This window comes from Sorex fumeus, unplaced genomic scaffold (assembly GCF_029834395.1).
Source record: "Sorex fumeus unplaced genomic scaffold, SorFum_2.1 ptg000039l, whole genome shotgun sequence".
NCBI lineage: Eukaryota > Metazoa > Chordata > Mammalia > Eulipotyphla > Soricidae > Sorex > Sorex fumeus.
The window spans coordinates 12,189,285-12,261,373 of NW_026606096.1; the positions used below are offsets into that span (position 1 = coordinate 12,189,285).

At 42.8% G+C, this 72,089-nt stretch overlaps 4 protein-coding genes and 1 non-coding gene across 5 annotated transcripts; 3 read left to right on the forward strand and 2 right to left on the reverse strand.

The window, feature by feature from the left end:
* The first annotated feature begins 4,266 nt into the window (after positions 1–4,266).
* On the forward strand, positions 4,267–5,649 carry LOC130028103 (tripartite motif-containing protein 75-like). The gene has a single exon (XM_056118831.1). The coding sequence runs from the start codon at positions 4,267–4,269 to the stop codon at positions 5,647–5,649; it is 1,383 nt and encodes a 460-aa protein (XP_055974806.1).
* A 16,661-nt stretch (positions 5,650–22,310) lies between these two features.
* LOC130028451 (small nucleolar RNA SNORA2/SNORA34 family) lies at positions 22,311–22,446 on the forward strand. Its single transcript, XR_008793185.1, has one exon. It is a non-coding gene; the product is annotated as a small nucleolar RNA SNORA2/SNORA34 family (small nucleolar RNA).
* A 10,627-nt stretch (positions 22,447–33,073) lies between these two features.
* On the reverse strand, positions 33,074–33,529 carry LOC130028104 (putative tripartite motif-containing protein 61). The gene has a single exon (XM_056118832.1). It carries the CDS (start codon positions 33,527–33,529, stop codon positions 33,074–33,076), a length of 456 nt encoding a protein of 151 aa, XP_055974807.1.
* A 12,523-nt stretch (positions 33,530–46,052) lies between these two features.
* Positions 46,053–51,996, reverse strand: LOC130028105 (tripartite motif-containing protein 75-like). Its single transcript, XM_056118833.1, has 3 exons — positions 51,176–51,996; positions 50,606–51,073; positions 46,053–46,116 (listed from the first exon to the last, which is right to left on the reverse strand). The coding sequence occupies exons 1-3, from the start codon at positions 51,994–51,996 to the stop codon at positions 46,053–46,055; spliced, it is 1,353 nt and encodes a 450-aa protein (XP_055974808.1).
* Positions 51,997–63,739: 11,743 nt separating this feature from the next.
* LOC130028106 (tripartite motif-containing protein 60-like) lies at positions 63,740–64,933 on the forward strand. The gene has a single exon (XM_056118834.1). The coding sequence runs from the start codon at positions 63,740–63,742 to the stop codon at positions 64,931–64,933; it is 1,194 nt and encodes a 397-aa protein (XP_055974809.1).
* Positions 64,934–72,089: the final 7,156 nt, after the last annotated feature.

Below are 72,089 nucleotides of genomic sequence, written 5' to 3' on the forward strand. Positions count from 1 at the left end.
ACCAGGTTGGCCCCGTGCAAGGCAAACGCCCCCAACCAGGGTGGCCCGGGCCCTGGGGCTGATGGCGGAGGAAGCAAGGGCCAAGCCAGTTGATTGATAAGATGCTGTTTGTTCCATTCTCCCTTGCACCTGCCCCAGTCTCTCTAAGCCTCCCATTCTAGTCTCTACTGCCCCTCATTCCCGTCTCCTCCTGTCTCTCCCACTTATCTCTCCATGCTCCTCACAGCCTGGGTTCTCTCTCTCCACATGCCTACTCCTGTATTCCTCTACATCCTTCTCTCTCTGATCACCTTGCTAGCCTCTCCGCCATCCATCTTGCCTCCCTGCTCTCTCCTGTCCCCTGCTCTCTTTTCTCCAACTCCCCTCACTCTGGGCTGACACTGCACCCAGTTGGGGAGGGTAGCCAAATCAACATAAGAAAGTCCTTCCTGAGGGCCCACCAAGTTCAAAGGGAACACCACCTAGGATATTCCAAAGCCCTTCCTGACTGCCCAAGGGCAAAATACCCCTTAAGGTGTTTTTCTCTTTTGCCTAGTCCAATAACTCTATCAACATATCAACACTAGTTATTTTTGTATGGATACAGTAAGAGATAACATTGAGGCTTGTAGGGCAGCTCTCCTGGGAACATCTTGCCACAGACTCAGACTTGCACTCAGGCCAGATTAATCATTCCTAACACTAGCAGGGTCCGAATCTAGTTATTACTTTTTGGATCATGACAGCGTTTGTCCATGACCAAGCTCTTAACTTACCATTAAGCATTAGGGCGCTTTGGCCAGGCCCATCTTTATGCCAGGGTAGCACATAGCTTACCTCTTGCCCTGGTTCCATCCAGTCCCTCGTCAGGACCCTGCTTTGGGGGGCACTAGGAAGTAAGGACAGCTGAGGCTTAGGTGAGAGAAGAGATGCCCAGGAGGGAAATATCACTGAGAGTCACATTACAAAAGCAAGTCTTTTGGCCAAAGGCACAGCAACGATTTTGGGGTATCTGGAAGTCTGAAGGCGTCCCAGGCTGCTGATGCACTTGCCTCACAGGTACAGATTGACCTTCTGGCAGCACCATACCCACTACTGCAGTCACGCGACATCATATGTTATTCTTAACCAGCAATAGAAAACAAATTGTCTACTGTTGCCTTTTCAACAGATTTGAGTGTTGGGGTAAAATCCCAAATAATAATGATGGGTCTGGTGTCAAAATATTGAATGTGATCAAAGTAGAGAGAGTAATGTGGAAATCATCTGCCCCACAGGTAGGGGGAGGGTGTGGGATGGGCATATGCTGGGGGTTTTGGTGGTGGAGAATGGGCACTGGTAAAGGTACGGGTGTTTTATTGTGTGACCGAGACTTAAACCCGAAAGCTTTGTAACTGCTCTCATGGTGATTCAATAAATAAGATTATAAAAAAAAATAAAAGCAAGTCTTCTATGTCCATACAAAAAAGGACATTGCTCTGAATAAACTATGCAAAGGACTTAGGGAGAAGAGAAAAACAATATTTACAAGTCAACAGAGCACAAAGAAAGAAGTTACAAATAAACACAGAGAATGGGAGCACCAGGATGGGAGCAACCCAATCAACCCAATCAACCTGAGGCTATGCAGGAAGGACAAAACTGTTATCCTACAATGTAGTACTTAGTTTGTAAGAGGGGTTGGATGTCTCTGGTTTTTGCAGTCAATCCATAGTATTAATCCAAAGAATTCTTTTGTTTGGTTGCTTGTTTGTCTGTTTGTTGGGCCACACCTGGCAATACTCAAAGTTTGCTCCTGGCTCTGCACTCAGGAATTACTTCTGTTGGTGTTTGGGAGACTGTGTAATCTTAGGGCGGGTAGGGAAAGCCCCCCCCCCCCCCCCCCCGCGGATCTCCCTCTTGCTGCCCAGGTTTGGTAGACTTGAGCCACTTCGCCGACCAGGGGTGGTTCTTGCCATGAGTGGACGAAGGAGGAAGCGAGACCCACCAGACTGATTGGTGATCAGTTGCTTTTTATTCCATTCTCCCCATGCTCCCGTTCAAGTCTCACTGAGCCCCCCATTCTAGTCTTACACTGCCCCTCATTCCTGTCTCCTCCTGTCTTTCCCGCTCATCTCTCCACGCTCCCTGCTCTCCACATGCCTGCTCCTGCATTCTTCAACATTCTTCTCCTTCTGTCCCCCTTGCTAGTCTCTCCAAGCTCCATCTTGCTGCCCTGGTCTCTCTCTTACTCCCCAGCATTGGGGGTAGTCTCATACCCTGTCCCATAGCAAAATCAACCTATGAAAGCCCTTCCTTAGATCAAGGGCTTTGATCTACTTGATCAAAGTGTTTCCACTTACAAACACTGTCCTCCCCGTTGTTCATCATCGATTTGCTCGAGCGGGCCCAGTAACATCTCCATTTTTGAGACTTGTTGTTACTCTGTTTGGCATATTGAATACGTCACAGGTAGCTTGCCAGGCTTTGCCGCGCCAGTGAGATACTCTCAGTAGTTTGCTGGGCTCTCCGAGAGGAACGGAGGAATCGAACCTGGCTCGGCTGGGCTGGTTGCGTGCAAGGCAAACGCCCTTACCGCTGTGCTATCGCTCCCTTTCCTTAGTCCAATAACTTATATAACATCTTAATTAACATCTCAATTCTACTTCTTAATATTAGTTATTTTGTATGGACATAGTAATAGATACATTGAGGCTTGTAGGGTGACTCTCTTGGGGACATCTTGCCACAGATTCAGACTACAGTGCTCAGGCTGGATTAATCATTCCTAACCCTAGCAGGGTCTGAATATAGTTATTACTTTTTGGATCATGACAGAATTTGTCCATGACCATGACTTGTAGTTAAGTATTACGACAGAATTTGTCCATGGCCATGACTTGTAGTTAAGTATTATGGTGCTTTGGCCAGGCCCATCTTGATGCCAGGGAAGCTCACTGCTTGCCCTGGGTCCATTCAGTTCCTCTTTGGGACTTTTCTTTTGGGGTGCTAGAACCAAGAGTCTTAGAGTTTGGGGACCGGAACAATAGTATAGCAGTTAAGTGCTTGTCTTGAATCTTAGTGAATGTGAGGTATTGTGAGAGGTTGATGGAGGTTTGATCCTCAGGACCCTTTTTGGCCTCCCAAGAGAGTCAGGAGTAAACCAAGAGGAATCCCTGAGTGAGCCAGGACTAAGCCTTGAGCACCACTGGGTGTGGCCCCAAAACAAACCAGGAAGAGTCTTAGAGTTTTGAATTGGAGACAAAAAAGAAAAAAGGTAAACAAGAGGAAACAAGTTGGCTTGGCTGAAATGAGGGGAACATATATTAATTAGCAGCTTTATTTTTCATTAGACATTATATTACCAAAACAGATAAAACAGTACAATGAAACAATTGAAGCCATCTATACGGTTATGTCCTCACTCTCTGCCCTTCAGTATAATGAAACAAGGCCACCAATTAGCTAATATCTTGCAAGTATATCTTTTATTATATGTCTCATGTATAGAACCAGTTAAGTCACTATAGTATTATTAGAATATTTTTTCTTTTATTTATTTATTTTAGTTTGGCGACCACATCCTATAGTGATCTGGGCATGCTCCTGGCTCTGCGGTCAGGGTCTCATGCCTGGCGGTGCTCAGGAGACCATGTGGGTGCTAGGGATTAAACCCATGCCAGTCATGTGCAAGGAAATTGCCCTACACACTGTACTATCTTTCCAGTCCCTATTAGAATATTTTTAATCATGAGATTTGGTGGTCAGGATTATAACTCAGTAGTAGAACTATTTACCTTGCTGATAACCTATGGGATTCAGTCCCCTGTACACCAAAAATTAACTAACAAAAGACTGAAAAAAAAAACAAACAAAATCACACAACCCATAATCATAATATATTTATTTTCACCATAACACTTGCTTATATTTATTGTGTTAATAAGTATATGCACTTGTATAAAGGAAAACAGTTTAGGCAAGTCTGTCATATTTTAAATGCCTTCATTAACATATATTATTTCTTTCCTTTCCATTTTGTGTTCAAAAAAAAAGTGGAAAATGTTAACTTGGGACTCTTTTGCATTACTTTTCATTTCTTCTTGAAATCATGACAATTTCTTGACCAGGAAGACATACTGATAAAAATCATCTGTATCCTATCTCCTCTCACAGATCTTATCAATGCTGAAGAGAGGGAGCAAACAAGTGAATTCTAAGGAGATGCCTACTTCTTGCTTCTCATAAAGGCAGAAAACCCAGAATTTTTCTGAAAGGCCTTTCATCAGACAGACTCATCCTATCACAATGGCTTTTGCAAATTCCCTGGAAGAGATCCAAGAAGAGGTCAGTTGTCCCCTCTGCCTGGATTTTCTGAGAGAGCCGGTGACTATTCACTGTGGGCACAACTTCTGTGGCTCCTGCATCCGCCAGCGATGGGAACATCTGGAGGACATCTTCCCCTGTCCAGTCTGCCTCTACCACTGCGCTGATGGGAACGTCAAGGTTAATGTACAACTGTGTCACATTAGTGACGCTGTCAGGCAACATTTTACCAGAAGGCAGACGAAGAAAGAGCAGGAAGAGAAGCTTCTGTGTGAGAGGCACAATGAGGCGGTGGACCGGTTCTGTGAGGAGGATCTTGAGCTGCTCTGCCCTCAGTGCAGGGACTCCCCTGACCACCAGTATCACCGCCTGGTCTCCTTGGAGAGAGCTGAAGTGAGTCAAAGAAAGAAGCTCAAAAGGCGCATGGACTTTTTGAAGAGGCAGATTGAAATCGCTGAAATGAATGAAAGTGAGCAGGTCTCGATTTATCTTCAAGAGTTTCGGAATTTGGAAAAGTGGGGAAAAGAATTACAACTTGAACTGGAAGAATTTCATTTTTTCTTGAGAAAGGAACAAGTTGAAGCTAATGCCAGATTGTTTAAGAGCGAAAAAAATGTGCAGGATAAACTCACCAGAAACAAAAATCATCTTTTAAGCCATATAGACACACTTAAAAGTCTCTTAGCTGAAATGGTAGAGAAGCAGTTCCTGACTGACCAGAATTTACTAGCTAGCATTAAAAGCATCTATAGTAGGTATGCAGAGATCCCATCCCCAACAGTCATTTCATATGAACTCAAGAAAGAGAGTTGCACTCTTCCCCCACATTATTTTAGCCTTCACAGAATGATCAGCACATTCGAGGAAGATTTGATACTGGATCTTGAAACCGCCCATCCAGATCTGTTAATCTCTGAAGATAGAAAAAGTGTGATTTATAAAGCAAATCTACAGGACTTTCTTGATAATCCCCAGACATTTACTCCTTACCCAGCTGTGCTCAGCTGCCAGGGCTTTGATGGAGGCAGGCATTTTTGGAGGGTTGAAGTCCGAGGCACAGGTGAATGGTTCTTAGGAGTGTGTAAGGAATCCTTCTGCAGAAACACTCTGATGGCACCAACCCCTCACAATGGCTGTTGGCCATTTGAACAGTCCAGGAGGACCTCTTGTATCAGTGACAAAGAACTAGTTGTGAGAGTTGGTGTTTTTCTGGACTATGAGTTGGGAGAGCTTTCTTTTTATAATATGAATAGCAGGCTGTTCTTGTATAAATTCACCGATACATTCACAGAAAGACTGATGCCCTATTTTTCTATTGGACCTTCTTCAAGCACACTTTCAATCAGCATTGTCATGGAGGAATGATGACTTAGAGTATGGTTTTGAATTCATTGTATGTATTCATTAAATAGGAAAGGTTTTGATTGCATAATTTTTAGTTAATTATTCAAATCATAAAGACTTAACTATTCAAATCATTAAGACTGAACCTCTTCTCCTCCCCTTTGGTACACACCTGCAACTTGAAGAAGAAAGCTTAGGTGCTTCCTCATTTGGAATAGGCGGGAGGGTCACAAAAGCAATGCCCTAGTTCTGCTAGATCAGTCAAATCTACTATCATCATCTTTTACTATTATCTTACTATTATATTATTATTATCATTTTTCTAGTCTACTCACAAAGCCTTATTCTGTGATATTAAAATTCTTCTTAACCTTACATGTTTGTGGTCTCATCATTGGGAGCATTTGAAATGCTATATGGAAAGTGGTGTGCAAACTGACTTCGATACCTGGCAGTGTTGGTGGGCCTATCATGATATCAGGAACCATCTCCAGCCATCACTCCTCTAGCTTTCTCTGTTACTGGCTCTGACTTTGAAACAGGTGGGCACTTTCAGCTTTCCTTACTCTGCTTCATTTGCTGATTTCCACCAGCTCTGAGCGAAATTGAACTGCCATATGTCACCCGTTTTTACAGAACAAAGCCAGTATTTTTTAGTTCTTTATGAACAGTATCCCTCATGGAAATGTTCTCTGGGATTCAAGGATGTAAAGTAGAAATGCAGGTTGCAAATTGGCTGCCTAAGTGATGCAAGCCAGGAAGACAGAGGAAGAACCTATTCTCACTATTTCTGCTGCTAGAGAAATAGAACTTTCTATCCACTTCAACCAATCCTGGTAAGACTCTTTCTTTTCCCTGGCCCTCTCTACTGCCTGGCATGAACCTCAAGAGGAATATCTGGTGTATCCCATCACTGTTAAGCAACTTCCCACCAGAAAGAAGAAGAAAAATTGTCTAACGGCTAGGGGAGATAGATCAAAGGGCTGAGTGTATGCTTGGCATGCTATAACACCGATTCAAGTCACTCTACCACATGGTCCCCAAGCATTGCAGGGAATGTTCCCCAGGAACAGAATCAAGTAGGTCTTCAGCACTTCCAGTTGTGAAACATCCCCTCGGCTCCCATCCCGCCCTTCTACCTCCCCCACTCCCCTGCTCCACAACAAGAAAGCAAATATAAATTGGCTGGACAAGAAACCTTTGCATGAAATAACAGTATAGCTTCTCCCTGTTCTGTGAGATCTAGAGCTGTGTCCAGTGCAAAATATCCTCTGAGTCTGGAGTTAACCTGACTCCCGTTGATAATCAGGACAAAGCTCAGAAGCTACTATCATCCTTTGCAGAAGCAGATTGAAGATGCTTAAAGGGGGCATGATGGGTGCCAGAGTGATAGTACAATGGATAGGGCATTTGCCCTACATGTGACTGGCCCAGGTTCCATTCCTCCACATCTCATATTGTCCCCCAAGTACCACCAACAGTGATCCCTGAGTGCAGGGCCAGGAGTAATCCCTGACCATCACGAGGTGCGACTTCCAAAGCAAAAAAGGGAGGTGCATGAAATTCACGTTAATATTAAGTGTAATCAAATACTGTGAACTACTTTATAAAATAAAGAAATTTATGTTAAAAAAATAAAATAAAAGCACTTAAATTCTTTGAAGGTACATAATCAAAGCATAAACTGCAACATCATTTTTAATAGTTTAAGAATTTCCACAGAAATTAAAATCAATCTTTCTTTAGAAAGTGCATTGAGGGGAATACACCCAGTTGCTTTGCATCTACTCCTGGCTTTGTGCTCAGAGATTCCTCCAGGGATGTCCCAGAGATCTTTGAGAGCTGGGAATAAAACATGCTTGCTAGGGATCTAACCTGAGTTGGTCACATGCAACGTCATACCAGCTGTGCCATCTCTCCAATGCACAAAAATATTAAAAAAAAAGAGAGAGAGAGAGAGAGATTCTTACTTTATTCTGATTTCATTTTGGCTGGTATTAGGGCAGGTAAGAGGCAATAGTGAATGAATGCACAGAATGTGTAAGGGATCTCTCCCACAACCACCATGACCTCTGACCTCTAGAGTTAGAGGGCCAGTACAGCAGGTAGGGGCTCACCTTCCACAAGGCCAATGTGGGTTTGATGACTGGCCTCCCATAAGGTCCTGGGAGCCCACCAGGCATGATTCGTGCATACAGAACCAGAAGGATTCTGTGAGCCTCACCAGGTCCGCCCACTGTCACTGTCCTTCCGTTGTTCATCAATTTGCTCGAGCAGGTCCAGTAACGTCTCCATTTTGAGACTTGTTACTGTGTTTGGCATATCAAATACATCACGGGTAGCTTGCCAGGCTGCCGTGTGGGCAAGATACTCTCGGTAGCTTGCTGGGCTCTCCAAGAGGGGCGGAGGAATCGAACTCGGGTCGGCCATGTTGGCTGCGTACAAGGCAAACGCCCTACTGCTGTGCTATCACTCCAGCCCACCAGGTCCGCCCACAAACCAAAAATCAAATTAAAAAATTAAAAAGTAACACCATAACCTCTGTATCCCCCAAGAGACAGATGGTGATGAAACCAACTCTGCTTTGACACCTTAGTTATTATGGCATCTTTCAGGCCTCTGAGGATGAGAGGTTTCATTGTACTTTGGGCAATAGATTTTTGTAGTTCTACTTAAGCAAATACATTTAGAAGAAAACTTCAGGATTATTTTTGTATTTGCTGGTATCGCAAGCTTTGCAATAATCCCTAAACCACTCTGGAATAATTTCCCAGAAGACTCTTGCATGCTGAATTATTTTTCTTATTGTTGTTTATGAATTAAACTTGAAGTATTAATAATAAACTTGCAGTATTAATATAAAATGCCTAATGAGTCTTAAAAAGCACTTTTATTTATTTATTCATTTGGTTTTGGGTCCATACCTGGAGGTGCTCAGGACTTAAGCCTGGGGTTTACTCTTGATTCTGCTCTCAGACATCACTCCTTTGGGATTGCACTCAGGGGAGTGACAAGTGACAGCTGTTGAACCAAGGTTGGCCACAGGCAAAGCAAACACCGTACCTGTACCAAGCATCTTTCAGATATACTAAGCATCTGGACAAAGGCTTAGCATTTTTATTGCTTATTAACATTTTTATTAATTGGTGTCTGCCCCCATTCCACTTACATCAGCTCTGTTACTCTTTGCTTTGACTTGTACCTTTCTTTTTTATGTTACTTCAAGCTCTGATGTACCTTCTGAAAGTACTCTTCCTTTCAGAGTCAACACAAAACTTTCAGGAAACCACTACCAGTTCATTTCTAGCTCTCTTTTGGTCTCATTACTCAGCAGACACATTCATCTACTTCTCCTCCATTAGAAGGTTCATCAAAATGAATGTATCATCCTTCTCAGTGATACCAGACAAATATCTTTTTCCTCTTCCTTTTCCTCGCTCATGAACTGCTCACACCCACCATCTGGCCCCCTGAGCCGCCGTGTAATCTCATCAACGGCCAAGACCCAGAGACTATAAATCCCAGGTCCTGGAAGAGAACAGCACAGAGTCTCCTGCCCCCGCGCCTGGCCTTCCTCGCCGGAGCCTCTTGGAGGGGGGTGGGTTGAATTGCCCCAGCAGAGCTCCAGCAGCCGAAGACCTCCAGAAACATGCTGAGACTACTCTCCACAGGCATGAAGGTACCGGTAGAGGAACAAAGGCATGTGGGTCCCGGAGTTGAGATCTCCAAGCCTGCTTGGATCGGGGCTGAGCATCCTCCACCCAGATCCTCCACCTTCCAGTAGGCCGGGGTCACACCCACCAACTGGCCCCCTGCGTCGTGTAATCCCATCAATGGCCAAGACTCAGAGACTATAAAAATACAGCTCCCAGAAGCGTGCGGCCTCGAATCTTACTATCTCGTTCTTACCTTGGACAACTTGGCAGGTTACAGAATGTAACCTGCCTACACGGCAGAGTCTGGCAAACTCCCTGTGGTGTACCCAATATGCCAAATACCACTAACAATGATGGGTCTCATTCTCCTAACCCTGAAAGAGTCTTGAATATGGCACTTTTTAAATCTCAGGGCTAGCACAAAGGAGACGTTACTGGTGCCTGCTCAAGGCAATCGACGAACAGGATGATCGTGATCTTGATGAACTGCTCTATTGGCGCCATCCAACTCACCACCTCTTCCCCTGAGATTGCCCTTTTACCACAACCCCAGGGACCTGCCCGAGGTGCCTGCCCTTCCCTGAATGCAGGTTGAACTACATCTGCACCTGAGTTGGTGCCTGTAGCCATAGACCCTCCATATAACAAGACCTAGATCAACCCAAGAAGGGAATGTTTTCCCTTAACACTAAGAGCAGGGCTGGAGCTATAGTACAGCAGGTAGGGCATTTGCCTTGCATGCAGACGACCTGTGTTTGATTCCCAGAATCCCATATGGTCCCCAGAGCACTGCCAGGAGTATTTCCTGAGTACAAAGCCAGGAGTAACACCTGTGCATCGCTGGATGTGACTCAAAAAGCATATATATCAGTGGAGTCTTTCTTGCTCCAGGGAAGAGTAAGTAAATTATAAATCTTGGAATTTCTGTATTACAATCATTGTGTGTGTGTAGAGGATGAGACGGGAAACTTCAAGCAGTACTAATACAGCCCCACTTCACCCTCCCCACACATGAGACATATATAATTACTGAGCGGGGGCTGGGGCTAAGGGTGTGGGTAATGCTACTTGACAAACAGGCAAGTTATCTCAGTGCCCCACCCCTCCATGTATTGCTGTTCTGATCCAGAGATGCTGAAGGCCCCTGGGATTATATGCTGGCAGATCTCTGCAGTCACAAGGCATAATCCCTGATGCTGGGTGGGGAGTGCATCAGGGTTACAGAAGGTGCTCTTAATGGAGGAGAGTATGAGGAACTAGAAAGCCCTTGCCTCTGGGTAATTGATCCTTTGAACTACTCCCCCACCCCAGGCCCTGCACTTTAATTTTTATGTTGTTTTTCTCCTTTTTTGTTATTGTTGTTTTTTGTATTTCAAATTATTTTCTAATGATAAAGTTTTACATAAGTTGGCTGAAGCGATAGCACAGCAGGTAGGGCGTTTGCCTTGCACGAAGCTGACCGGGCCAACCCAAGTTTGATTCCTCCGCCCCTCTTGGAGATCCCGGAAACTCCTGAGAGTATCTCTCCCCCCACAGCAAAGCCTGGCAAGCTACCTGTGATGTATTCGATATGCAAACACAGTAACATGTCTCACAATATTCCTGGGCCTGCTCGAGCAATTCGATGATCAACATGAGGACAGTGACAGTGACAGTGTTTTTTATTTCTGCATTGAGCTAACTCTCAGGGCATCGGCATGAAGAGATCCCTGATGTCATTTGCCAATCTCTGCACTGTTAATGTGAAGAGGAGTTAGGAGAAATCACCCATGTTGCCAGCTCTACCTTTGTCTCTACTAAAATTCTTCTATTCTTGGCATCTTGTATTGTATTGAATGATTTAGATTTTCTTTTTTTTTACATTGGTTAAATTTGATTTATTTTCTGATAATTTTCTTTACCACCTCTTTAAGTTTCGTTGGAGTAAGGAATATGAAGTAAATTTGTTACATGCCTACTAAGAGGTCAGGTTGGGTGGGGGAAAGAAAACTGGAGATATTGGTGAAGGAAAAGTCTCATGGTAATGGGACTGGTGTAATGAACATTGTAGCTCTAAAACAACTATTATGAACAACTTTGTCAATCACAGTGTCTTAACAAAATAAAATAAATTGATTAATCTATAAAATTCTTTCATTCTATTTTGTTTATGTTCAGTCTAATTTCTTGGTGAAGTACATGATCTAGTCTTTCTCAGCAGGTGAGATACAGGCTTGGTGACTGTCTCTTGCTTCTCAGGTAGCTTTAGTTCCTTCTTATACTTTATTCTTGGTCTATTTTGTTTTGGAGCCACACCCAGCAGTGCACAGGACTTACTCCTGGCTCTGTACTCGGGAATCACTCCTAACAGTGTTCAGGGGACTGCATGGGATGCCAGGGGAATGATGCCAGGTTGGATGTGGGCAAGGCAAGCTTCTCAGCCATTCTACTATATATCGCTTAGGTCCCTCCTTCCGTCTTCCACAATAAGGGCAGTATTCAGCGAAAAAGTCAATCATTGCTTAGGTTTTCTTGATCCCCAAATTTACCCTGCAGTCCTTAAACCTCTAAATAATTCCAAGCAACAGACTAGTTCCCACTAGAGCCATCTCTCCTGTCCTTGCTCACTGCAGTGGTGGGAGATTTGGGAGGTGCTGGAGAGAGTGGGAAGGGCCATGTTCAGCAGTAGGAGTAGCTTCCCATAGGGAACTAGTTGCATTGCGGTTGTGCTTTGGAGGATTTGTGCAGGTAGTTTAAATAAGTATCTCCTTCCGGTTGATTTCTGGCCTTTTCTGATCCGTGTCAGTAAACCCCATACTATATCTGTCAATGAATTGTTTCATTTTTTTTAAAGTCACATCCTGTAGTACTGAGGGATGACTCTTAGTTTGGTGCTCAGTGTTCTTGCCCTGTGATATGTAGGGGGGACTACGCAATATTTGGAATCAAACTGAAGACTCCAGCATACTAGGCAAGCAAAGTATGCTCTCAGCCTTTTGAGCTGAGAGCATACTTTGCGTGCTCTGCCCATGCTATCCCCTTGGCGTCTCTCATTATGTTTTAATTAATGCACTCATTTACCTGATATCACTTTCATTGATAGCCCATAAACACATCTATTCACTCAGCAAACTTGATCAGTGTTTCCGCTACACTGAAAAAGGGACCTTGACAAGAAACCTGACAGGAAAACAAGGGGCCGCCCCCACCTGCTGGGAGCTTCCTGTAGGGGTGTCAAGACTGAATAGGAAGGCTCCAGCTCTCAGAGAGACAGCTGATACCATGGGTTCTGGCATTGCTTGCTGACTTTTGCTAAATTTTGTGATGAGATTAAATCCCAGGAGAACAGCATCGTGCTGCTAGAGTTTTTAACTATTTCTGATGAGAAAACTGAGGCTCAAAGAATTAAAGCATTTTGGCGGGTGGTATTTGGTTTTTGTGCCACACCCGGAACTTCTCAGGGATCACTCCCTTTTCAGTGCTGAAGGTCGTTCCTGTCAGTGAGAAGGGACCCAATGGTACTGAATTTTGAATCTGAGCCTCCTGTGTGCAAACCCTGTCTTCAGACCACTGAGATCCCGACCCCCAAGAACATTTTTTGTGGAGTATTATTTTATAAATGTTTATTATGTAAGATAATATCGCTGGAGCGATAGCACAGCGGTAGGGCGTTTGCCTTGCACGCAGCCAACATGGCCAACCCGAGTTCGATTTCTCCGCCCCTCTCGGAGAGCCCGGCATGCTACTGAGAGTATCTCGCCCGCAGGGCAGAGCCTGGCAAGCTCCCCATGTCATAATCGATATGCCAAACACAGTAACAACAAAGTCTCCAATGGCGACTTTACTGGGCCCGCTCGAGCAAATCGATGATCAACGGGAGGGCCTTTACTTTACTTTACTATTATGTAAGAAACACAGTTGTCGCTTTCACCTTCTCTGTGTGTACTTTAATACTGATAAGTATGTGCCCAATCTATAGCAAAAGATCTGCAGTATTTTTTAAAAAATTATAAAAGATTTTAATATTGCAGCACTGAAGCATTCATTATTGAGTCTCCTTGCCCTTTTCTCATGGTAATAAAATTTCAATTTTATGTTTGTATGATTTTCCTTAGTTTCTATACTTCATATGAATAGAATTGTACAATATTTGTCCTTCTATAACTGACTTATTTTCTTTTTTCTATTTATTTACCAATTTATTTTTATCATTTTCTGGAGTCATTGGGATTTGCAATACTGCTGTTTGCAGACATCATTCCAATGTTATACCAAACACCAGATAGCCCGTTATCCTCCTCCGGTGTCTTGGGGATGCCTTTAGCCACATCCTCTCTCGTATAACCTCAGTTCTATATAAAAATCTTGTTCTCATGATTTTGACTATTTGTTGGTCCCTATGTTTCTTTATATCTCATATATTAGAGAGGTTTTCTCCACCCCATTATAGTGGAAGTGGTGCTTCCTTTACAAATATACATGATTAAAGAAATTTCTGAAATTTTACATAATTGTAAATTTAGTGCTGAAATATTTTCTCAAACTGTGTATCTTTCTTTTTATAATTTAAAACTAATAGAATGAATTATTCTATGCTAATACATTTTAAAATTAAATATTATATGAAATTAAAATTAAATGAAGTAGATAAATCATTTTATAAATATAGAAGTTAGTAAGAGTGAGGAGAGAAGAATCAAGAACGATTTAAGGGAGCAATCTGAATAGGCCTCTAAAGTGTAATAGTGTGTTTTATCCTAAGTGGTATACTTTATGCTAAAGTATCAGTTACCTTTAGGAATAGTAGACAGGGCAATCTTCAGAATGCAGCCATAATGAAAGCTTTGGAGTATGACCACTAGAGAGCATTGGTGTGTCTTATAGAGATGGCAGGGCTGACCATCCACAGCCTTTTGATGGCTATCGGTGTTATTTCTCACATTTATTTGTTTTTACCCCAAATGTTAAACAAGCTATATTTATTACAACTGCAACATTTACTAGATTGCAATGACAAGACTCAACATTTACATGTATCAGTCTCTCTCCCTTCCTTCCTTCCTTCCTTCCTTCCTTCCTTCCTTCCTTCCTTCCTTCCTCCCTCCCTCCCTCCCTCCCTTCCTTCCTTCCTTCCTTCCTTCCATCATCTTTCCTTTTTTTTCTTTCTTTTGTTTCTTGTTTGTTTATAAGCCACACCTGAGGGTGCTTAGGACTTACTCCTAACTCTACTCAGGGATCACACCTGGCAGACTTAGGGACCTCATGGGGGATCGAGGGGGCCATATGGAGTATATATGAATGCCATATGGGATGCCAGAAATTGAACCCAGGTTGGCTGCTTGCAAAGGAAATGCCCTACCCCCTGTACTACTTCTCCGGACCTAAGCAAAACGTTTCCAAGAAAGAACACAAGCTTGAAAGAGAAAGCAAGGAAGCAAACAAGCAGAGACATGAATCGATGAAATGTGTTCAAGGGAGAACCTGGTCTTGATATAGCAAGCAGAAAGCAAAATAACAGAGACAAGCAATTGAGATGTGTTCAAGGGAGAACAAGGGATTGAAGAGCAAGCCTATGCCTATTCATTTATTTTTCTAATTAGGAGTCATACCTCAGTGAAGTTCTGGCCCTGACAGCACTATTTTCATGCTCACTATTGCTTAAGTCTGGTGTGGCCAGGGACCATCTGAGTAACACCCCACAGTGCTTCAGAAGCCATAAAATACTGAGAGTGAGATTAGTGCCTCACACTTGGAGGGCATATGCTACACCGCTTGAACTAACTTCTCAAGATCAATCTCATGGCAGGAGATCTCTGCCTGGCACTAAAATACAGAATGGCAACATTCCCTGTAGGGTTGATTATTTCCTTTATCCTTATATTGCTGGCTGGAATTGAAGGCGTTAACCTATAGGTAAAGAAAGCAGAACTAAGATGAAATTGCCTACCATCAGAGATGCAAATTAATTTCCAAGCCATTATGAGCTTTATTTTCATTCTTTATTCTAATACTACTTAGAAAATACAGGTAATATTTCTCTTAGATTTCTCACCAGGGCTATCCTAACTTTCATCCCAAGTACTCCACTGAAGTCTCTCCTTTAAATCAGTAACCTGCTATCTGAATCTACTAAATATTTATTCCCTTTCAAGTTGTCTTGTCTTGTTCTCTCTCTCTCTCTCTCTCTCTCTCTCTCTCTCTCTCTCTCTCTCTCTCTCTCTCTCTCTCTCCATTATATAATGTTGCATATTAACAAGCACTGGGGCTTGGAGCAATAGTATAGCAGGTGGGGTGTTTGTCTTTTATGTGGCCAACCTGGGTTATATCCTTTCCACCTCAGATGACCTCCTGAGCCCTGACTGCCTGGGGTGATCCATTAACATAAAGTCAGAAGTGAGCCCTTGGCACTGTTGGGTGTGGCTCCAAAACAAGACAAACAAACAAAAAGACCTGTAAACATTAACACACACACACACACACACACACACACAACTTGGAAAAAACTTCAAACAAATACCACCTCTTTGGATGATAATCTGTAAATTACATTGCTAGTGAATAAAGGTCTATTTTAATCACTTGATCTAAATCTACTCTTGCAAAATTGTTTGTAGCAGGCTGGTTGTGAGACACAACATTAATGCTAAGAACTTGTAGCGTTATTTATAGATAGTTAAAAAAATCACTTGGATTTTAAGTCCAAATAATATAGATAATAGCTCTTGTTCTGTTTGGTGATGATCATGTTTTTTACATCTAAATCCCATTTTACATCCAATTGTGTTTTTATGATCTCATCATACAACATGAGTTATGCAGCATCTTTCTAAAATATGTTAATTTTTTTCAACATTGATGACACCAAAAATACAGTTTGAAGAGGTGTGGAGGGGTTTTTAAATTATAGGATGGAGCTTTCGCAGGAGAGGAAAAACTACAATAATGCATATGAACTGAAAATGGTTTGAGAGAGGAGATGTGGTTCCAATATGGAGTTGGGATGAGGATTGCCTTATCAGGATCACATTGGAATGGTTCATATCTCTCTGCTTCAGGCAGAGAGGGATCTCCTGGACTTCTTCATCAGTAGACCATATATAGAGCAGAGGGGAAAGAAAAAAAGGAGTGAAGTGGAAGTTTGTCAACAGCCATAAACTTAAAAAACAATTCATTATTTCTTATCCACTCATACTGCTCAGCTGTAGAGAAAAGGCCCTCCCGTCGATTGTAGATTTGCTCGAGCGGGCCCAGTAACGTCTCCATTGGAGACTTTGTTGTTACTGTGTCTGGCATATCGAATACTCTCGGTAGCTTGCCAGGCTCTCCGAGAGGGGCGGAGGAATCGAACTCGGGTCGGCCATGTTGGCCGCTTGTAAGGCGAACGCCCTACCCGCTGTGCTATCACTCCAGCCAGTCAGCTGTAGAGAAGATATATCAAATTACATTTAGTTGAATTGTAACTTTTGTTTATTTGTTTTTGGGTCACAGCTGGGGTGCTCAGGACTTAATTCTGTCTCTGTGCTCAGGAATCACTTCTGGCCAGCACCCAGGGACTATATAGGGTGCTTCAGATGGAAGCTGGGTGGGATGCCTGCGAAGAAAACACCCTACTGTCTCTATTATTGGTACAGTTCTAATTGGATAGATTTTGAAAGCAAGCTATTATGTTATGATATTTCTGAATCTTTAATTTACTAGGGGGAAAGAACATCGTTTGAGTTCCTAGAATTGTGTATTTGAGAGGTCAAGTAAATCACAGCTTCTGGGCCTCCAAAGGAAATAAGGCATGGCCTGGTAAGATCTTATGTGCAGATCTTGAAGCAGATAGAGGTATATATATATACAACTGCTGAATATTTCGGGTATTGGTGAGGTCAAAGTTCTTACCAGGAGAGGATAACTTTAGGAAACAGCCCCAGAGTTCATAAAAACAATAATTGTGGTTTCACAATGTTCAGAAATCCCAGTGGCAAGTACCTGATGTTTGGTCTGTTATATCAATATTTTATCAAGAATACCTTATTAAGAGGGCTGGAACGATAGCACAGTGGTAGGGCGTTTGCCTTACAAGTGGCCAACATGGCTGACCCGAGTTCGATTCCTCCGCTCCTCTCAGAGAGCCCGGCAAGCTACCAAGAGGGGGTTTTAAATTATAGGATGGAGCTTTCGCAGGAGAGGAAAAAATTCTGCCTTGCATACTGCTAGCCCTAGTTCAGTTCATGGCATCTCACAAGCCCCTGAGCACTTTTTGTGTGTGCTCCTGAGTACACTTTGGAGTAGCAATCACCTAGCAATAACTCCAAACCCACCCTGCCCCTACCCCAAAAAGACTATCTAAGCTCAAAGTGCTAGCATGAATGCTTTGCATCTGGAAGGTCCCACTTGATACCCTGAACTGCCACCTGATACCCTGAGAATCACTAGGAGCAATTCCAGAGCACTGTGATGAAATAGCCACCTGAGTGTGGCTCAAAAAACAAAACAAAATTGAAAAAGACCATGCATTTTAGGAATATAGTATCACAAATATATGTCATGATCTAAGAACTTGAGGCAAGCAAATAAATCGTATGTGTAAGAAGAGTTATACTTCCTTGACCGTTATTTTAGGTCATTAATATAACAAAATTATGAGAACTTGATTATATTTGCTATTTTGGAGTCCAACATTCATTAATTTATATAACTGTAAAGATGCCTTTCAGCAAACATTGACAGAAAACTACATTTCAATGTTAGTACACAAAGTCCAAAAGGCACTCTATGTGGTGCAAATTATTTCAATAAATTTCTTATTTTCTAGTGGGGAAATTAAGAACTTATGTATAGTTTGTAGTTGATAATCCATCAACCCAGCTTGATCACTTGACCTCTTATCTTTTTCTTTCGAACCCTCCATCTAAGACACTGGATGTATTCAGTGATGATCTTCTATTTCTTTATATTTTATAAAAAATATAAAATTATTTTTATTGATTTTCATTCTGCAAACAGAGAATAGGATCATGACAATGAGATGTTCTTTTATGCCTTGGTTCTTTTATAACGTTTGACATCCTGGTTTTATCTCTGATATTTAATCCCTAGTGCACTACATTGAGTCCCTTAGGACTTTATTAATATTGAAACCTGTGGGATCAGGATCTCTGTTGTCAAAAAGTCTGAAGTAGTTGTGCAATGTCAGCAAAGACATTTGGGGGTTGGGGTCCTAAAGAACTTTTAGCCTTAGGCATATGAAATCAATAACTCTAATCTTTGTGTAATAAGCATTTTATAGTGCTGCTGCATCTTACAATGAGCAGGAATTCCCACAGATAGAGACTTTCCCATGATTTCTCTGGAATAGGAAGCAAAATCAAGCTGAGACAAGCAAGTGGCCACTAGTTAGCCTTACCATCACCATATGAATCACTCTTGTCAGAATCTAGATAGTCAATTACGTGGAAGAAGGAAATGGTCTATACTGAAACTATACTGAAATGCAAGTTATCTAAGAAGTGCAATTTATGCTTACTTTCTTCATTTTTTTGTCTCTGTTTTTTAACAATTTTGTTTTGGGGACTGTGGTTTACAAGGCCATTAATGATAGGGTTTCATGCATAAAATGTTCCAGCATCTCACCTTCCACCAGCATGAACACTCGCCTCCATCACTGTCCCAGTCTCTCCACCTCCACCTGTCCTTTATCTCCCTTGCCTTCCCTGTGGTAAATGCCCTACTGAAGAACTGTTTCTGTTTCAATGCCTTTGGGCATGTGTTTTATACCTACTTTGTTGCTTTAAATTTCACTCACGTGAGAAATAATTCTGTGTGGTAGCATGCATGTCAATATCTGTGGCATTCAACCTGTATCAGAGATGATGGAGATCAGCAAAGGCAGCACAAAGCCGCTGCAAATGCTGCCGTTCTCTGTGGGAAACTGGATAGACAGACAGGAATGGCAGTTCATGGGACCTGTCTTTCTTTCTTTCTTTCTTTCTTTCTTTCTTTCTTTCTTTCTTTCTTTCTTTCTTTCTCTCTCTCTCTCTTTCTCTCTCTCTTTCTTTCTTTCTTTCTTTCTTTCTCTCTCTCTCTCTCTCTTTCTCTCTCTCTCCCTTCCTTCCTTCCTTCCTTCCTTCCTTCCTTTCTTTCTTTCTTTCTTTCTTTCTTTCTTTCTTTCTTTCTTTCTTTCTTTCTTTCATCACACCCAGTGATGCACAGGGGTTACTCCTGGCTCTGCACTCAGGAATTACTCCTGGCAGTGCTCGGCAGACCATATGGAATGCTGGGAATCAAACGTCGGTTGGCTGCATGCAAGGTAAACGCCCTACCCACTGTGCTATTGCCCCAGCCCCTCATGGGACCTTTCAATTCAGAATGCGAGAGTCTAGCATTGCTGGAAGTGGAATGCTGCCCGTCCAGAGGTGGAATGCTGCTCCTGGTGGGGGTACTTGTATCTGTTCTCTGCTTCCTTCCTTAGAAGAACTTCTATTGTGAAAGATGATGATGACCATAATTTAAGGCCCTCTGAGATGTAGAAGATTGCTAGGCATCCAACCAAAGAATGCTGCTATTCTTCTTTTTGTGGTTACTGGTTCTAAGTAATGAATACTATACCTGGAGGACAGTCCGGGCTCTTAGTCTATGAGGCTATTAACCCCTTAGCCCCATGTTTTGTCTCTTATTTCTGTCTCTTTTCTTCCTTATGGAGTCCCTGCGTCAGACCTGTTCATTGGGGCCCGGTCAGGCACATCTCATCTCTGCAGTGGCAGAGCCATTTCCAGTCAAAGCCAGAGGAGAAATGTCCTGGAGATGGTCCACCATATCAACAAGTTCCTGTGAAAAATTCCAATCATGAGGACAAACTTATATAACCAGAGTACCTGCCCCCCCCCATAAAATTTGTTTCAATTGTCAATAATGATGATGGCACAAACATGAGATTATGAAAATTTTCCTACTCATACAATTGAGTCCTTATTACAGCAGGAAGGTGAACAGAGCAGGTCCCAAACTAAGTAAAGTTTTAAGCCAAGATGTTTATGGCAGGTATTGGCTGTGTGCATGAGGATTCTAGAACAACTAAGGAACTGCTTGCTATGAGCCTTCCACCTACCCCAAATGAGGGAGTGTCTGGGTTTTATTATCAAATTCTAAAATTCGGTGTAAAAGGGAAGGGAAAAGGATGATTTTTATCTAATAATTTCACAAGTCCAGCATCAGACATGAAACAAAACCTATATTTAAAATATTCCTTTGAAGAAACAGAAGAAAATTTATTCAAATTCAATTATTTTTCTATAAATTATTCCTCTATAAAATTCACTGTTTCTCTCTGGCCATACTCATTGAGAATGCTGCTGAATAAGGTCCAATAGCAAAATATGGGACCAATTTGCCTGTGACTATGTCAATCACCAGATGCATGGATGACCTACTATTCAAACTGTAAAATGAAAGTTCTTCCAACACATGATAAAGAGACACGCCAATTTTCATTGCTTTCTTTCCATGTTCAGCATGGACTGAATAAATTGCCATTGTGATGGGGTTGAACATCAGAGTATTTATGCATATGGATTCTTTATACACACGTAGGAATCATTCACCGGTGCCTTCTACCTGCCCCAAACATCTGCCTTCATCAAAGCCCTTAAAGCTGACCACAGCTGGATGAGGACTCAGTGTTTGGGTATACCTGTTCTTAAAACCACACTTTTTCTCTCTGTGGTGAAAAATTATTAATGGGAAGGTTGTGAATGCAGTGTCAACTCTTCCTGGAATATACTGATCATTTTGTGAAGACGAACATAATATGGAGGGAAAAGCAGTTCTCTTTCTTGATATTCATGTGAAAAGATTGCTGGGAATGTCAGGGTTTCATAACTGTGGTGCATATTCTCTCAATTTACTAGTAAACCCATGTTGAGCAATAAATACTTCTCTTGTTTTAGCACAGCGGTAGGGCGTTTGCCTTGCACGCAGCCAACTTGGCCGACCCAAGTTCGATTCCTCCGCCCCTCTCGGAGAGCCCGGCAAGCTACCAAGAGTATCTCGCCCACACGGCAGAGCCTGGCAAGCTCCCCGTGACGTATTTGATATGCCAAACACAGTAACAACAAAGTCTCCAATGGAGACGTTACTGGGCCCGCTCGAGCAAATCGATGATCAACGGGAGGGCCTTTACTTTTACTTTACTTACTGTTTTAACTTAATAGATTCTTTTCTCTATGATTCTCTATGTGGCTTGAACTTTGGATTTTGTTTTTGTTTAGTTGTCTTTCTACAATCATCATTCCCACTAGAATTTTTGTATGAATTATATTTTCTTCACTTATCAAGAAAATATATACCTAGTTCGAGAAATCAACATGATGAATGACCTGGCACCTGAGTTACTCAGGAGGAAGAGAACGGCTTGGAATGCCTTCAAGAGCGTTGAAGAAATAAGTAAGAGGACAAAGAACTTCCAGCTACAAGCACATCTCTTCGATTCCACTGTTCTTCCTGCATTAACCTATGCTTCAGAGACCTGGGCCCTACGAAAACAGGATGAGAACGCTATTCGGGTCTCTCAAAGAAGAATCGAAAGAGCTGTGCTTGGAATATCACACTTCACTCAAATGAGAGATAGAATCCAGAGTTCTGATCTCTGTCAAAGCTCAAGAATCAGGGATGCTGTCTCATTTGCCAAGGCATCAAAAATCAGATGGGCTGGACAGGTAATGAGATTTAGAGACAACCGCTGGACTAGAGCCATTACTGACTGGATTCCACGGGACATCAAAAGATTGCATGGACGCACACCTACCAGATGATAAGACTTCTTCGTCAATACCATGAATGATCAGTTTGAGGCTCTGCATGTTCCTAGAATGAACAGATGCCATTGGGCTATGCTAGCACGCAACAGGGTTGAATGGAGACGTTACTGGAACCCGCTCAAGTAAATTGATGAATAACGGGGATCAAGTGATCAAGTGATCAAGAAAAGCTTTAAATCTTGAAACTCATCCTGTGATCTTCTCTTCACAGTGGACGTTATCCATCTGAATCAAAGTGTTTAAGCAGGCCCTGACTGAAGATCAATAGTTACACTCTAGCTGTTGATTTCAAACAAGGGCCCAAAGAACTGTCTTCCTGTCATCTGTTAGCTGTTCTGGAACTTCACCAAGAATGGCTATTTCATTTGGAAGAAACAACCCAGACCTTCTCTCATTGGGAAAACCTCATGAAGGACTCTGGCTAAAGGAACCAAATTAAAATTTTTTTAAGCACATAAAAAAAAAGTGTTTAAGCAAATAAGCAAAGAGGTGGAAAAACTGTTTTCGTGAGTCTACCTCCCTCGCTCCCCACTTTTCAGAGTCACTGGCAGCATCAGGAAGCAGGACCACTTTGTCAGTCTCCCCTCGACAGTTCTCACAGTACCCATACTGTCACATCTCCCTGCTTATGTGGGCTGGCACCTCTACTTTTCTCAGGCTGACCTCTGAGATGAGTCTTCTACACAGATGTCAGCAGCCAATGCGGCACCAATTTGTTGTGTTTAGTCAAACCATGGTATTCATATTACAGGTTGAACCCACACCTGGTGAAGTTAGTGTTTCTTCACCAGGAGAGAGGGCTGGGTTGGCCTGGAGTTTAGAGGATGCTTAGGTGATGAGAGAGAGGACCTCCCAGAGCCCTGACCCCTGTGCTAATACAAAGAATCCCAACTGCTCCTCTCTCATCCTCCATTGCTCCTCTCAATTTATTTATCCCATTTCTTAGGAGGGCAGTGTAATCTGAAAGACTATGCGAGGCATGTTCATTTTCTCACCAATGAATATTAATATGACTTTTTAAACTATCTTCAATGTTTGCAGTCTCCAGTGCCACCTAGTGGCCTTTGAAATTACCTTCTCTATAACAAATTTAAAAAATATTTACAGAGAGGCTTGAGAGTTAGCTTAGCAGGCTGTGTGCATCCCAGGCATGTAGGAGGCCCGGGTTCAATATCTGGTATCACTAACAATAAGATAAATTGAGTTTTCAGAAACGAGTATCCCCTAAGCGTTGTCAGAGGTTACCCCAAACGTGTGTGTATACAGTTCTCGCGTAATCTTACAAATTATCTTGAACTCCTATTTTTTTGCTTTTACATCTATGTGATGGAAATAATAACATAATGGTAGAAAAATAGTGTTTGAACTGGGTTCAAACTCAGTACATCAGGATCCTCTGCAAGCTGTATTACAGATTCTCCACCAGGATCCCACCATTCTACAAGGATCACTGAAATCAAGACAGGGGTTTGGCAGGGTGATACCATTTCATCAAAACTTTTCAGTGCCACCCTCAAGAACGTCATGCGCTGACTGCAATGGGAAGAAATGAGAGTGAAGATAGACGGTCAGCAACTACACCACCTCTGAGTCGCTGATGACATCATTCTAATAACACCAAACATTAGCCAAGCGGCACAAATGCTGGCTGACTTTGACCGTGAGTGTGGAAAGGTCGGACTGCAGCTGAATCTCACCAAGACCATGTTCATGAAAAACAAACTAGTCCCTGATGTTCCATTTGCTCTCAATGGAATGAACATCTCCAAATGCAGTAGCTATGTGTACCTGGGTCGAGAACTCAAAATGAGGAACAACTTGGCACCAGAACTGCACAGGAGGAAGAGAGCAGTGTGGAACGCCTTCAAGAGTGTTGAAGACATTGTAATGAGGACAAAGAAGCCCCGGCTTCAGGCATATCTTTTTGACTCCACCATTCTTCCTGCACTAACATCAATCTGAGAGACCTGGGCCCTAAGAAAACAGGATGAGAATGCTATTTGGATTACCCAAAGAGGAATCAAAGAGCTATGCTTGGAGTATCAGGCTTCACTCAAGTGAGAGTAGAAATCCGGAGCTCTGACCTCCGTCGGAATGAGATATTCAATACAGAAATGCTAAAACCCAGATTTTTTTTCATTTTTTTTCTTTTTATTAGTGAAACACCATGAAGTACAGTTTTAGATTTACAATTTTTTGTGCTTGGGTTTCAATTATACAATGATCAAATACCCATCCCTCCATCAGTGCCCACTTTCCACCACAATGGATAATATCCCTACGACCCCCCCCCCCATCCCACCCTCTGTGGCAGGGCATTCCCTTTTGTTCTCTCTCTCCTTTTGGGTGTTGTGGTCTGCAAAAGAGGCATTGAATGGCAAACATGTTCAGTCCATAGTCTACTTTCAACATGCATCTCCCCTCCTGGGAGGATCCTCCAAACACTCTTTATTTGGTGCTCCCTTCTCTATTTGAGCTGCCCTTTCCCCTAGAATGCCCAGCTGGCCTCTAAGCTATGGAGTAATCCTCCTGGTGCTGATCTCAGATATTCTTGGGTATTAATCTCATATTTTGTTACTTTATATCCCCCAGATGAATGCAATTCTATGTCTATTCCTCTCTTTCTGACTTATTTCGCTTAGCATGATACTTTCCATGTTGTACCACTTGCATGTAAATTTTATGACTTCATCTTTTCTAACAGCTACATAGTACTCCATTGTGTAGATGTACCAGAGTTTCTTTAACCAGTCATCTGTTCTTGGGCATTCAGGTTTCTTCCAGCTTCTGGCTATTGTAAAGAGTGCTGCAATGAACAAACAAGTGCAGATGTCACTTCAACTATACATTTTTGCCTCTCTGGGATATATTCCCAGGAGTGGTATCGCTGGGTCAAATGGGAGCTCAATTTCTAATTTTTTGAGAATCGTCCATACTGTTTTCCAGAAGGGCTGAACCAGTCGGCATTCCCACCAACAATGAAGGAGTGTCCCTTTCTCGCCACATCCTGGCCAGCATCGGTTGCTTTTGTTCTTTTGAATGTAGGCCAGTCTCTGAGGTGTGAGATGGTATCTCATTGTGGTTTTGATCTGCATCTCCTTGATGATTAATGATGTAGAGCATTTTCTCATGTGCTTTTTTGCCATTCGGATTTCTTCTTTGAGAAAGTTTCTGTTCATTTCTTTGCCCCATTTTTGGATGGGGTTGGATGTTTTCTTCTTGTGGAGTTTAACCAGTACTTTGTATATCCTTGATATCAACCCCTTGTCAGATGTGTATTCGGCGAATATCCTTTCCCATTCTGTTGACTGTCTTTGTATTTTGGTCACTGTTTCTTTGGAGGTGCAGAAGCTTCTTAGTTTAAGATAATCCCATTTATCTATCTCTGTTTTTACTTGCTCGGCCAGTGGGGTAGCATCTTTGAAAACACCATTAGCCTCAATGTCATGGAGGGTTTTGCCAACTTTGTCTTCAATGTACCTTATGGTGTCTGGTCTGATGTTGAGGTCTTTAATCCATTTTGATCTTACTTTTGTATATGGTGTTAGGCAGAGTTCTGAGCCCATTTTTTTTTGCATGTAGCCGTCCAGTGATGCCAGCACAATTTGGTAAAGAGACTTTCCTTACTCTACTTCACAGTTTTTGCACCTTTATCAAAGATTAGATGATCATATGATTGAGGGGAGATGTCAGTGTATTCAACCCTGTTCCATTGGTCTGCTGTTCTGCCTTTGTTCCAGTACCATGCTGTTTTAATTATTACTGCTTTGTAGTAGAGCTTGAAGTTAGGGAGGTTGATTCCTCCCATTTTCTTTTTCCCAAGAATTGCTTTAGCTATTTGTGGGGGCTTATTGTTCCATATAAATTTCAGGAGTAAAACCCAGATTTTGGGATTAAAAAATTTTTTTGAATGGTTTGGAAATTTTAATTAGAAATATCAGCAGATTATTTGGGGAAATGGGGGCGCACCACCAGCAGTGCTCAGAGGTTACACCAGACAAGACTTGGTGCTTACTCCAGACAAGACTTGGTGCTTACTCCAGGCAGTACTTGAAAGCTTACACGTTTTGTTCATTTTGGATTTTGAGGGCCCTACACGAGGAAGTGCTCAGGGGAAACTCCTGGCTCTGTGTTCAGAGCTGGGGGCAGTTTGCAGTATGACCCGAAAGCCTATAAGCTTTATCTTATGAAGCTTTATCTTATATTTATCTTACAAGCTATATCCTCTACCTGGTTATTCAAATTTAACAATAAATTTATGGGTTGAGCTTTTTTTTTTATATAATGTAAGAGTACTGCTATTTATTCAGCCATTGATTAAACTGATTGAATTGGGCATGAATTCCACGTTGCCTTTCCTTTTTTTTATTCAGAATGTTAATTTTATTATTTTATTATTATTTCCCCCACACCCCTTTTATTTATTCACCGTGAGATACAGTTACAAAGCTTTCATGTTTGAGCTTCAGTCAAACAATCATCAAAGACCCATTCCTTCACCAGTACAAATCCATCCTTTCACCAGTACACATTTTCCACCACCAAAATCCTCAGTATTTTCCCAGCCCCGCCCCCATTCCATACCTTCTTCTGCCTGTGTGGCAGACAATTTCCCCCATACCTTCTGTCTACTTGGATAACATTCAATATGTTGACACCAGTCTCACCACCACTCAAACCTGCCTAAAAGGCAATGCTAGATGATTTCTTTTGTATTTCTTGTTATGGATAGAGTATAATGTTCAGGAAATTATGTGTCGTTCTCTTCTAGGAGCTTTAGTTTATAGTGTCTGGGTCTTGGCCGTTGATGAGATTATATGGTTTGGAGATTACAGGGTTTGGAGATCTCAGTCACGGGTTCCTGTGTACCTGAGTTTCCCTGCCGGTCTGCTCTCCAGTGAGATTCATCCCGTCTTGAGTGAGGGTCGTCTTCTCCTGGAAGAGGTCATCTGAGTGTGTGGAGAGTTGCATCCAACATGGGGTCGGTTGGGTTCTGAAGGTTTTCAGTTGCCAGGGCACTGCTTGGGGTGCGGAGGGCGACTCAACTAGCTCCCCTCCAAATGCCCCAATTAGGACAGCCTGGCGTGGGGTCAGGAGACTCTTTGAGCCCTCTTCTGGGACCTTTAGTATATAGTCTCTGGTCATTGGTGAGATTACATGGCACCACGGGCGGTTTGTGGGTGACCGGAAAACTGGAGAGCTACAGGGAGGAGGCCCAGTCCCTATCCAAGTGGGCCTGGAGATCTTAGTCATGGGTTCCCGCCTACCTCCACACTCTAGGCCCTAACTGCGTCTTTTGATCTCAATCGAGATTTGTGGGTCTTTGAAGTAAGGCCAATAAGTGAACGTATATAGATGAGCCAGAGGTGGTTTGTGGGTGTGGCTCCCACATACCTAGCTTTTGGCCAATTAATTTCTTGGTAAACTTGGCCCCAAGTTGTCGGGGTCTGGCCAAAGGGACAGCAGCTATATTGAGATCTGGAAGTCTGAAGGCACCATCAGGTTGCCAATGCACTCCTCATGCAGGCACAGGTTGACTGGTTGGTGGCACCATACACCCTTGGGTTGAGCTTCTTAATGTGTCTCTTGGGGATTAAGGGTTGCAGTCAGTGGTGAAGTACTTGTCCTGCATGAGTGAGGTCCTGTTTGTGGATTCCTCACAAAAAATAAATAAACATTTCTTTTAAAATATAATAAAATAATACTTAAAAACATAAAATAAAATATAAAATAAATTCTACAATTTTATTCTACAAATTCTACAAATTTATCTTACAAAACATTTATCTTATAAAACATAAAATAAATACTTCTACAAATTAATCTTACAAATGGAGCATTTGCCTTCTATTTATTAGGTCCTAGGGCTGATTACAACACTGCATGTTCTCTCAACATCAGGATGGGAGTAGCCCCAGAACACCAGCCTGTGAACCAAAAACCAAAAATTGTCTTAACACACACCTTTCAATGCCTTGCAGTGGACTGACTGTTTAGTTTTTGACATTATGTATGAGGCATGCAGTGAGAGAAGGATTCTCTCCTGTGTCAAATTAATTGTGTCTCTCAGACCTTGACCCCTGTTCTACACAGAGCTCATGGGATAAAACAAGTCTAGTTAAAATATTTTACTCTGTGGTGCTTCCTGTGAAACAGGTACAGTCTCTATAAATAACCCATCAGTATATGAAGATTTAGCTGTTTTGTTGCCTATATACCTATAAAATATCTTTGCTAAAGCTGCACAGCTGCTTACGTTTATCATAGCAAAGATTTTGTTATCAGGGATATAGAAAATAAAATACCCACACCCTGTGCCACACAGTGTCATACTGATGAGATTAATTTCCATCATATTTAACCCCAGAATATTAAGATCTAAAAGGAGTCATGAAAATTTGGGGCCAACCAAGCATACAGTGGGAGGAGTATTTTCCTTGGACGTGATCAGAGTAGTTTGGCATCCTATATGGTTTTCTGAGCACTGCCACATATGATCTCTAAGCTAGGAGTCAGCCCTGATACCTCTAGGTATGGTCCAACCCACTCCAACCTCAACAACCCCTGCCCCCCAAAACATAAACCTTTCATTTATGTTTATGAATATAAAGGGGGATCTATATTGGGGGTGGAAACTGGGGACATTAGTGTTGAGAATTGTACATTGTTGAACGGATGGGTATTGGAACACTGAATACCAAAAACAACTATTTTATTATAACTTTGTAAACCACAGTGTTTAAATAGTTTTTTTTAAATAAAAAAGTAATAAAATTAGCGATTTTGTTCTTTGTGCCTCTGTAATAGAAGAAAGGTTCAAATTTCAGCTAACATCCATTTTTTTGTATCATATTAACAACCCAAGTTCCTTTGTAGAACTTTATATTACTAAACACATTATAATAAACTCTAATCAAAGATGTAGGTACTTTACTTGGTTTCTTTATGCCATACATTTCTATGCGAATTTCCCAAAATAAGTACAATCACTTGTTGCATATATTTTTTTTTATTTAATATCACCATTTTTAGCTTCACCTGTTGAAAATGACTTATGTGAAGATTGAGAAGAGAGCCACTAGCCATGATATGGGATTCTGCCACTTTCCTTTCTATCTTCTTTGGTCAATGGGGTTGGTGCCGAAGTGAGTCGGGACTGACTAAGACCTCTGAGTACCAGGTTGAGAACTGTTGGTGCTGCCAACACCTCACTGGGGTTTTAATAAACCCAAAATTGTTTATTGATAATCTGACCCACCTGAACAATTCTTTTTTTTTTTTTTTTTTTTTTTTTTTTTTTGCTTTTTGGGTCATAACCGGTGATGCACAGGAGTTACTCCTGGCTCTGTACTCAGGAATTACTCCTGTTGGTGCTTAGGGGACCATATGGGATGCTGGGAATCGAACCCGGGTCAGCAGCGTGCAAGCAAAACGCCCTACCCGCTGTGCTATCTCTCCAGCCCCTGAACAATTATTTCTAAAAAATGATGTGGCTCCCTGCCATTTTTTTACAAAAACCCTTTCTCATGACTGTAAGACAAGATGTTAACTTGGAGGACCTGGATTTCCCATTTTCCAACTAGCCAGTTTGTTGACAATTAAGTTCATTTTCTACTTATCTCACCATCTCTTGAATTGGTTTTCACTGCAGAGACAGTGTAACTGGACCTTCAGTAAAATTAGCTATTGCATCCTGCTCGAAACATTGCAGGCAGATATGAAAGACGAAAATAAATATATGTTGTTATACCCGGGTACTGGGTGTCCCGTTCACAGAGAGACCAGTTCCACAAGTGAGAATGCAAAGGCAAAGGAATCTTTATTGTTAGCTCCAGCTAGGGCCCAAGCCTCATCCAATGCAGCAGAGTCTTGACAAGGACAGGCCCTAGTTCCAGGGGACATTTTATCGCATATGGTGATAGAAGCAGTGCAGTCTTCTGCCCCCGCGCCTGGCTGTCCATCGCCAGGGCCCCTTGGAGTGGAGCGGGTTGAGCTTTCCTCCCTGCCCCGACCAGGACTCCGGCAGCCGAAGACCTCCAGGACCAGCCACCACCATGCTGAGACCACTCTCCGCACACATGAAGGTACTGGCAGAGGGACAAAGCCACGTGGGTTCCACGGGTCACACCCACCACCTGGCCCCCTGGCACCGTGTAATCCCATCAACGGCCAAGACTCAGAGACTATAAAATCCAGCTCCCGGAACCGCGCGGCCGCATTTGCGGCTGCTCGACATCTTATCAGGACATCTTTTTATGACATCTTATTATCTCATTCCTACTTTGGACAAACTTGCAGGCTATCGAATATAACCTGCCCACAGGGCAGAGTCTGGCAAACTCCCTGTGGTGTACCAAATATGCCAAATACCAGTAACAATGATGGGTCTCATTCTCCTAAAGAGCCTTGAATATAATCTCAGGGCTAGGATGAAAGAGACGTTACTGGGGCCTGCTCGAGGTAATCGACAAATAACAGGATGATGAAATGAAAAAATGATGAAATGGTGATAGAAGCAAAGGTGGCGGTTTTCCCAAATTTCGAGGAAACAGTCACAAGTCTGTGAGCTAATTGGTCATTCCCACCCACTGTGCCCAGAGATATCCTACTTATCATAGGACTGTCAAAAGGTGTCTAGGGATTTCTATCTTAGGCCAAGGACAGTCTCAGGAAATTCTTTGGGGTGATGGTGGGGGGGGGGGGGCGGAGAGAAAATTAGGCCTACTGCTCATTTGTTGAAATGCAGCCTGTCATGGTGCATATGAGGTTCTTTCTCAACCTCACAATATGAGGAATAGGTAAATGGAGACAATCACGACTGGATTTATAAATTGTTAATTCCATAGACTCCAGGGTAGCATCAAGAAACTCTTTAAAAGCTGGACAGAAAGAATAGTGGGTAAAGCACTAGCTTTACACAGAACCTGGGTTTGACCCCTGTCACTTGAAATGATGACAAGGATTGTCAGGAAGGATCCCAAAGAACAGAATCCCGGACTAAGCCAGGAACAACAAGCTTTAATTGATATACTTTCTTAAACCACTTTCAATTTTTGTTTATATCATTTTCCCCAAATCACCATTTGTTTTGCTTGTATAATAGTTGTATTTAGAGATTACTAGAAATGAAAGAAAGAAAATAACATGCTCAGAGAGAACATAGTCTCTCCACGATGAGAGCTGAGAGCAATACCTGAGTTGGAGATGCAGGGGAGGAAAGCACTTGCCTTCAAAATAACTTTATAGTAATTTTATAGGTTTTCTCCTAAGCTGCCTGCAGACAACTTTTCTATCTGGCTAAAAGTCTGTTCACTGCTATGGTATTGTCAAAAAGAGCCTGAGGCTTTTTTGTTTGTTTGTTTGTTTTTGTTTTTGATTCACATCCAGGGATGCACAGTGGGTACTTTACCCCTGGCTCCTGCACTCAGGAATTACTCCTGGCGGTGCACAGGGGACCAGATGAGATGCTGGGAATTGAACCTGGGTTGGTTGCATGCAAGGCAAACGCCTTACCGGCTGTACTATCACTCCAGCCCCGAGCGTGAGACTTTTGATGATCCACCTTCATGAGCTTATCACAACCATTGATCATGCTGGAGCTTCTCTCCAATGGGTCCAGGCCTTTGCAGGGGCCAGTTAAAGTCTCATCAGACCTTAACTCCTCGGTCTAAAAATTGGCTCCGACCACATTGAGTATTAAGAGTTTCTTTTTTTCCTTTTTTGGTCACACCTGGCGATGCACAGGCATTACTCCTGGCAGTGCCTGAGAGACCATATGGAATGCTGGGAATCAAATCCGGGTCGCATGCAAGGTAAACACCCTACCCATTGTACTATTGCTCTAAACCTGACGGTATTGAGCCTTCCTATTTTAGAGCTAGTGATAGTAAATTCTTCAGTCCCATCTTAGTTGTATTCCTTCCAAGGAACTCATACCCAGTGAGCCCACAAAATACCATTCTTACTAAAAAAAAAAAAAAAAAAAAAAAAATAGTGCTGAAAAGTAAAATGAAAGAAATATTCTCCATGTGTGGAAGTAAGCTTAGCATTTTTGGGTTTTTTTGAAGTAAATTTGAAAAAAATTAATACATAGAATATTGAAGAATTATTAGAAAGATTCTAATGAGAGCTTTAAGCCTGCTTATGACAGACATGTCAACAGAAGGAGAAATGTTTACATAGAAAGGTCTTTGACCAATCATTAATGAGTTGTGTAAGACCAGTCATTAGTGAGTGGTGTAATTATGATGGCATGTGATATATTAGTCCAAATTCTCTTTGTAAATACAGAAAATATATCAAAACTAAATCCAGAACTGTTTTTCGCTTTTTTATATACTTATTTTAGTATTTGAACCTGACTGAGTAGGGCTTAGGAGATATTCCTTGTTCCATGCATGGAGATCACTACTCCTAGGTTTTATATAATTGAGGGAAATTTGTTGAATGTGGATACCGCCAATAAAATACACTGCAGATATAAACTTATTAGCGGGAACGGATATGAGACCTGTGTAATACCTTTTAAAACATTTTTCTGCTGAAAGGAAGTAAAACGTTTCTTGGCTGTAAAAATATATTTTATTAGACACAGGCATATAGATGCAAAATAATCAGAGATATATTACAAAGAGTTACAAGAAGAGATCATCTCCCTCATCTACCCCAAAATTGAAGACTTATGCAACCAGTCCTATATGTATAAGATAACCCGCGGTGCACGAGGCAGGGGGGAAGCCCAGGCTGTGCTCATCCCTCCTCAGCCCTCCTTCCTGCTCCCGGAGCTGGCCAAGCTCCAGTGTCTGTTTATGTTTAGTTTTTCTTCCACCTCTTTCTCTTCCGAAAGCAAACTGACTTGGGTTGAATCTTGCTGTTTTCTCAAGAAAATTTGAATTTTTTCGAATTCAGGTTGCAATTCTTCCTTCCAGTTTTCTATTTGCTTTCTCACTTCAAAAGATTTTAAAACCAGACTATCCAAACTCATTTCAGCCACTTCCATCTGTTTCTTCACAATCTTTGTGCATCTTCGGAGCTTCTTTCTTGACTCACTGCAGCTCTCTCAGTGGGGATCAGGTGGTGATCAAGGTCCTCCACCGGCTCCAGGTCCTCCTCTGGCTCCAGGTCCTCCTCACAGAACAAATCCGGGATCTCATTGTGTTTCTCACACAGCTGTTCTTCCTGCCAATTCTGCCTAGTGTTTCTGATGGGGACCTGCTTAATGCTGTCAATGATGTTACACAATTGGTAGTTCTTCCTGAGTTTCCTGCCACGACAGTGGTGGAGGCAGATAGGACAGGGGAAGACATCCTCTAAATCTTCCCAGCGCTGGCGGATGCAGGAGTCACAGAAGTTGTGCCCACAGTCAAGAGTCACCGGATCTCTGAAGTAATCCATGCAGAGGGGGCAGCAGGCCTCTGCATGGAGTTCAGCCAGGGCGGCTTCAAATGCTATTGTTCTAGACATCGGTGTGATGAAATATTTTTTCAGAAATTCTGATTCTCCAACCACTGTGAGAAGAGAGAAGAAAATTGTTTCATAGTCCTTATTCTCCTGAGGAGACTGTGATACTTTTTAGGATATCAGCAAGCTCCAACCCCAAAAACCCATTTCTCATTACATCCAATCAGGTCAAGAAGCAACTGCCCAGATAATCACTGATCCTTTTACTCTGAATCACTGTTGCCTAAATTGATCTTGATCAGTTGGTTCTCTTAGACAAAAACATCTATTATTTTAAGAAAGGATGAAATTCTGCACATGAAGAATCTCCATGGAATAATTGTTCTGATCACTTCCATTCAAACTGACAAGGAATTGAATCTCTCTCTCTCTCTCCACACACACATATATGAATATAAAATTAACAAACAAACTGATATACATACTGGGTATGCATATTAAGGAATTAAATCTCTCTCCACACACATATATGAATATAAAATTAAAAAACTGATATACATACAAGGTATGTATATCAAGGACTTAAATCTCTCTTTCTCTCCACACACATATATGAATATAAAATTATCAAAGAAACTGATATACATACAGAGTATATATATCAGTAAGAAAGACAACTTTATTGATATAAATATATGCATATTTTTTTGCTTTTTGGGTCGCACCCAGTGGTATTTAGGGGTTGCTCCTAGCTCTGCAGTCAGGAGTTACTCCTGGCAATACTTGGGGGACCATAGGGGATGCTGGGGATTGAACCTGAGTTGGTCGCATGCCGGGCAAATGCCCTGCCTGCTGTACTATCACTCCAGCCCTAATACATGCCTTTTTTTTTTTTTTGCTTTTTGGGTCACACCCGGAGATGCACAGGGGTTACTCCTGGCTCTGTGCTCAGGAATTACCCCTGGTGGTGTTCAGGGGACCATATGGGATGCTGGGAATAGAACCTGGGTCAGCGGCTTGCAAGGCAAAAGCCCCACCGGCTGTGATATTGCTCCAGCCCTCAATACAGGCATTTCTTACTCAAAAATTATAAACATTTGGAATGCTAAATAACTCAGTAAAAATACTCTTATTTATGATGAGCATTATGATATTATGGCTTGGTGTTGGGTATATCTAGTATAGAATTTACACATGAAAATAGTATACAAACAATGCTGGAGAGACAGCACAGTGGGTAGAGCAGTTGCCAGACCCAAGTTTGAGCCCAGATACTCCATAAAGTCACCTGAACCCCATCAGAAGTGATTTTGAGTGCAGAGCCAGAAGCAATCCTTGAGTACACTGGGTGTCACCCAAAAACAAAAAAAATAAATTAAATATGCAGCATATATAACTAAACTGCATGTGTCTTGGATTGCTTCATTATACTGAGGAAGAGAGAAGAGGGCAAAGGTTTGTAAATTAATTCATTTCCCTTATTATTTTGTTGATTACTGGGGCAATAGCACAGCGGTAGGGTGTTCGCCTTACAAGCGGACAACATGGCCGACCCGAGTTCGATTCTTCCGCCCCTCTCGGAGAGCCTGGCAAGCTACCTTCGATATGCCAAACACAGTAACAACAAAGTCTCCAATGGAGACGTTACTGGACCCGCTCGAGCAAATCGAGATCAACGGAAGGGCCTTTACCTTTACCTTTTAATCATTAGTGTTGTGTGCCCCTATTCTAACCACTCCAACTTCTGTCATACTCTTCTTTGTCTCAGCTTTCTTTTTCCCCTCTTTTTTTCCTTTCTCAGGTAATTTATTAGTATATTGCTAATACCCAACAAAGACCTGCAAAACACATTTTTATTAAATTGTTCCATCTGTTAAATTCTAAGTCTTAATCTGAATTTTCCAAAGGAGCTTAGAAGGGTCACTAATTTTTTTTATTACTATAAAAGTATCTCTTATTTACCTTGATTAGTATTTTCTTGAATTCATAAGTGAAACAAATGAAGCATAGTCCTTTCTAGTTCTTATACAGCCAATTTTAAAGGCTAAAATAAAGACCCTAAGGTACATAAGAATAGTTTCCCCATCTTTTCTTTTTTTTTCTTTTTTTTTACCCCCCCCCCGCCCCCCTTGCCCCCCATCTTTTCAAGGTACTATTTCTCTTTATAGTTTCCCCCATATGGCTTGACCTATCTCTCCAACTCTTTCTCATTCCTAGTCGTCATTTCTTAAATGTAAATGGCTTATTCTAGTTCAGTTGTGTAGAAAATCAAGCAAGACCAACTAGTAGGATTCTACTGACTCATATTGTGGACTAACAGTTGACAATCACCTCTTAAACATCGTTTATTCCATTCTCCCCCAAACCTGCAAACATTCACCATCTCTCAATTTTATATGTGCCTTCCAAATTAATTCCATCAATACTCCTCTGAAGTATCTTTCAGCCCCCACAGCCCTGACTGAAACAGTTTGTCTTTTGTTTTTGTTTTGCTTTAGTTTGTTTTCATTCTCCCTCTGTCTTTCACTGGGGCCTGGTCCCTGGCAGAGTTGTATAGACTCCTCTGGTTAGCATCTCACACACCTAGCTGTCCTGCTGAAATCTTGCGTCTCATTCTTGATTCTACTCAAGATCAGAGTTCACAGAAAAACTAGTCCCACAGTTATATTGCTTTCGTCAACCCACTCTCCAAATATACACAATCAACCCTCAGTGAGATATTGTAGAAGACACAGATGTCTTCAGATCCTTACTTCAGATATTACTCTAAACCCTTGTCCACACATCAAGCACACACACACACACACACACTCACACACTCACACACATAGTTTCAGGTCAAAGAGTAGAAAATTGGTATCTGTAACTAACAAGAATTTACTTAAGTTAGGACAAATCTCTTTGAATGAATGGAATTCACAGTGAGTGTATATAATCCTGAAATTACATAGAAATTGACTATCCTATGAAAATGCAGATCTCTACCCCTGCATGACACAGGAATCCCAAGACGTGGAGACTCCTCAATGCTCCTGTATCCCTGTTGCCTACACTGGCATTTCCTGCTTACCTTGGATGACAATTCTGGGATGGCTCTTGTTTCCTAAGACTGGTCCATGAGGCAAATGTTTGAATTATGTAAAACCAGTAAGGAAGCGGTTTATGTGATCTCTTAAAGTGACCATGGAGTTTATATAATACTAGCTGGTTGGGGCAATTGAGATCACACCCATGAAAAAAGGGTGGTTCTTCCCTAGGAAAGGAGACTGGGCTTGTCTGGAATGGGGATGGGAGAATTTTTTTTAATGAATCACCTTGAGATGATTCACAGTTACAGATGTACAAACTTTCATGATAATTTTTCAGTCATACAGTGATCAAGTACCCATCCCCCCTACCAGTACTCATTCTCCACCACCAATGTTCCCAGTATCCTTCCGATCCCCCCTCCCCCTCCACACCACCCTCTTCTCTGTGGCAGGCACATTCCCTTTTACTCTCTCTCTTCTTTGGGGTGTTATAGTTCACAATACAGATACTAAGTGGCTATCATATTCAGTCCATAGTCTACTTTCAGCACACATAAGGATGGGAGAGTTTAAGGTTAACTGCCAGGCCTCTTAGGAAATTACTGGAAATGATTTCAGTGGAACATTTTTTGTGGAGTATTATTTTATAAATGTTTATTATGTAAGATAATATCGCTGGAGCGATAGCACAGCGGTAGGGCGTTTGCCTTGCACGCAGCCAACATGGCCGACCCGAGTTCGATTCCTCCACCTCTCTCGGAGAGCCCGGCAAGCTACCGAGAGTATCTCGCCCGCATGGCAGAGCCTGGCAAGCTCCCCGTGACATATTCGATATGCCAAACACAGTAACAACAAAGTCTCCAATGGAGACGTTATTGGGCCCGCTCGAGCAAATCAATGATCAACGGGAGGGCCTTTACCTTTACCTTTAAGGTTATACTAGCTCACAGGAAAATTAAGATTTTTGAATAACCCAGATAAAGGAGGATTTCTTTCCTTAGTAACCAAAATAAATGGAAGCAAAAGACTTGCTCATAGCAACCACCAAGTGTTAATTGATGTTCAAGGACCATTCTGAATATATATTTGGGGAAAAATAATCCTGTAAATTCCTGAAGATGAATTGGATCTACAGTCTTCATAATTTTCATATATATAATGATCAATGTTACTGGGCCCTGAAACTGAAATTTATACTACTCACCAGTCATGCATAGGAGAACTATATGTAGTATAGCTCTATACACATGTATAGCTGTGTGTATTTTTTTGTGACACCAAATCTCAATTGTACCACTGACCTTCACCTTGTTCCCCTAGTGATTTATGGAGCTCCTGACACTTAATCAACATAAGCCTTTACCAGCTGAGAGTGTCTTGTTTACTTTCTTAACAACTCTGTTCTTAATCATTCCTCAATGATTCTTTTAGTAAATCACTGAAATATAATAAGAAAAACAATATAATTATTTTGTATCAATTATGATTAAGCCTTATTTTACTGAGAAGATATATTTTTCCATGTGAAGAAAGTGTTTGAGTAACACCTATAAGAGTGAGGAACAAAAGTATCAGTTTTTATTTTGTACTTGTTATAATTGGCAAGTTTTAAGTTTTGCTAGTCACAGTACAAATAGATTTCATAGTTGCCCGTTGGATAACATTGAGTTGTCCTTGATCCTCCCACAGGGGACTTTACGTTTATTGAGCGATAGCACACCAGGAAGGGCATTTGCCTTGCATGCGGCCAACCCGAGTTCGATTCCCCCGTCCCTCTCAGAGAGCCTGGCAAGCTACTGAGAGTATCCCACCCGCATGGCAGAGCCTGGCAGCTCCCTGTGGCATATTCAGTATGCCAAAAACAGTAACAACGAGTCTCTCAATGGAGACTTTACTGGTGCCCACTCAAGCAAATAGATGAACAATGGGACGACAGTGCTACAGTGCTACTCCCACAACAGTGACCCTAAGACACACCCAATTTCATCAAGCACTAACAATTCTATATTGCTTTTCTCATTCCTTTATGCCATTTGCATGGTTGATTTAGCAATGTCCTTTTTGTATAGACACAGGAAGACAGTTCACACTATGCTTTGTAACATGGGAGTTAATTGAGTCCAAATAATATTTCCTCCCGACCATCCATATTTACTTGACTCAAGCCTCAATTGCCCTTAGTTCCAAGCTTTCCAAAAGCAGGATCCTGACGAAGGGACTGGATGGACCCACAGCAAGCTAGAAGCTACTCTGGCATCGAAAAGAGACAAGCTAAGTTCCACAAGTAAAATAAGTTAAGAAGCATGGTCATGAACAGATTCTGTTATGACCCCAAAAGTAGTAACTCAGTAAGAACCCTGCTGGGTTTAGGAAAGACTAACTTGTCCTGAGGACTATGATCTGGAATATATATCAAGATGTCCCCAGGAAGAGCCAACCTTTAAGCTTAATATATTTCTTACAGTGTTCATACAAAATGACTAGAAACATTATAAGTAGTAAATTTACTATAATTAGTTAAATGGACTACTAACTGAGAAAAGGTAAAAGCAATACACCTTAGATGGAATCTTGCCCATGAGCAATCTCCTAATAATCTAGAGTTCTGAACCCTCATCTTAGATTTTGTCATTGAGTAAATCTCCGGAAGGAGTGCCTTTACCTCTATTTCTTCTTATGACAATGAGTAACTCCACCTATGTGCACCCCTCTCTTCATGATTGCGATATAACTATGCTGTAAGGGGAGGATGAGAACTGAGACTTTGGGGTCTTTGAGGACTAGAGTGTCTGTGAGGACTAGAAGGACTAGATGATGACGATGACTGGAAGTAGAGGACTTTAAGACTATGATGAGATGAGGAAGAAAATGTTAACTAGGTAGATGACTTCAAGGTCTAAGAGGAGACTAGGATGACGGAACTATGATGACTGGGACTACGACCAAAACTAAAACTGTGCTGTAAGGGGAGAGATTGGACTACACTGGGGAGGAGAGAGAAATAAACTGACTACCGACAAGCTTGGGGCCCTGGGCCAAGTTTCTCTGTTCCCGAGTCCTTCTTTCATCTATTCGTCACTGTGGGCAGGTTGGGGAACATTTCTTGTCCACCGAAAGCTTGTGTGCCCTGTGTGCTAGGCACCTACCCACCTTTTCTTGGAAACTCACAGTTGCCTAATTTGGTATCGTGGCAATAAGGAACCACACAAGACAACAAGATAAATCAATGGACTCAGACCACACAATTCTAATTACCAGAGAGGAGAGGAAAAGGGGAAAATATTAGGAGGGGAATGGGGTCAAATGAACTAGGATGCAAAGATATGGATTCTTTGTTGTTGGAGTTGGTGTGCTAACACATACTTTGAAGAGGAATGAAACTATACTATTAAAACACACACAAACACACACACCACACTATAGATACTAATAGCATTCAATTTTAAAATGTAGATAAAGGAAACTAAGGTGAATGTACTTCATCATTTATAGAAAAGTGTTATCACAGATCTGTAGGTTAGTTTTATAAATAGTCTTATTGAAAATTAAAACAAATAGAGCACATGCAATATAATGTAAAGGTAAAGGCCCTCCCGTTGATCGTCGATTTGCTCGAGCGGGCCCAGTAACGTCTCCATTGGAGACTTTGTTGTTACTGTGCTTGGCATATCGAATACTCTCGGTAGCTTGCCGGGCTCTCCGAGAGGGGCGGAGGAATCGAACTCGGGTCGGCCATGTTGGCCGCTTGTAAGGCGAACACCCTACCGCTGTGCTATCGCTCCAGCCAATATAATGAGCTATTTCAATTATGGTTATACTATAATTGTGGACAATATCTCAATAAATATTGAAAGAAGGGCCAGGGAGATAGCACCCCACATGGGACTATTGCCTTGTATGCAACTGACCTAGGTGTGCCCTGCCCCACCGCTCCCCCCCAAAAAAAAATAAAAAAAGGAAAGGAATAGCATTTTTTTTTTCTTTTTGGGTCACACCCAGCGTTGCACAGCGGTTACACCTGGCTCTGCACTCAGGAATTACTCCTGGGACCATATGGGATGCTGAGAATCGAACCCGTGTCCGCCGCGTGCAAGGCAAACACCCTACCTGCTGTGCTATCACTCCAGCCCCAGAAGTAGAATTTGTAATAACGGAAAATCTTTTCCAATAAACTAAACAGAGGCTGCATTTCCTTTGTAGGTGCAGAAATCTTCGAATGTGTGTCCCTTCAATGTTCTGCCTCCTTGCATTCCACATTATCTAATTTCTCTGTTTACCTGGATGGTCAGTTGTAAAGGTCTTGAGTTCCTCTGGGGTCAGTTGGCTGCGGATCTCCTAGATGCTATGTGAGGGCAAGCTGGCAGCTGTGCGTGGTCCTTTACTCCCCAAGCTCATTTATAGGCCACTGGGTGGGTCTTCCAGCTCCAGCGACCAATCCCAGGAAATAGAGATGACTCCGCCTCCAAGTAACCGGGGCTATACTGGCCTGGAGCTAAAGGGATATTTAGAGAAACACTTACACCTTTAATCCTCACTTAATCCTTTCAGTGCCCCCAGGTTTTCTTGGTTTACAAAGATACTGGAAGGACAATTCTTTTGTTCACCACTGAAGCATTCACTGGATTCATAATTTCCACCCTAGTACACTGTTGGCAGTTTCCTGCTGCCTGGACCCACTTTAAATGATTGTTCATCATATAAATATCTCTTGACTAGAAAACGTCCTCATCTAGGAGAAATGTTAAGTCTCCAAATGGGATCTCTGCACTCTCTGTGGTTCCCCAAGAGCAGGAGGAGTGATCCCTGAAGGGTAAGCACTGAGCACTGATGGGTGAGGCTTACAACAAACAGAACTAAAGTCTCTCAAGGTAACGTCTAACACATTGAACTTAAAGATAAAGCAAAATAAGAATTCTCAGGTCAGCAATATAATAGAGTTTAAGGTCCTGTCTTGACACAAGGATGTTTTCTCTGCAGGAACAGAAATGGTAGGTGCTTCAAACTCTTTGAGGAGCATGGAGATTCCTCAGAGCCAGGAGTCAGCATTAATCTCAGCTGGGTCTGGCCCCAAAGTAAGCAAACAATAAACTTATAAACCAATAAAACCTGTTAACTGGCAAAGCTTCTGTGAATAAGCTTCCAGGAACTTCATAATGACTAGAGTGACAGGATCAAAGTCAGAGCTGGGGTAGAGGTTTTGTTAGAATACAAGCACACACAACAAAAGCACAGAAAATGTTTCCCTTAAAATGGTCTGAAAAACACAAAATTCCCTGTATGTCTAGTTAAAAAATAAAAATTCTCTACTGACAACCTTATACTGTCAGTGGTTGTTTAACAAGCACTCTCTAGCACAGAGGATTAATTTGAGGTTTTAAAACATAATAGAAATTGCTATGCTCTCAGGTTAACAATTTACCGTGGATCAATGTTCTTCATACAGTTATTTATTTGTTTGGGAAGTGGATGGGTGGAAAGGGGGAGAGAGAGAGAGAGAGAGAGAGAGAGAGAGAGAGAGAGAGAGAGAGAGAGAGAGAGAGAGAGAGAGAGAGAAACTAAAGAGAGAACAACGAACAACTCAGGCTTCTCCAAAGGCAGAAAGAGCCCCACTACGTAACCCTGCATTCAAGTATGAAGGTATGAAAAGAACATCTCAAGAAGAGACATGCAGGCAACATGTGTGCTCAAGTGGCACATACATTTGGCCATGACACATAGACAGAAGCAGCACCTGGGCTCATGCAGTGTACGTGCACACTAATATACTTTTCTTAATTTTGATTTCTTTCAAGAAAATTACCATGGATCCAACCCACGGCTGAAGCTAGTCCTGATCATTTTAGAATTAACAAGACGTGCAGCTACAACCTTCATCTTCCCAATGTGGATTCTCTAGGAGTTGAGTCTTTTAGTTTGGGGTAATAAAAAAAATTATCTGGGAATGAGGATCTTTGGACTCATGATTATTATATCTTTTCTCTTCTCTTTTATTTTAATTTCCTAACTTTCTCTCCAACTTGTCTCGTTACTGTCACATTCTCCTATGAGCAGCAAAAATAAATCACATAGCACATTACATTCGCTTGAAAATTTCAGCTAAGCACTGAAATTTTCACAGTCAGCATAACTATTGGACACTGTTCAGCTAAAGTTTCTACCACTTTAAAGCAAAAATCTCAATTAGACTACCGTAAAATAATACATCTCATATTCTTTTTGTCCCAATAAAAGCACTTAGAATATCCATATTTCACCCTGGATGTTCCTGAGGATAGCACTGAAGTTTAGTAAGAAAATTGAAATTTACATACAAGTGGTACTACATGGAAAGTATGCTAAGTGACATGAGTCAGAAAGAGAGGACAGACATAGAAAGAGTGCATTCACCTGGGGAATATAAAGTAACAAAATAGGAGACAAACACCCAAGAATAGTTGAGATACGTACCAGGAGGTTCTCTCCATGGCTTGGAGATAAGAGCTTTCCAGTGTTCTTTAGGACAAAGCTCTTTCCCTGGCACTGATGTGTCCCTAAAGGAGCTCTGAGGAGAAGGTGAGAGAGCAGAGGCAAAGGCCCGAATGTGGCTATTGCAGGAACAGGTTCATGGTACTGAAAACAGGGTTTGCTCTTGGTGGACTGGCTGAGGTATTCGAATAAGATAATTTAAGGATGATTCCAACAACTTTCACAAGTGCTGATAGAACGTTAGTTAAATAAATGGTGTCTCAATCAGAGAGCTGTGGACACTTATAATACCATTTTAAAAATTATTTTATTTTTTTATTTATTGTTTAAATTTTGGTGCTGAAGCAATAGCACAGCAGATAGGGCATTTGCCTTGCGCACAGCCAACATGGTCGACCCAAGTCGAATCCTCTGCCCCTCTCGGGGAGCCCGGCAAGCTGCCGAGAGTATCTTGCCCGCACGGCAAAGTCTGGCAAGCTATCCCTGATGCATTTGATATGCCAAACACAGTAACAGCAAGTCTCACAATTTTTTGTGAGATGTTACTGGTGCATGCTGGAGGAAATAGCTGAACAACGGGAGGACAGTGCTATACAGTACTATAATTAGTTTTGTTTTGCCACACCCTACAATAAACAGGGCATTCTGCTGACTCAGTACCACACCTGGCAAACACCTTACAGCCTCCATTATCTCTCTTAACCCAATAGCACTTTCCTTCTAATTCGTATAACATTTTCTAGACATTATCACCGAGAATGGGATAGGGAACACAAAGACGGTTAAGGAAGGACTTGCTTCCTGTGAACTCTAGTTCCCTAAACATGGAGCTCCTAGTGACAGGTTAGAGCTCTGGGGAATCCCATCACTGCTCTGAATATCCCTTCTATCCAGCCCCACCCGACCTCCCGTCAGTCATTCCTGGGTGGGTCTCTCCAGACTCACCCTGTGATGTATATAAACACAGTGCTGAGCATGGGCACACAACGCCTAGTGCAGCTTGAATCTGCATCCTTCAAGGGAAGTAGCTCACCAGCTGGACCAAGCACTGCACCAGCCAGAGTCAGGATCAAGGTGAGTTAGCAATCAATCTGGGGTTTGTGGTAACTGGAGGCAGAAACCAGGGACAAGAAACCAATCAGGGAATTTGTGGTTCTTATGGGGCAAGAGCATTACTTCTATAGCTTCCTTAGTGCCTACTGTGTGCAGGCTCTAGAGGGCCTCCGTTTGACCATCTGATCTCTATTTTCTTTATACTATACCCCAGAGTTGAGTGACCATTCCTCTGATGTAAAAGGGGTCATTTCCTCATCACAGAAAGTGGTGATCACTTGAAACAGGGGATTCTAATAGACGAAGCCCCGGAGGTTGGTGGGCTTATTGGTGAAAACAGTTTGGAGGGCCTTGAGTCCAGTTGGGAGCTGTGTTTTCACAGAGATAAATCACAGAGAAAACCATATTAAATTTCGAACAGAGGCTGAGTTTGTGATTTTTTTAATTTTTTATTTTCTGGCAGGAGAAAACCTGAGGAGTTCGAACTTGTGAGCAAAAACGTCCTTGTCCTGCCCTTTCCACACCTAAGGATGGAGGAGGTATCAGCAGCCCTGGCCAAAATGCATCCAGAACTCATCTGTCTCGTCTGCCTGGACTACCTCAATGACCCTGTCACCATCGACTGCGGCCACAACTTCTGTGACTCCTGCATCCGCATGTCATGGAAGGACCTGCAGAACACATTCCCCTGTCCTGTGTGCCGGCAGGCCCGCCAGGAGATGCTTGTCAGTGCCAACGCCCAGCTGGGCAGGCTGCTGGACCTGGCCAAGCTCCTGCACAGATCTGAGAGCAACGAGATGGCGCGGGCAGAGGAGCGCTGGTGTGAGGAGCACAGACAGGGAGTGAGTCTCTTCTGCGAGGATGACCAGGAGCTGGTATGTCCTCTGTGTGCCCAGGGCTCTGCCCACCAGGGCCACCACGTCAGGTCAGTGCCCGAGGCAGCGGCTCATCACAGACAGAGGCTTGGTGACTATATCGAGTCCCTGAAGAAGCAGCTGGTAGAGGTGCACAAGCGAGAAGTCGCCCAAGATAGTAACCTCCTGCAGCTGAGAGCAGACGTGGAAAAGCACAGGAGTCAGCTGGCCTCGGAATTTGAGCAGCTCACCCAGTTTGTGGAGCGTGAGCAGGAGGCGGCGCTCTGCAGGCTGGCAGAAGAGGACAAACGCCTGCAGCAGCAGCTCAGGGCCAACCTGGAGGCCTATTTGGACCACATCTCGCAGCTGAAGGACCTCAGACTGGAGGTGGCGGAGCGAAGCGTGATGTCGGAAGAGATGGTGCTGAGGGGGGTGAGGGGACTGCAGCAGCGCTGGGCGGACCTGCAGCCCCCGGCCGTGCAGCCCCTGCGCTTCAGGCCGGTGACCTAAAGCCTCCCTCCTCTGTGCTCGGGGCTCAGTAGCATCATCCAGAGATTCTGAGAGAGCATCAGCCTGGACCCCGACACGGCCCACCCCAGCCTGCGCGTGTCCCAGGACCTCTAGTCGGTGACCTGCATGAGGAAGAGGTCCAAAGGGGATGGGGACCCCAAATCCTGTGATGACACCGCCCAGCTGGTGGTCCTGGGCCAGGAGGGCTTTGCCTCTGGTCACCACTACTGGGAGGTGCAGGTGGGCGTCAATCCCGAGTGGGCCGTGGGCGTGTGCAGCATCGCCCCTTCGGCCCAGGCCTCGTGTCCCCTGGCGGCTCCCAAGAGATGCTGGACGCTGCAGCTGCAGGACAGCGACTACCTGGCCGTGAGCGCGGGGGCTGTGCCTCTGGCTCTCAGGGACCAGACTGAGGCTATAGGCGTTTACTTGGACTGGGAGCTGGACCAGCTTTCCTTCTACAATGCCGCCGACGGGTCTCACCTGCACTCGTTTACGGAGTCCTTTGCTCAAGAGCTCAAGCCCTACTTTCACGTGGGGCCCGACTGCGCCCCTCTCTCTGTGGGCGCCGGGAGGGCTGTGGAGGGGTGAAAACAGCCTGGGCTTCCCCCCTGCATCATGTGGACTGCGGGTTATCTGATATATATGGGACTGGTTGTGTAAGTCTTCAATTTTGGGCTAGCTGAGGGAGATGATCTCTTCTTGTAACTCTTTGTAATATATCTCTTTTGCATCTATATGCCTGTGTCTAATAAAATATATTTTTACGCCAAAGAAACATCTGCTTCCTTTCAGCAGAAATATGTTTTAAAAGGCATTACACAGATCTCATATCCATTCCTGCTAATTAGTTTATATCTACAGTGTATTTTATTAGCGGTATGCACATTTAACAAATATCCCCCAATTATATAAAACCTAGGAGTAGTGATCTCCATGCATGGAACAAGGAATATCTCCTAAGCCCTACACAGTCAGGTTCAAATACTAAAATAAGTATATAAAAAAGTGAAAAACAGTTCTGGATTTAGTTTTGATATATTTTCTGTATTTACAAAGAGAACTTGGACTAAAATATCACGTGCCATCATAATTACACCACTCACTAATGACTGGTCTTACACAACTCATCAATGATTGGTCAAAGACCTTTCTATGTAAACATTCCTCCTTCTGTTGACATGTCTGTCATAAGCAGGCATAAAGCTCTCATTAGAATCTTTCTAATAATTCTTCAATATTCTATTTATTAATTGATTTCAAATTTATTTAAAAAACAAATACGCTAATTTAACTTCCACACATGGAAAATATTTCTTTCATTGTGCTTTTTCATCACTATTTTCATTTTCTTTTAGTAAGAATGGTATTTGGTGGGCTCACTGGGTATGAGTTCTTTGAAAGGAATACAACTAAGATGGGATTAAAGAATTTACTATCACTAGCTCTAAAATAGGAAGACTCAATACGGTCAGGGTTGGAGCAATAGTACAACGGTTATGGCGTTTCCCTTGCATGCAACCTGGGTTTGATACTCAGCATTTCATATGGTCTCCTGAGCACTGCCAGGAGTGATGCCTGTGCATCACCAGGTGTGACAAAAAAAGGAAAAAAAAACCTCTAAATACTCAATATAGTTAGACCCAACTTTGCACGCAACCAACCCAGGTTCGATTCCCAGCATCTCATATGGTCCCCTGAGCACCGCCAGGAGTAATTTCTGAGTGCATAATCCAGGAGTAAACTCTGTTCATCGCTGGTTGTAACCCAAAAAAGAAAAAAAAAAAAAAAGTGTCAGACTCTTTTTGACAATACCATAACAGTGAAAAGACTTTTAGCCAGGTAGAAAAGTTGTATGCAGGCAGCTTAGGAGAAAACCTATAAAACTACTATAAAGTTATTTTGAAGTGCTTTCCTCCCCTGCATCTTCAACTCAGGTATTGCTCTCAGCTCTCATCTTGGAGAAGACTGTGCTCTTTCTGAGCATGTTATTCTCTTTCTTTCATTTCTAATAATCTCTAAATACATCTTTTATACAACCAAACAAATGGTGATTTGGGGAAAATGATATAAACATAAATTGAAAGTGGTTTAAGAAAGTATATCAATTAAAGCTTGTTGTTCCTGGCTTAGTCCGGGATTCTGTTCTTTGGGCTCCTTCCTGACAATCCCTGTCATCATTTAAAGTGACAGGGGTCAAACCCAGGTTCTGTGTAAAGCTAGAGCTTTACCCACTATTCTTTCTTTCCAGCTCTTAAAGAGTTTCTTGATGCTACCCTGGAGTCTATGGAATTAACAATTTATAAATCCAGTCGTGATTGTCTCCATTTACCTATTCCTCATATTGTGAGGTTGAGAAAGAACCTCATATGCACCGTGACAGGCTGCATTTCAACAAACCAGCAGTAAGCCTAAGTTTCTGTCCCCCCTCCCCCCGCCATCATCCCAAAGAATTTCCTGAGACTGTCCTTGGCCAAAGCTAGAGATCCCTTTTGAAAGTCCTGTGATAAGTAGGATATCTCTGGGCACAGTGGGTGGGAATGACCAATTAGCTCACAGACTTGTGACTGTTTCCTTGAAATTTGGTAAAACTGCCACCTTTGCTTCTATCACCATATGCGATAAAATGTCCCCTGGAACTAGGGCCTGTCCTTGTCAAGACTCTGCTGCATTGGATGAGGCTTGGGTCCTAGCTGGAGCTAACAATAAAGATTCCTTTGCCTTTGCATTCTCACTTGTGGAACTGGTCTCTCTGTGAACGGGACACCCAGTACCCGGGTATAACAACATATATTTATTTTCGTCTTTCATATCTGCCTGCAATGTTTCGAGCAGGATGGAATAGCTAATTTTACTGAAGGTCCAGTTACACTGTCTCTGCAGTGAAAACCAATTCAAGAGATGGTGAGATAAGTAGAAAATTAACTTAATTGTCAACAAACTGGCAAGTTGGAAAATGGGAAATCCAGGTCCTCCAAGTTAACATCTTGTCTTACAGTCATGAGAAAAGGTTTTTGTAAAAAAAATGGCAGGGAGCCACATCATTTTCTAGAAATAATTGTTCAGGTAGGTCAGATTATCAATAAAGTCTTTTGGATTTATTAAAACCCCGGTAAGGTGTTGGCAGCACCAACAGTTCTCAGCTTGGTACTCAAAAGGTCTTTCTCAGTCCCGACTCACTTCGGCACCACCCCCATTGACCAAAGAAGGTAGAAAGGAAAGTGGCAGAATCCCATATCATGGCTAGTGTCTCTCTTCTCAATCTTCACATAAGTCACTTTCAACAGGTCAAGCTAAAAATGGTGATATTAAGTAAAAACAATATATACAACAAGTGATTGTACTTATTTTGGGAAATTCGCATAGAAATGTATGGCATAAAGAAACCAAGTAAAGTACCTACATCTTCTATTAGAGTTTCTTGTAATGTGTTTATTAATATAAAGTTCTACAAAGGACCTTGAGTTGCTAATTTGATACCAAAAAAATGGATGCATGCTGAAAGTAGACTATAGACCAAACATGATTGCCACTCAATGCCTCTTTTGCAAACCACAACACTCAAAAGGAGAGAGAGAACAAAGGGGAATGTCCTGCCACAGAGGCAGGGTGGGCTGGAGGGGATGGGGTGTGGGAGGGATACTGGGATCCGTGGTGGTGGGAAATGGGCACCGGTAGAGGAATTGGTATTTGATCATTGTATAATTGAAACCAAGCACAAAATTTGTATGTCTACAACTGTACCTCATGGTGTCTCACTAATAAAAATTAAAAAAAAATGGATGTTAGCTAATGCTGAAATTTGAACCTTTTCTCTATTACAGAGGCACAAAGAACAAAACCACCAATTTTATTTCTTTTTTATTTAAAAAGAACTATTTGAACTCTGTGGTTTACAAAGTTATAATAAAATAGTTGTTTTTGGCATTCAGTGTTCCAATATCCATCCGTCCATCAGTGTACATTTCTCAACACTAATGTCCCCAGTTTCCACCCCCAATAGAGATTCCCCTTTATTTTCATAAACATAAACAAAATGTTTTTGTTTTGGGGAGCAGGGGTTGTTGAGCTTGGAGTTGGTTGAACCACACCTAGAAGTATCAGGGCTGGCTCCTAGCTTAGAGATGATATGTGGCAGTGCTCAGAAGACCATATAGGATGCCAGGGATACAAACTACTCTGATCACGTCCAAGGAAAATACTCCTCCCACTGTATGCTTGGTTGGCCCCAAATTTTCATGACTCCTTGTAGATCTTAATATTCTGGGGTTAAATATGATAGAAAATCTCATCAGTATGACACTGTGGCGCAGGGTGTGGGTATTTTATTTTCTATAGCCCTGATAACAAAATCTTTGTTATGATAAACGTAAGCAGCTGTGTAGTGTTAGCAAAGATATTTTATAGGTACATAGACATCATTGGAGTGATAGCACAGCGGCAGGGCATTTGCCTTGCTCGCAGCCAGCCCGGCTGAGTCGGGTTCGATTCCTTCACCCCTCTCAGAGAGGTCGACAAGCTACCTTGCCCGCAAGGCAAAGCCTGGCAAGCTCCCTGTGACGTATTCATTATGCCAAACACAGTAACAACAAAGTCTCACAAGGGAGACGTTACTGGGCCCGCTCGAGAAAATTGATGAACAATGGGAGGACAGTGACAGTGACAGTGACAGTGACATAGACATCAAAACAGCTGAATATTCATATAATGATGGGTAATTTATAGAGAATGTACCTGTTTCACAGGAAGCACCAGAGTAAAATATTTTAACTAGACTTGTTTCATCCCATGAGCTCTGTGTAGAACAGGGGTCAAGGTCTGAGAGACAGGAGATATTCCTTGTTTCATGCATAGAACACTACTCCTAGGTTTTATATAATTGAGGGAAATTTGTTAAATGTGCATACCACTAATAAAATACACTCTAGATATAAATTAATAAGTTGGAATGGATATGAGACCTGCGTAATGCTTTTTAAACACTTTTCTGCTGAAAGACAGCAAAACGTTTCTTGGCTGTAAAAATATATTTTATTTTACACAGGCATATAGATGCAAAATAGTCAGAGATATATTACAAAGATTTGCAAGAAAAGATCATTTCCCTCAGCTAGCCTGAAATTGAACACTTATGCAATCAGTCCAATATTTACAAGATAACCCGCAGTCCACATGAGGCAGGGGGGAAGCCCAGGCTGTGCTCACCCCTCCTCTGCCCTCCCCGAGCCCACAGAGGAGGGGCACAGTCGGGCCCCACGCGGAAGTAGGGCTTGAGCTCTTGAGCAAAGGGCTCGGTGAACGAGTGCAGTTGAGACCTGTCGGCGGCATTGTAGAAGGAAAGCTGGCCCAGCTCCCACTCCAGGTAAACGCCAATGGCCGTGGGCTGGTCCCTGAGAGCCAGAGGCACGGCCCCCGTGCTCACGGCCAGGTAGTCGCCATCCTGCAGCTGCAGCGTCCAGCATCTCATGGGAGCCACCAGAGGCCGCGAGTTCTGGGCCAAAGGGGCAACACTGCACACGCCCACGGCCCACTCAGGCTTGGCGCCCCCCTGCACCTCCCAGTAGTGGCGGCCAGAGGTGAAGCCCTCTCGGCCCAGGAACACCAGGGGGGTATAGTCTTCACAGGGCCCGGGGTTCCCATCCCCATTGGGCCTCTCCCTCACGCAGGTCACCGACTGGAGGTCCTGGGACACGCGCAGGCTGGGGTGGGCCGTGTCGGGGTCCAGGCTGATGCTCTCTCAGAATCTCTGGATGATGCTGTTGAGTGCCGAGCACAGAGGAGGGAGGCTGTAGGCCACTGGCCTGAAGCGCAGGGGCTGCACAGCCGGGGGTTGCAGGTCCGCCCAGTGCTCCTGCAGGCCCCTTTTCCCCCTCAGCACCATTTCCTTGTACATCACGCTTCGCTCCGCCACCTCCCTTCTGAGGTCTTTCAGCACAGAGATGTGGTCCGAGTAGGCCTCCAGGTTGGCTCTGAGCTGCTGCTGCAGGCGTTTGTCCTCTTCTGCCAGCCTGCAGAGCGCCGCCTCGTGCTCATGCTCCACAAACTCGGTGAGCTGCTCAAATTCCGAGGCCAGCTGCCTCCTGTGCTTTTCCATGTCTGCTCTCAGCTGCAGGAGGTTTCTGTCTTGGGCGACTTCTAGCTTCTGCAGCTCTACCAGCTGATTCTTTAAGGGCCTTGATGCAGTCACCAAGCCTCTGTCTGTGATTAGCTGCTGCCTCGGCCACAGACCTGACGTGGTGGCCCTGGTGGGCAGGGCCCTGGGCGCACAGGGGACACACCAGCTCTGGTCATCCTCGCAGAAGAGGCTCACCCCCTGCCTGTGCTCCTCACACCTCCCCTCCTCTGCCCCCGCCATCTGGCTGGTCCTGGAGCTGTGGAGGAGCTTGGCCAGGTCCACCAGCCTGCCCAGCTGTGCGTTGGCACTAATGCGCATCTCCTGGCGGGACTGCCGGCACACGGGACAAGGGAATGTGTCCTGTAGGTCCTTCCATGACATTCGGATGCAGGAGTCACAGAAGCTGTGGCCGCAGTCGATGGTGACAGGGTCATTGATGTAGTCCAGGCAGATGCGACAGATGAGGTCTGGCTGTATTTTGGCTAGGGCTTCCCACACCTCCTCCATTCTTGGGTGTGGAAAAGGGCAAGTCCGGAGTGATTTTTCTCAGAAATTTGAAACCCTCAGGCTCTCTCCTGCCAGGAAAACAGTTACACACTCAGTCATTGTCCTGAACTCAATATAGCTTTCTAAGGGATGTGTCTCTCTGATGACCAGCACACTTCTAGACTCAAGGGCTTCTCCAAATTTACTCTCCTAAGACCAAAGAAACTGCTAGAGCCTCTTGCATTAGGGTCCCCTTTTTCAAGTAATATTGCTTCACAGATGCCAAGTCTCCATGAATGGGAAAACGACCCCATTCACATTAGAGGAAAGGGAACTTAATTCTGGGACTCAGTATAAGGAAGATAGATACCAGATAGTCAAAAAGGTGCCCTCTAGAACCTCACACAGTGCGCACAAAGGAACTTGTGGGAGTTAATTTCTGGCCCAAGAAAGAACAAGAAAACACAGCCCCTCTTCCCTCCCCCTCCCCATCCACTCTTTGATCTCTCTGCCCCATCCCTGCTCCACATAAGGCAAAACCCCTGATTGGTCACTACTCACCTTGGTCCTGATTCTGGCCCTGCACAGTGCTTGTTGCTGTTGGTGAGCTCCTCTCCTTGCAGGATGCAGACTTCAGCCTGGCACTGCTTTCCCTACACTCAGCACAGCATTTATATACACCCAAGGGTGGGTCTCTGGAGAACCACCCTGAGATAGGGCGGGGCTGGACTAAAGGATTTTCAGAGAGGGGAGTGATTCCCCAGAGCTGTATTTTGTCCAAAGAAATGCCATGCTCAGGGAAATAGCTTTCTGGGGAAGCAAGCCCTTCTTTAATTCTTTAATTCTCTAAAGCACAGTTATAGACTGTGCTTGGGTTTCAGTTATACAATGATCAAGTACCCATCCCTTCACCAGCGCCCATCCTCCACCACCACTGGTCTTCATGTTCCACATCCCATCCTTGTTGAGGAAAAGTAGAAATGATAAATAAACTAGAAACTGAGCGCTGTTGGCATCAGAGAGATAGTGGAAGATATAAGGTGTTTGCCAGGTGTGATCCTTGAGCCCAGAGGCAGGCAAGTACCCCCAAGCACTGTAGGGTGTGTGTTCCCACCATAAAACAAATAAACAAAGAGAATACTGAAGTGCCAGACAGCCCTGAAGGTTTGTTTGTTTTGCTTAGTTTGGGGTCACAAGGAGCTGGGATCAGGACCTACTCTGGGCACTGTGCTCAGGGTTTTCTCCTGGCAGGGTTTAGTGTACCTACCGTTTGTTTTCCAGCAGAGTAAACTGGATCAGCTGTGTGGAAGACAAGAACCTTGTTCTCTATTATATTGCTGACCTCAGAATTATTTTTTTATTAGTGAAACACCGTGAGGTACAGTTATAGACTGTGCTTGGGTTTCAGTTATACAATGATCAAGTACCCATCCCTCCACCAGCGCCCATCCTCCACCACCACTGGTCTCAGCATCCCTCCCACCCCCCATCCTCTCCATCCCACCCTGCCTCTGTGGCAGGGCATTCCCCCTTGTTCACTCTCTTCTTTTGGGTCCTGTGTTTTGCAAGAGAGGCATTGAGTGGCAATCATGTTTGGTCTATAGTCTACTTTCAGCATGCTTCTCCCACCCTGGGAGGATTCTCACAACACCCTTTATTTGGTGCTCTCTTCTCTATCTGAGCTTCCTTTTCCCCTAGCACGTGTGACTGGCCTCCAAGTCATGGAGCAAAATTCCTGGTACTAATCTCAGCCACTCCTGGGTGTTAGTCTCCCATTTTGTTGCTTTATGTTCCCCAGATGAATGCAATCTTTTTATTTAATTTTAAGATCAGTGTGTTTTAAGTTACCCTGAGAGACTTTTGTGTTGTTTCATTTTATGCCACTTCTAGCAGTGCTCAGTGCTTATTCTTCAGTTATTACTCCTTGTGGTCTTGGGGAACTCTTTGAGGTCCCAAGATTCAATCTGTGTAGGTCACATGCATGACAAGTATTATCAGTCATTCCTACTGATTTTTAATTTTTTCCCAATAAATCACCAATATTTTACAGTGATAAAGCTTTTCATTTCTTCATGATCAGTAATATTTTAAGACTTATTTTATGTTAAATACTTGTCACTCATGAAGAACTTTGTAATCCACAGTGTTTATATAAAGTATTAAAGGAAATTTGGAAAAACTAAAGAAATAAATTTAAACAAATGGATTCTTGAAAGAGATAAAAAAAAATCTGAGTTGTCTCATACATGAGGAACGTTGTTGAATAATAAACAATGCAAACATTTTCATCAACTTCCTTGGTAATCTATAATTCTAATTAGCATTCACAATTAATAAAAATAAAAAAAATATTGCGTGCTAGTGTAGCCCAATGTCATCTGCTCGCTACAGGAACATGAAGAGCCTTACACAGATCTGACCATCTCATACGTGGGTGGCCACTCCATCTTTTGATGTCCCATGGAATTCATTTGGTAACAGCTCTAGTCCAGCGGTCCCATGCATGGTCCATTAGCCTTTTGAGGATAATCTCTGGGCTCCGATATGAGGTTTGGCTTTTCAGAGAATTATTTAGCTTTTTTTTTTTTTTTTTTTTGCTTTTTGGGCCACAGCCGGTGATGCTCAGGGATTACTCCTGTCTTTTCACTCAGGAATCACTCCTGGCGGTGTTCGGGGGACCATATGGGATGCTGGGAATCAAACCAGGGTCCAGCGCGTGCAAGGCAAATGCCCTACCCGCTATGCTATTGCTCGAACCCCTCAGAGAATTACTTAGATTGCAACATTCTATGGGCACACAGAGCTTTTTGGTTATCACCAAAATGGTGATTATTTGATTTCTCTTCAGCTGCTTCTGAAATTTTGATATTTCTATTAAAAGGCAGTTTATATAGAAAATGTTCAGGAAACAAAACAAAGTTCTTTTGAAATTCCAAAAAAAAAATAAATAAATAAATAAACTACAAGTTATTTTTCAACATTGCATTTTCCAGGTTTCACAAATGTGCTCATAGCGTCTACATTTTTCCTACTAGTTTCCTTTCTTAGAAATTCTTGAGTTTAGTATGTTACAAGTTCCATGCTTTTCTCACATTGAAAAGAAAGTGCTTATTTTTTCTTTTTTTCCCCTTTTTGTTACAAAATGGGGCTGGAGCGATAGTATAGCAGGTAGGGTGTTTGCCTTGCATGCAGCCGACCGGCTGACCCGAGTTCGATTCCTCTGCCCCTCTTGGAGATCTTGGCAAGCTACAGAGAGTATCTCGCTCACATGGCAAAGCCTGTCAAGCACCCCGTGACATATTCGATATGCCAAAAACAGTAACAACAAATCTCACAATGGAGACGTTACTGGGCCCGCTGGAGCAAATCGATAAACAATGGGAGGACAGTGACAGTGACAGTGATACATATATAATTATTATATAATAACAATTTTTAAGTGCACCATGCTTTTTGGGATAAAAACATTCCAAAAATAAAAGGTTTTAGAAAATATGTCAAGTAATTTTGTGAGCCCATAATCAAGAATAATCAACCTCTTACCAAAATGTGTTTCTTTTTATGGAGTCAGAGAGAGAGAGTACAGTCGGTAGGGCATTCACCTGCATGAAGCTCACCAGCTTTGGTCCCTAATACCAATTATTCCTATTCCACATATCCCTAGTAACCTTCAAACATGAACCTGAGCACAGTGCCAGAGTTAAGCCTGGAGCACTGCTAATTTGGGGTGAAAGCAATCAAACAAAAAATATACTAAGAAATGAAATAAAATTGATTATTTTTTATTTGTTTTCTTTTTGGTCCATACCTGGTGATGCTTGAGTGGGCCCAGTAACATCTCCATTGTGGGACTTGTTGTTACTGTGTTTGGCATATAGAATATTGCCATGTGGCAATAGAAGCATGCTGAAAGTAGACTATAGACCGAACATGATTACCACTCAATGCCTCTTTTGCAAACCACAACACCCAAAAGGAGAGAGAGAACAAAAGGGAATGCCCTGCCACAGAAGCAGGATGGGATGGGAGGAATGTGGGGTGGGAGGGATACTGGGACCCCTGGTGGTGGAAAATGGGCACTGGAGGAGGGATGGGTACTTGATCATTGTATAACTGAAACCCAAGCACAAAAATTTGTAAGTCTACAACTGTACCTCATGGTGTTTCACTAATAAAAATAAGTCACAGTCACAATCACAGTCCTCCCGTTGTTCATTGATTTTGCTCGAGCGGGCCCAGTAGTGTCTCCATTGGAGACTTTGTTGTTACTGTGTTTGGCATATCGAGTTTGGCATATCGGGTAGCTTGCCAGGCTCTGCCGTGTGGGCTAGATACTCTCGGTAGCTAGCCGGGCTCTCCGAGAGGGGCAGAGGAATTAAACTTCGGTCAGCCATGTTGGCTGCGTGCAAGGCAAATGCCCTACTGATGTGCTATAAAATAAAAAAAAAGAATATTGCCATGTGGGCATATTTGGTATATTGAATATATCACGGAAAGCTTGAAAGGCTTTGCTGTGCGGGCGAGATACTCTCGGTAGCTTGCCGGGATCTCCGAGAGGGGTAGAGGAATCAAACCCAGATCGTCCTGGTCAGCCATGTGCAAAGCAAACGCCCTACCAGCTGGAGCAATAGCACAACGGGTAAGGTGTTTGCCTTGCACACAGCTGTCCTGGGTTTGATTCCTCTGTCCCTCTCGGATCCTAATGTATGAAGCCCCAGAAATTGATTTGCTTATTGGTAAATACCGTTTGGAGGGCGTTGAGTTCGGACGTACACTAGATTCTCAGAGATCATCCCTGAGTAAACCAAATTGAATTCAGAACAGAGGTCTGAATAGGTAATTTTTTTCTGGCTGGAGGAACTGTGGAGCTCTGCCTTGTGAGGAAAAAATACCCTAGTCCTGCCCATCCCACACCTGAAGATGGAGGAGGTGTCGGCAGCCCTTGCCAAAATGCAGCCAGAGCTCATCTATCACATCTGCCTGGACTACCTCAATGACCCCGTCACCATCGACATGCAGCCACAACTTCTGTGACTCCTGCATCCGCATGTCATGGAAGAACTTGCAGGATACATTCCCTTGTCCCATGTCCCGGCAATCCTGCCAGGAGATGTGCGTCAGTGCCAACGCCCAGCTGGGCAGGCTGGTGGACCTGGCCAAGCTCCCACACAGCTCCGGGAGCAGAGAGATGGCGCAGGCAGAGGAAGGCAGGTGTGAGGAGCACAGGCAGGGGATGAGCCTCTTCTGTGAGGAGGACCAGGAGCTGGTGTGTCCCCTGTGCGCCCAGGGCCCAGAACACCAGGGCCACCAAGTCAGGTCCGTGGCTGAGGCAGTGGCTCACAGACAGAGGGTCGGCGACTGCATCAAATCCCTGAAGAAACAGCTGGCAGAGGTGCAGAAGTGAGAAGTCACCCATGACCGAAACCTCCTGCAGCTGAGAGCAGATGTTGGAAAGCACAGGACTCGGCTGGCCTTGAAACTTGCGCAGCTCACCCAGTTTGTGGAGCGTGAGCAAGATGCTGCTCTCTGCAGGCTGGCAGAAGGAGACAAGTGCCTGCACACGAGAGAATGCCACACACAGCACCAGGAAAGCGGCATGCCCAGAAAAGCTTGGCAGGTTCCAGAAGGTAAGTTTTCACTTAAAGCAGCATTCTAGACTGAAAGAATTTCTACTTCATCAGTGAAGTCCATTGGCAGAGAGCCAGTGTGATAATGGAGACAGGGCGATTTTTCCAAATGCTTGTTGCATCCAACAGTGACAACAATAAAGCCAGAATACATATTACAAAATGAGGAATGTGGTCTGAAATGAGAAAACAACTTAGTGTCTAGAGAAATTGCCTGAAATGCTGGAGTGCCTGCCTAGCAGGGGAACATAGGGGTTAATTTACTCAGGAACACTTAAAGCTTTGAGCACCCTTAGCAGCAATCCTGAGCAACACATCGGGAGCCAGGAACAAGCATTGAGCACTGGCACTGGTCTGGTGTGGTCCCAAAATTAACAACAACAACAACAAAAAAAGAAAAAAGAAAATTATATAGTAAAATTATCCCTAGTAACACAGGTATAGGAATTACCAAAAAGTTTAGAAAAGAACAATCTAGAACTAGACAACTGGGATGGAAAATTAATTTTGGAGCACTGCTGTCTTGCAAGTTTTCATCCTGTGAACTAAGAATTCCAACCTTGGCTCTGGTCACCCCGGTGTTTTGCAGTGATGGCAGTTACAGGAAAGGCACTTCCTGAGCACATGGTTTTCTCAGGCAGTTCCTTGTGGCCCAGATCTCTCCCTGGACCCCACACACCCCAGGACCCCTATTACTGCTGCCAGTCTGCAGAGTACTTGCCCCCAAACCCCTAGCACCACTCATTTCCACTCCCACTGCAGTTCTGATTCTAATCTGACTGGACCTGTGGGGAAATACATTTTTCCAAAAGCTTCCTTCAGGTGGTTAAATAATATTTATTATTATTTTTATCATCATCATCATCATTAGCATCATATTTGTATTATTTTGAAATGAGGACTGCAGGTGAGAGAGTAGGATAGAGAAGCCCACCTCTCCGGCTGCTTTCCCCTTCACAGACCGAGCAGGGCCCAGCTCGGTGTGCTGTCAAATGTCCCTAACAGTCACTTTTCCTGGAGCTGTTATCATGCCCTAGAGGGTAGCCTTGGGGTTTTGAAGTTGCTTTTGCTTTAATTGTTTTAGAGTTGGAAATCCCAAGCCTGGTTAAACTTAAGCAGTATGTATTCTGGCAGGTTTTTGAAAAGAACAGTTATGTGGGAGCTCAAAGTGGGAACTGAGGCCAGGGAAAAGCAAAGGGTGCTTTAAGCTACTGCTGTGAAATGTTTCACTGTGATGTAGCTTCACATTGAGTCAACAATTGTTATTAACCTGTAGTTAAGGAGTAAGCAGATTCATAACCTTTCGAACCCTGTCACTTCTTAGTGCGTGTGTCTGTATATACATATATATGTATATATGTATGTATATATGTATGTATATATATATGTATATATATGGTTACGGTCACAGTCACGGTCCTCGCATTGTTCATCGATTTGCTCGAGCGGGCCCAGTAACGTCTCCATTGTGACACTTGTTACTGTGTTTGGCATATCGAATATGTCACGGGGAGCTTGCCAGGCTTTTTGTGCAGGCAAGATACTCTTGGTAGCTTGCCGGGCTCTCTGAGAGGGGCAGAGGAATCGAACTCGGGTTGGCCATGTTGACTGCATGCAAGGCAAGTGCCCTACCTCCTCTGCTATCGCTCCAGCTCTATATAACAGAATATAATGTTATATACCCTAATCATAGTTATAATATATATAGAGAGAGTTTGGAAAAGATGAAAATCTCTCTATATATAGATAAATACATATCTATCTATCGATACAAACACTCAACAATACACACACATTTGTAACGGTGTATGTATATGTGTGTGTGTGTGTGTGTGTGTGTGTGTGTCAGATGAAGACGTTTTCTAGTGAAGAGTTATTTATTACCTATTAGATGAACCCTCATTTCAAATGGGTCTAGGCAGCAGAAAACTGACAAAAAGTGGACTTGGGTGGAAGTTTGGAATCCAATCAACGCTTCAGTGGTGAAAGAAAGAACATGTCTTTCCAGTGTCTTTGTAAACTAAGAGAACTTGGTGGCACTGAAAGGATTAAGTGAGGATAAAAGGTGCAAGGGTTTCTCTAAATCTCCCTTTAGCTCTAGGCCAGTCCACCAGTTGTTTCTTGGAGGTGGGGTCATTGCTCTTTCCTGAGATTGGTTGCCATAGTTGGAAGACCCACCCAGTGGAGACCCACCGAGTGGAGACCCACCCAGTGGCCTTTAAATTAGCTGGCCAGCTCAGAGACAGCGCACTGCTGCCAGGCTGCCCTCACACAGCATCCAGGAAATCCACTGCAGACTGACCCCAGAGGAACTCAAGACCTTTACAACTGGTCAACCAGGTAAGCATGGGATTGAGACGATGTGGGGAGGCAGAACTTTGAAGGGACACATACTCTGGAGATTTCTGGCCCTGCAGAGACAGAGATCTGCACCTGTAAAGGAAACACACCCTCTGTTCAGTTTCCTGGAAAAGATTTTCCATTCATTACAAATTCCAGTTCCTCTACCTTTCTCTTCTTCATCACATATATTCTTGCTAAATTCAGATAGCAATTTGCACCGTGACATAGATCAGAAACAGTGGGGGAATGTGATGGATGGGCTCACTGTGGGACTTGGGGTGCAGAGGGGACGCAATGACTGACACCTGATGTGTGATGAAACATCTGAAGAAGCTGGTGTTAGTCACCCGTCTAATCCCCTAGAAACTCTGAGTAAAGAATATCGGACTGGAGGTGAGTTTGGGATAGAACTGGCCAGTTGTGTGTACTTTGTCAGTGAGAACATTCACTTTGTATACCAATTCCATAGCTTTCCACAGCTGTAATATTACATTAACCTTATTATCTAAAGCATAACATTTTTGTCTTTAAAGAGAGGGCCATAGAGGCATCACAATTGCCTCGTTTGCATCTAACCATGGTTTGATCCCAGGCTCCACATAAAGTCTCCGTGGCACACACAAAGAGAGAGAGAGAGAGGGAGGAGAGAGAGAGAGAGAGAGAGAGAGAGAGAGAGAGAGAGAGAGAGAGAGAGAGAGTTTGGATTACAGTTTTGAATTAAAGTAAAAAAGAAAAGCACTGACATGGAAATTGGCTTGTCAAGAGTGTGGTTAGAAAAACAGTAGTAGTTTTGGTTGGACATACTTAGTTTTTATATCAATTTTTATCCTGATATACCATCACCCACATTGCATCCTCAGTTAAGTTATGTGGACAATATTGAAGGGTTTGTTTAACTTCGGTTTGTCTATTTCCTTGCTTTGTTTCTTTATACTCCACATATGAATGAAATAATGTCCATTTTTTCTTTTTTTTTAATTGTTCTCTGGCATCGATCTATACTAAAGGTTTTAAACTGATTTTTGAGCATCTATCTGTGTTCAGGGTTTACTCCTGCCTCTGCGTTCAGGGATTACTCTCAGCTGGGTTCCTGTGACCAAGTGGGCTGCTGAGGATAAAACCCAGATCAGACACATTCAAGGTTAGATCCTTATTCACCTTACTCTCTCCCAGCCCAATTGTGATCTTTAAGAGAGCTCCCTCATACGTATTTTTTTGTCCTATTTCTCTGCTCTTAGGTTTGATTTAGCTTTCACTCTTCATTATGATGTGTTTTGAAGTTTTTCCTCCTTGGAGTTATTCTATTTGGAACATTTAAAGCTTCCAGAGTGAACATACAGTGGGAGTAGCATTTGCCTTACGTTCAGCTGACCTGTGTTCGATCCCCAATATCCTATTCCTAGGTCCCTGAGCCCTGGAGAAGTAGTTCCTGAGTGCAGAACCAGGAGTAATCCCTGAGCACCACTGGGCGTGGCCCCAAAACAAAACAAAACAAAACAAACAAACAAACAAACAGCTTTCAGGATCTGTGTGTATGATTCAAGCCTTGCCTTGCAGATGTTCTTAGCTTCAATTCTCCCTCCAAAATGTAACACCCTATTCTCTTTTCTTTGAGACCCTTATTATAGGGATATTTCTCTTCATGCCAAACCATCTCTGGTATTTTCTTCTTTTAACATGTTTGCGGTTTTTAAAAATTTTTTTTTTGATCTTGGAATTTATCTTGTTGAAACACTCAGATTTTTTCCCAGCTTCTGTCATTCTGATGTTTATTCATAATGGGGACTTCTCTCCTTCTTGATTATCAAGCTTTAGTCAATCTGGGAGTTATTCCTTACTAAATAATTACTAGATTTTTCATGACTAAAATTCTGGTTCTGACCACATTGAGTATCTGTCCAGATTTCTGACAGTTCCACTAGGGACAGAATGTGTGCATGTTAGTCATATATGAGAAGACGGGGGATGGTGAGTTGACAAACCACATTCTGCTCTCTGATTCTCTATTTTAACTAGGTCTACTCTCTCTCTCTCTCTCTCTCTCTCTCTCTCGCTCTCTGTCTCTCTCTCTTCCTCCCTCCCTCTCATCTCTTCTGAAAACACCTATCATACCTGGCAGTAAGCACTCACCCAGGCTTCTCCGCCCAACTCTATGGGTAGAACAGCCAAAAGTCAGAGGCAGGGCTAACCAAGAGAGTGACGTGGTGGCTTTGCTTTGTCACCTTATTGCTCATGAGGCCACTCTCAGTTCCTCCTGCGAGTCTCTCAACAGTGAGGTATGAGCAGCTTGGTTCCCAGTTTAAACTTTTTCATTAGAAACCATATTCAAATGATAAGAGGACAAAAAGGCGTATTCTAAACCTAATCAATCTAGCCATACAACATTGTGCCATTCTATCTCTTCTCTAATCTCACGAAGCAAATTCCACACTACAGGTGACCTTCGGTGGAAATCCTCCACAATATTCACAGTCACTGTCACTGTCACTGTCACTGTCACTGTCCTCCTGTTGTTCATCGATTTTCTCGTGCAGGCCTAGTAACATCTCCATTGTGAGACTTTGTTGTTACTGTGTTTGGCATATCAAAAACGTCACGGGTAGCTTGTGAGGCTTTGCCAAGCGGACAAGAAACTCTTGGTAGCTTGCCAGGGCTCTCTGAAAGGGGGCAGAGGAATTGAACTTGGGTCAGTCATGTTGGCTGAGTGCAAGGCAAACGCCCTACCCGCTATGCTATCACTCTGTTCTAATATTTAAATCATAATAGCATGATTTGATTATAAGTAAAATCAAATAAGATGCTAAGTTGCATTTGGTTATCATTTTATATGCTCTCTCTATATACATATATACGCTGGAATTATAGCACAGTGGTAGCATTTGACTTGCAAGCTGCTGCCTGGCTGAGCCGGGTTTGATTCGTCGCCCCTCTCAGAGAGCCTGGCTAGTTACCGAGTCTTTTGCCCACACGGCAAAGCCTGGCAAGCTACCCGTGATGTATTTCATATGCCAAACACAGTAACAACAAGTCTCACAATAGAGATGGTACTGGGACCGCTGGAACAAATCAATGAACATTGGGAGGAAGTAATATATATATATATAGCACTTATATATATGCATATATATATATATATCACTGTCACTGTCCTCCCGACGTTCATCGATTTGCTCGAGTGGGCCCAGTAACATTTCCATTACGAGACTTGTTACTGTGTTTGGCATATCGAATACGTCACGGGTAGCTTCCCAGGCTCTCCGAGAGGGGCGGATGAATCGAACTCGTGTTGGCCATGTTGGCTGCTTGCAAGGCAAATGCCCTACGTGCTGTGCTATATATATATTTGTTTCAGACAATTTATACTTTGCATTGACCTATCTCCACTTGTCTATATGTATTTTTTTCTTTTGACAGTGTATGGTAAAATTATCAAACTAAAGTTACTTGGATATCCTCGATGTGGCATAATTTCATCACTTTCTTGATCTTCTGCCTGTTTTGTAACAAAAAAGGCCAAAATACCAAGATAACTGAGTGAAGGGGACCCAGACCCCCAGACATTGCCGACGATGATCATCTGGCCACACTCTCACTTAGCAGCTGCAAAGATCTCAGGATCTGCAAAGGAGAAATCAAAAACAAGTTTGCGGTAGTAGAACTTGCTGAGAACCTGGAAAGAGGTCAGCATTCCTCAAAGCGTGAGTGTTAAGAAGAACATTGCTTCTGACCTTAGAGTGGGTGGAGAACCAGAACATTCTCAAAGGAACTTCTTCAGGTAGCCCTATTCCTGACCAATGGCATTTTCAACTTCCCTGACTGAGATCCCAGCAGAGGCCATCTGCCCTCACTGTCTGGATTACCTGAGAGACCCAGTGACCCTTGAGTGTGGGCACAACTTCTGTGACTCCTGCATCCACCAGTGCTGGGTTGAACTCCAGGACGTCTTCCCGTGTCCCATCTTCCTCCACCACTGCCCTGACAGGAACTTCAAGAGGAACAACCAATTGTGTCATATCACAGAAGTCCTTAAGCAGCTCGCCACTAGAAAGAGCAAAAGGAAATGGCAGGCAGAGGAACCCCTTTGTGAGAAGCACAATGAAGCCCTGGACCTGTTCTGTGAGGAGGATCAGCAGCTGTTGTGTCCTCAGTGTCGAATATCCACTCACCACCAGGGTCACCACCTGATCCCCACTGACAGAGCTGCAGAGAGTCAAAGGAAGAAGCTCAAAGGATTCATAGAACTTCTGAAGACAAAGATAAGCGATGCTGAAAAAGAGTGTGAAAATCAAATTAAAAGAAGTGTGGAAGGAAGGTGGAAAATAGCGTCTTGGAAAGAAGAACTACAAGCTGAATTTGAGCAGTTCAAACTTTCCTTGAGTGAAGAGCAATTTTCCATTCATGCCACCTTGCTCAACAGAGAGAGAGAGATGGAAGAACAGATAGCGCAGAATAAGAGCCAAGGTTTAAGCAGTATGAACACGGTGAAAATTCTCTTGGGTGACATAACAGAGAAGTGTTTGCAGGCTGACCAAGATTTTCTAGCAACTGCTGAGAACCTTCAGCGTAGGTATGAAAACCCACTCTTCCCTACAGTCTCCTCATATGAATTCAAGAATGAGAGCTACACTCTTCCTCTCAATTGTGTTGGTCTGCACAAAATAATGAGCAAATTCCAGGAGAATTTGACACTGGATCCTGATACCACTCATCCAAGTCTGACCATCTCCAAAGATAGAAGAAGTGTCCACATTGGATCAATTCACCCTCACCTGCTGGACCACCACCATGTTGACAACATTGTTCCTTTCCCAGCTCTGCAGTGCTGTGAGTCCTTTGATGGAGGCAGGCATTTTTGGCAGGTAGAAGTGAGAGGCATAGGCGAATGTTCCCTCGGAGTGTGTAAGCATCCTTCCATGATCATATTGGACACTTCCCTTCTCTCAAAGCAACTTATGGCAATCAGATATCACCTTGACTCTCCCTGGTAATATGCACATTGAAAGGCCAGAACAATTTGTGAGAATGTGAATTGGTGTTTTTCTGGATTACGAAATGGGAGAACTTTCTATTTTTAATATGAATAACAGGTCATGTTTGCATAGGCTCACTGGTACACTCTCAGAAAAAGTGATACCTTATTTTGCTATTGGATCTTTATCGAAATCTCTTACAATGCATATCGTTAGAGACTAATGATGTGAGCATACTGGAGGATAATGTGGTCTGTGGTATGTTTCTTCCCCCTGTTATTGAAGGTTCAATGTAAATAAAGCTTTTCACACAACTGCTAAAAGACTTCTTTGATTTGTTTTTCCCATTTCGTTTTTGCCTGGGAAAACTGACAGAAGAGCCTTTCGTATCAAGTGAATCTCTGTAGACAAGCAAGTTTCTAATAATGCTAGAATAATCACCGCATGCCAGCCACTACTCCCTATAACACCTAAAATACTTGTTTTGGGCAACTTTTCTTTTTTGGGACCTACTGTGTATTTTTGCCTCATGTATTTCCAGCTTATCATTATTTGCCCGTAGTCATCTCTGCTTCCAAAATTCCTAGACATTTTCTACTTTGTTATTTTGTACAGAATTTGCAGATTTCGCCTCATTATTAGGAATTACTCCAGCTTTTTATGCTATTTCCTCTACCTTGTTACTGAAATTAAGAATAAAGTTATGGCATGTGCAGCTAGCTCGATCTCCTAGAAAGTCGGTTTTCTCCCCTGATCTGCGCGGGACAGGAATGGAGGTCCACCTCTTGGCAACAAAGCTGAAGGTCTCCTATTCCAACCAGGTACAGCTCGCACCCAGGGTCCAGGACTCTCTCTGGGCATGTGCAGCTAGCTCGATCTCTAGAAAACCGGTTTTCTCCCCTGATCTGCGCGGGACAGGAACGGAGGCCCACATCTCGGCAACAAAGCTGAAGGTCTCCTATTCCAACCAGGTACAGCCTGGCACCCAGTGCCAGGGACCCTTTCCGGAGCCGCGGCCGCTAATGCGGCAGCGAAATATTCTCCCACTACATATGCCATAGGAACCATAAGCTACCCTCTTAGATGGAATCTTCTCTATTTTACCTCAGCCACTAGAAACACAGTAGCCAATAACTCATAAGCCTATCTCAACTCACGATGCATATTACGTAGAATAGTAACAGTGAACACGAAGGACTAAACCATACTTGTCACAATGGTAAAACAACGCAAAAGCCCACCAAACTTTCTTATTGAAGAGTCTAGCCCAGATGACACCAACAGTACTGTACTGTTAGACAACCTCTCTGAAAAGGAATTCAGAAGGGAGCTACTTAGGATGCTTAGGGAACTAAAAGAAACAATGGAAAGCAATGCCAATAGAAGACAAGAGGATTTGAAGGCAGAAATGAGGAAAATGTAATCGGAAATATCAGACCTGAAAAATCTCGTAGGCGAATTGAAAAACTCAGTGGAAGGCCTCAGCAGCAGAGTAACAGCTGCTGAGAACAGAATCAGTGAGCTCGAAGATGAAGTTCAGAGACACTCCAGAAAAGAGCAGAAAATGGGAAAGAAACTCACAATTCGGGAACAGATGGCAAGAGAAGATCGTGACGAAGCCAAGAGGGGTAACATAAGAATTATTGGAGTCCCAGAGGGAAAGGAAGAAAACCTTGTTGAAGAAGAAACTGTCAAAGACATCATTGCTACAACGTTTCCAGAGCTGAAGAAAACTTGTGACCACATTCAGGAGGCCCGAAGGGTACCAGCTAGAAGATATCCAAATAAAAATACCCCAAGACACATCCTGATCAAAATGACCAAAACCTTAGACAGAGACAAAATTCTGAAAGCAGCAAGATCGAAGAAAGAAATCTCTTACAAAGGAGCATCCTTAAAATTCACAGCTGATTTTTCTGATGAAACCCTCATGGCCCGAAAACAGTGGTGGGACATAGTGAAAAAACTCAATGAAATAAATGCCTCTCCAAAAATATTTTGCCCAGCGAGACTCTCATTCATAATAGAAGGAACAACACACATTTTCACAGAAAAGAAAGAGCTCAGGAACTTTATAGACTCAAAACCATGGTTACAAGAACAACTAAATGGGCTACTTTAAGGCAAGACAGGCCCCTCAAATACACCAAATTTCAATAGAACAATGGGACAAAATTCCATAACAATAATCTCTCTCAATGTCAATGGGCTAAACACACCAATTAAAAACATAGTGTGGCAGGATGGATTAGAAACGTGAACCCAACATTCTGCTGCGTGCAAGAAACAGATCTCAATAGTCAAAGCAAACACAGACTCAGAGTCAAAGGCTGGAAAACAATCCTACAGGCAAACAGCTCTCATAAAAAAGCTGGGGTAGCCATCCTAATATCAGACCACATCGATTTCAGTGTGACGAATGTCATAAGAGACAGTGAAGGGCATTTCTTATTGATCAAAGGATCTGTACAACAGGAAGAACTTAAAATAATAAATATATATGCACCTAACGAGAGACCAGCAAAGTACTTAAAACAAATACTCATAGATTTGGAAAAAGAATCAATAGCAACACAATACTGGTGGGAGACTTCAACACCGCTTTGTCACCTCTTGATAGATCAACCAGACTCAAGTTCAGCAAGGGCATACTTCATCTGAGGGAAACAATGGAAGAAAGGGACTTAGTATATATATATATACAGGACACTTCATCCTCAAAAAGCTGAATATACATTCTTCTCAAGTGTACATGGAACATTCTCCAAGATAGACGACATGCTGAGCCACAAAACATGCCTCCATAAAACTAAGAAGATAGAGATTGTATCAACAATCTTCTCAGACCATAATGCGCTGAAATTAGAAGTAAATCACACACAAAAACAGAAAACTAAATCAAACACCTGGAAATTAAACAGTGCGCTATTGAACAATGAGTGGCTTAGAAAGGAAATCAAAGAAGAAATCAAAAGATTCTAGAAACGAATGAAAATGAGAACACGAGTTACCAAAACTTATGGGACACAGCAAAAGCTGTGTTAAGAGGAAAGTTTATAGCTCTACAAGCATTCCTCAGGAAGGAGGAGCGAGCACACATAAATAACCTAAACTCACAGCTTAAGAGCTTGGAGAAGGACCAACAAAAGGAGCACAACCCAAACAGGAGAAAGGAAATAATAAAAGTCAGAGCAGAGATTAATGAGATGGAAACCCCCCCAAAAAATCTGAAAGATCAATGAAACCAAGAGCTGGTTCTTCGAGAAAATTAACAAGATCTATAAGACTCTAGCAAAACTCACAAAGAAAGGGAGAGAGAAAACACTAATAAACCGAATCAGAAATGAAAAGGGGGTCATTACAACAGAAACTACAGAAATTCAAAGGATCCTCAGGGAGTACTTTGAGAAGCTTTATGCCACAGAACATCAAAACCTCTAGGAAATGGATAAATTCCTAGACTCCTACAGACTTCCAAGGCTGAACCAAGAAGGCCTGGAATACCTGCACCGCCCTATCAACATCAAGGAAATTGAAAAGGTAATAAAAAGTCTCCCCAAGCACAAAAGTCCTGGCCCAGATGGATTCACTAGTGAATTCTTCCAAATCTTTAAAGAGGACTTACTCCCAATTCTCTTTAAGCTTTTCCACGAAATTGAAATATCAAAAACACTTCCGAACAGTTTCTACGAAGCAAATATCACACTGATACCAAAAGCAGACAGAGATACCACAAAGAAAGAGAATTGCAGACCGATATCCCTGATGAACACAGATGCAAAGATCCTCAACAAACTACTAGCAAATAGAATACAACTACTCATCAAAAAGATCATACACCATGACCAAGTCGGATTCATCCTAGGGATGCAAGGATGGTTTAACGTTCGGAAATCAATCAACATAATCCATCATATCAATAAAAGAAAAGATAAAAAGCGTATGGTCATATCAATAGATGCAAAGAAAGCATTAGACAAGATCCAGCACCCCTTTATGATGAAAACCCTAGCCAAAATAGGAATGGAGGGGACTTTCCTCAACATAGTTAAAGCCATCTACCACAAGCCTACAGCAAGCATCATCCTCAATGGGGAAAAACTGAGAGCCTTCCCTCTAAGATCAGGGACGAGACAAGGATGCCCACTCTCTCCACTGCTGTTCAATATAGTACTGGAAGTTCTTGCAATAACGATTAGGCAAGAAAAAGATATTAAGGGCATTCAGGTAGGAAAGGAAGAAATCAAGCGCTCACTATTCACAGATGATATGATACTATACGTAGAGAACCCAATAACCTCCACCAAAAAACTCCTAGAAACAATAGACTGGTATAGTAATGTTGCAGGCTATAAAATCAATACCCAAATGTCCATGGCTTTCCTATACGCACACAGTGAGAGAGAAGAAAGCTACATGAAAAAAACAATCCCGTTCACAATTGTGCCCCAGAAAATCAAGTACCTATGAATCAACTTAACTAAGGAAGTAAAGGGCCTGTACAAAGAAAACTACAAAACGCTACTTCAGGAAATAAAAGAGGACATGAGGAAATGGAAAGATATCCCCTGCTCATGGGTTGGGAGGCTTAACATTTTCAAAATGGCAATACTACCGAAAGCATTGTATAAATTCAATGCAATCCCTATAAGGATACTCATGACATTCTTCAAAGAAATGGAGCAAACACTCCTGAAATTTATATGGAACAATAAGCCCCCACGAATAGCTAAAGTAATTCTTGGGAAAAAGAAAATGGGAGGAATCAACCTCCCTAACTTCAAACTCTACTACAAGGGGTTGATATCGAGGATATACAAAATTCTGGTTGAACTACACAAGAAGAAAACATCCAACCCCATCAAAAAATGGGGCAATGAAATGAACAGAAACTTTCTCAAAGAAATCCGAATGGCAAAAAAAACACATGAAGAAATGCTCTAAATCATTAATCATCAGAGAGATGCAGATCAAAACCACAATGAGATACAATCTCACACCTCAGAGACTGGCCCACATTCAAAAGAACAAAAGCAACCGACTCTGGCACGAATGTGGCGAGAAAGGGACACTCCTTCCCTGTTGGTGGGAATGTCGACTGGTTCAGCCCTTCTGGAAAACAGTATGGACGATTCTCAAAAAATTAGAAATTGAGCTCCCATTTGACCCAGCAATACCACTCCTGGGAATATATCCCTGAGAGGCAAAAATGTATAGTCGAAGTGACATCTGACTTGTTTGTTCATTGCAGCACTCTTTACAATAGCCAGAAACTGGAAGAAACCTGAATGCCCAAGAACAGATGACTGGTTAAAGAAACTTTGGTACATCTACACAATGGAGTACTATGTAGCTGTTAGAAAAGATGAAGTCATGAAATTTACATACAAGTGGTACAACATGGAAAGTATCATGCTAAGCGAAATGAGTCAGAAAGAGAGGGATAGACATTGAAAGATTGCATTCATCTGGGGGATATAAAGTAACAAAGTATGAGATTAATACCCAAGAATAGCTGAGATCAGCACCAGAGATAGATAAGGATGGAGGATTACTCCATAGCTTAGAGGCCAGCCAGGCATTCTAGGGGAAAGGGCAGCTCAGATAGAGAAGGGAGCACCAAATAAAGAGTGTTTGGAGGATTCTCCCAGGAGGGGAGATTCATGTCGAAAGTAGACTATGGACTGAACATGTTTGCCACTCAATGCCTCTTTTGCAGACCACAACACCCAAAAGAAGAGAGAGAACACAAAAATGCCCTGCCACAGAGGCAGGGTGGGATGGGGGGGATGGCAGTGGGGGGATATTTTCCATGGTGGTGGAAAATGGGCACTGGTGGAGGGATGGGTATTTGATCATTGTATAATCAAAACCCAAGCACAAAAAATTGCAAATCTACAATTGTACCTCATGGTGTTTCACTAATAAAAAAAATACCAAAAAAAGAAACTGTGAAATCACAATTAAAAATAAAGGAAAAAATTAAAATAAAAGAGTTAGGAAGGGTGTTCGATTGCCTGTCTCGCAAGTCTAAGGTCTCAAGTTTATTCCTCAGTGCTACCACATGTGCTGAACATGATTTTGATAACTCTGTTCTTTGATTTTTCAAACCTGCACTGTAAGCAATTTCTAGTTTTACTCTTGTCAAGTATGTGTGAGTATCACTACTAGAGAGGTGCAACCCCGAGTGAGTACCACTAAAAGATGTGTGAGCACCACCGCCAGGAAGCACAACCTCTTACTAGCAACTGAGTAAGTGACCCTCAGTGTTCAACCAAATGATATATGCATACCACAACCAAATAATGTGAACCCTGGTGAACCCCTATGTGCAGTGAAAGGGGTACAACCCTATTGTGATTCCTGGCGACCACCACAGATAAAATGTGTGAGCACCAAAGCTGGGTATATGCACTTCTGGTCATAGCAACACAAAACAACAGTAAGAATGAATAGAGGGAAATTCAGAGAAGAATAAATCTGAAGAAAGAAAAACATAGATTTATTTTCTTATTAATTCATTTGGGGGTTTGGGAGCACATTATCAGGGATTACTCCTGACTCTATGCTTTGGGTTCACTCCTCATGGTGCTTAGGAAACCATAGACAGTGCCAAGAATTAAACTCGGGTTATTTGCAATCAGGCAAGTGCCTTAACCCCCTCTACTATATCTTTAGCTTCTACCTCTATTTTACACTCGTGAAAAAAACTGATTGCTTAATCTCTTGAATTAACACCATCTTTACCTGTTTAATGGGGATAATACATTTTCATGCTTAGTGATATGGCTAAGAGAAAGATTAGGAGTGAATGAAATATAAATAAAAGGTCACAAAGAGCTTGAAGATAATATATATGCTATACTATTTTTAAATTATTGGTCTCAGAAACTTATTTGCTGAACAGTTTTACATGGTATCAGTTTGCTATATTTATATATGTACATATTTATTTTCTTTCATTTGATGATCTCTAAACTTTTTCCTCGAATTATTAAGAACCAAGGATGCCAAAACCGTTACAGAGATGTAATTAGACCCATGTCATTGAAGAAGACCAGGTCTCAGACAGGGAAAACAAGGCTTTTGCCTCCAGGGAAGTGGGGAGAGAATATAGCAGAGTGGGATAAACAGAAATTTTGGAGTTGATGGACCTGTGGTAGCTAATATTCCT

Coding starts and splice junctions, on each gene's coding strand:
- LOC130028106 (XM_056118834.1), top strand. CDS start 63,740: ATGGCATTTTCAACTTCCCTGACTGAGATCCCAGCAGAGGCCATCTGC.
- LOC130028104 (XM_056118832.1), bottom strand. CDS start 33,529: ATGTCTAGAACAATAGCATTTGAAGCCGCCCTGGCTGAACTCCATGCA.
- LOC130028105 (XM_056118833.1), bottom strand. CDS start 51,996: ATGGAGGAGGTGTGGGAAGCCCTAGCCAAAATACAGCCAGACCTCATC. Junction 51,074..51,175: donor GTGCAGCCCCTGCGCTTCAG/GCCAGTGGCCTA, acceptor GGCCCACCCCAG/CCTGCGCGTGTCCCAGGACC. Junction 46,117..50,605: donor CCCGACTGTGCCCCTCCTCT/GTGGGCTCGGGG, acceptor TATTAGACACAG/GCATATAGATGCAAAAGAGA.
- LOC130028103 (XM_056118831.1), top strand. CDS start 4,267: ATGGCTTTTGCAAATTCCCTGGAAGAGATCCAAGAAGAGGTCAGTTGT.